Below are 72089 nucleotides of genomic sequence, written 5' to 3' on the forward strand. Positions count from 1 at the left end.
GGTTGGATAGATCTTGAAATTATCTTTCCAATGATATATTATAATAATAATTCTGAGCTATAACGGAAAAGATATGAATAAGATATCAAACTCTATCCAAAACTGACACCGTCTCACTATTTCATTCATATATTTTATTCTAAAACAAATTTTAATCTGATTCTAATTGAGTTAGAAAGTAGACTTCAAGATATTTCCAACGACATCTTATTCATCTTATTCCGATTCCTAGATCAAAAGATATGATAAAAACAAAATCCGTAAAAACTGCTGTCTACGAGTTTTATTTCGATTCGAGTTTGGATTCTTTTCTTTACTAAACTGGGCCGTATTTAAAACTCAAACCGGGCCCAGTTTAGTAAATTGGCCATAAATTCCTCAATATTCATCGGAATTGGGCTTATAATATATCGTTGGAAAGGTCTTTGCAAACCCCATCCAACTACACCACTATTGGACCCATATCATGGACCAACCAAACTGGATTGGCTGTTTTCTTAAAATAAAGTTTTCAAAAACAGAAAGAAGAGAAAAGAAAAGAAAAGAAATAAAACTTTCCGCAACACTAGACCTTTCCACACTTTCGTTTCATTCGATTATGATTCAACGTGAAAGGTACTCATCACTGGGTTTGGTTTTGGGGAGACACATTTGGGTGTCTACAGAAGCCCCCACTTTGACTGAGTTTGGAGAAACGCAAGTTTCGAAAACGAAAGTAAAAGTATCGATAGGGACGGAGAATGATTCAGAACGTTCTGCGATCCTAAATCACTCTTGTAATGCCGATACCTGCAAAACTAGCATTAGTTAAACAGATAAAAGAGTTAAGAAACGCGTATCTTGCACCGTCGAGCACACGTCTCTGAAAGTAACTGATTGCTGCTGTTGTTTCTGTTGTTGTTGTTTTGACGACCTCCTGCAAGCTAGAGAATGCCATCCCGCTTGAAAACCGCTACGCCTTGTAACTGCTTCCAAATTAGAAGATTGCTTCGCCTGAAACTATCCTCTCCGCTGTGATAATATTCCACGTCCAAGGGAACATCATCGAAAATTATTTCTCTTGAAATAATTCTCATCCACATTATGATCATCTTCCATGCCTCAGGAACTATGATCGAAGACAATTTCGCCCGAAATTACCTTCAGTTGTTTGTGACAACTTTCCGCAAGCTAGGGAATGATGCCGAAGACATCTTCTCTTGAAGTCATCCTCACTTGATGCGATAATTTCCCAAAGGAAAATACCGAAGATCCACGCCTGTCAATCCTTAAAAGTTCGCCTCAACTTTGCTTTTGCTATGCCTGTACGTCAGCGCTCTTTGTTCTTGAACCTATATGTCGGTGCTTTTTGCTAATGAGCCAATGCTTAGGCGCTTTAAGCTTAGTGAGACGATCTTTTTATCAGGTCGATCACTTTATGTAATCAAGCCGATTACCTAATCATGTCAAATTGCTTAGAGGGGCTAACTGGCGTACCAAGGAACCCAAAATATATCGCAGAAGGATAGCACAACCCCAACAGGTGGCTGGCTGCTTTGGCGTCGCTGAAAATCAATCAGCGCTAAACATATGGCATTAGCGCCATGCGCTGAAATTGGCGTCTGGCGCCAAACACAGAAAATGACGCCAATGCCTAGGGCCTGGCGCCAGCACGGGAATCACTTTAAATTCCCGTTTTCAGTTCATTTCGTGCTCTGGTTTGTTGCGAACGCTGCTCGAAAGAAGTCGAAACTTCAATTGATCGTTGCTCATTCGTTTCTCAACCGAATTCGCTCAAATTTGTTGCAAATCAAAGCTCTTCTCATCCATATTCCCGATCTATGTAAGTTTTCCTCCAACTCACACCGGGTTTTACGAATTTTTGGCATGTTCATTCACGAATTTCATGAAAATTCGAAACTTATAATGCTCAATTTGCTTTGTTTATCAAGTTTTATGCCATGAAATTGCTTGTTTATGTTTGTATATTGCCTTGGGAGTAATTTGAGACTTGTTTGACTCAATTTGATGAAGAAATGAGCAATCCGCCATTGTTGGACCTCCAAAGGTCGTGAAGAACAATGTGACCCGTTCTTGTTGTTTTTGCTAGCAATTCTTGTTCAATTTGTCACAATAATCACTATAGTGTTGCAAGAAATTGTTTGATTGCTTGAAAAAATGCTGTCATGCTCGATTTGAATTTGTGCTCTGTTTTAGTACTACGTACTCTGTTTTTGCGAACATAGTATCATGCGGCTACTCAAACCTTTAGATACTATAGAACCTTGATTTATGATGATTTTGCACAATGTAGCATGGCTAGACAACGAGGCTCAGGTTCACGGTCCCGAAACACTAGACGGGAGCATGAGCCCGTGGAAGACGACACTACACCGTCCACTTCGCTTGGTCAGTTCCCAGAGTGGGATGAGAAGACCTTGTTCTTTGCCCCTGTCCACCACATTTCGGAGAGGGTGAGACGGGGAACCGAGCCTGGAAGGACACGGCATCACGACTCTGGCTTCAATGGTCTAGGCGATTTGTATAGGATGTATATCGCCAGAGACCGAGAGACGAGACTCCTATGGGAGTCTTGCGGACTGGTTGCCCTGTTCGAGACCTCCGAGGCTATGGTTGCCTCCATCGGGGGTCACCACGTAGTACGCGCTCTGGTGGAGTTCTTTTGGGACACCACCAACACATTTCATTTTCCATGGGGTGAGATGATGGTCACTCCTACAGACTTCAGTCTCATCACAGGACTAGAGTTCTCTTCTATGCCGCTGCCATTTGACGGCGGTATCGACGTCTTTTCTCCAGAGGTCGAGGAACTGTTGGGGTCGATTGCTGTTCGGGCTCGAGCTGAGGTCGAGACGACTCAGTTCAGTGCTAGGGGAATTCGCCGCTCGACGCTGGCAGCGGCTCTTGATGACGATGCGACCACCCGAGAGCAGCGGGTGCGCATCTTTGTGTTGATGTTGTTGTCAGGGATATTCTCTCCTGACAGGGGTAGTAGGGCGTTGCTTTACTATCTCCCTGCTGTTCGCGATCTCCGGCGGATCGGGACTTACGACTGGGCCAGCTTGGCCTACACTGACTTCGTTCGCGCGCTGAGGGACTCGTGTCGCCACCGGTCCTTTAGGACGAATGTTGCTCTGTCTGCTTTCTGGAAAGTTGTAGAAGTAAACATTATTCCCTATAAAGTTTAGCCCTATATGTTAGGCAGCATTTACTCATGCTTTAGCTTTTTTGTAGATCTGGTTCTATGAGTACTTTCCTTCCATTGCGCCGGCGAGACCATCACCGAGGGGGTATCCGGTGAGCGCCTGTTGGGGCGGCCACCATGTGGACCTGTGTACTGCACGTGTCTGGAGTTGGATCATCTCGGTACGAATTTTAGTGTTTATCTTGCTCTTCTGCGTGTTTTAGACATGTTCTTATCCGATTGGTATTTTTATAGGGACCTGAGGTAGTATACCGACCATGGGGTGGTTGGACAATCCCTGGATTAGCTGCACAGTACTCTGCTGAGCGCCGTTATTTTCTGGGGACCTGTGGAGCGGTTGTGTACTTAGGATAGAGAGTTGCTAGAAAAACACTCTTCCGATGCTTTTGTCGTTCCTTCTCCTCCACCACGCCACATGTTCAACGAGAGAGAGTTGTCGAGCATGGCTGAGGAGTCTGGTTCCCTCTGGCGGTCCCATGTGATCCTTGGGCGGAGTTATGCTGAGGAGTTACTTCCTTTGTTGGCTCTAGCCCCCGTGCCGGCCGAGGATGTGAGGGTAAGATTCTTAACTTTTTGTTTTTCGCTGAGTAGCCCCTAAGTAATACTTTACTGATTTCTTTCTGTCTTAACAGGATGGTCCTACTGAGTTTGTGCCACCCCGTATGTCCATCCACTACCAGGGGATGTACGGGCCGATCGAGGAGATGATTTCTCCGGCTCCTGAGGGCGAGTGCTTCGTGGAGCGGTCGATTCCTCGTCACCAGACCAGGGTAAGTCTAGTTCTAATTCAGAATCTTGTATTTAGTTATCATGCATTTTTACTGACTTAACTTTCTTTGACAGTTCTCACGCGAAGTGGTTTCGGCTATGGCACGATGCATAGATGCCTTCCGGAGCCAACTCGTCCGGATGAGGAACGCGGCTACCTGTCGTCAAGACGACACTGTCCGAGAGGTAAATTTTCTTTACTTATTATTTCTGCACTATGCTTCAGTTTTCACCTTGTTTCTGATTTAATTCTTTTTGCAAGGTCAGCCGATTGCTTCTCACACCCGTATGAGGCCTGAGGGGCGGAGAGAGCCGGCGAGGTCTAGCTCGAGACGTCGTCGCACTTCGTCAGGAGGTAGAGGTGGCCGTTCCGAGGCTGCTCGAGCCGACGTTGCTGAGGGCTCAGGGTCATCTTCTGAGGGTGCTCCTGCTGCACCATTAGGAGAGGCTACCTCAGCTTTCAGAGGTGGAGGGATGTACGAGGTTGGCTCGTCATCGCAGCAACCTCCACGGTCTCAGCCTCAGGTTGACCTTGGCTGGAGCGGTCCTGTCTTAAGTTTCCCTCCTCCTACGGAGACTGGAGCTGGTGCTGAGGCCGGAGCTGGTGGAGAGGTGACTCCTCGGACGGCGCAGTTTTATGGCATGATGGGCCTACGTCCTCCGGCGTCGTAGTTGATTTCTGTATATGCATTTTATTTTGACTTTTTAAAGAACTTTGCCTTTGACTTGTTATTTAGACACTTTGTTCTGTAAATCTATTATTATCTATTATGTTAGTGTATGTTCGTGTGTGCAGATGTGATAACAATTTTGCGCAAAAATTCCGTCATTTTCATTATTGATGGAGGGTATTATCCGACTCTCTCCCCCAAAAGGAAAAAATAAAAAGGAAAAATAAAACGGAGAGAAAGGATGATTTTTGAATTTTAATATAAAATCCAAAAAAAGAAATAAAAATTAATTAAAAATAGTTGCTATATTTAATTAATTAAGAAAAGGATAGAAAGATATTTATAAGAAATTAAAACGGGGCCATAAAGTCATTAACCGACTCCAATTTAATATCAAAACGCAAATTGAGCACGCGCGGTTGTCCTGCTGACTTGGCGCCAGCTGGCGCCAGCCTGTGGCGCGTGGCGTCAGGCGCTATTTCTAGCGTGTGGCGCCAAGAGCTTTTGTGTGACGCCAATATCGGGGTTTTGACGCCAATCAACGCTGACTCCGTATTTTATCCAGATTGAAATTCCTCGCAATTCAAGCATGAATAGCCCCCTGCTCAGCCGATTCTTCACATAATTCCAGCGAAAAAATTATTCTTTTCTTTAGAAAAAATAATAATCATGTCTTTAGCCACTAAAACCTTCACCCAATATTCTCATGAATGGTGTCGATCTCTCAATGCTAGAGAAAGAAAAGAATTGGATTTATTTCACTTGGGGGGAATATATGGCATTAAAGGGGTAGATCTAGACATAGACTTCATACATACCGCTTTAGAATATTGGAACATTGATACACATTGTTTTAGAATAGGGTATGATGAAATTAGCCTTTTGCCAGAGGAATTTGGTGCTATTTTAGGCTTCCTTGCAATAGACTTGGTAGTAATCCCTAGAGTAGATGCATATTACTATAAGGATTTTGAGCGCTTTTTTAACTTGAAGGAAAGGGATTTATCAAAAATAGTAAATGGCAACTTAGTGAACTTAAAAGAATTCGCACGCTATTATTTTGATAAATCGGTTTCTGAATCTTTTCACATATATAGAAGAAGGGCGTTTTTATTCTGCATGCTTAATCAATATTGTCTTAGTAGTGGTAAAATTAATGAGGGTCAATCAATTATAACCACTGTGCTTGAACAAATTGAATCAGGGAGAAATCCAATGCCATTGATAGTTGGAGAGACTATGATTAGTCTAGATGAGTTGAAAAGGGACCCAAAAGCACCTCTTCGCGGTTCTCCAATTTTATTACAGGTAGAAAAATAATATTTTTAATTACAGAAATCAAAAAATATATTTTTGTATTGTAATATTAATTTATTTGCATTGGAATTTTTTTTTTGTTTTTTTTTTTACAGATGTGGCTAATGGAAAGGCTAGGATTAATTAGCCCTCCGGACGACATTGAAAGTTATACGCCCACTTGCTTTGTGAGAAGAAAGAAGCGCATCCCTAAGATTGGGCGCCATGGGTGGAAGAAAGTCTTTGAATCACGTGATTTCGCTATCAAGTGGGTCATCCCATGGTGGAAAATAAAAAGGATGGTTGGTGTTAACAAGCAACCTTTCTGCCGTCTTCCAAGCTTGTCTCGCATGACATATTATTACCCCTGCAGAGTAAAGAGACAATATGGCTTGCTTCAAAATATTCCTTCCGGGGATCTTCGTCCTCCCTATGAGTATCCCATATCTCAAGAAGTAGATAAATTTGACACTTACTGGACCACTAGACCTTTATGGGAAGTGATTACCCAAAAGGTTCCCCCTTCTTTACCTAATGATGTAAAGAAGTGGTTGTTGAAGAAGTCTTCAATTGGTAGAACCGATGTGAAGAATCGTCTAGGTGACAGGGTGACACCGGCCAAGGAACGCTTAGGTGCAAGAATTGAGTTCAAGACACCTATAATTCCTAAGAAGAAGAATAATACTAAAGACAAGGGGAAAAGGAAAGTTATAGACAAGAAGACTTGGGTGGAAAAGAAGCATGGGGTTCTAGCTGAAGGAGAAACAATCTATTCTAAGATTGAATGTAGGTCCTCTAAAGGATGCCTACTAGCTAAAGTAATGGATGAAGAGGAGGAGGCGGAAAAGAATTGGAAAAGAGCAAAGAAGGAGAAGAAAGACTAGACCATTGCTTAGCTTTAGATTTATTAGATTATTAATTTTTATTTAAATTTAATTTATTTCAGCCTTATTTAAATTCCATTAACGACGCAATTTTATTTCATTAATGAAATTTCAGCTTTCAATTAAATTGTTACTTTAAATTTATTTTATTAAAGCAATGAAAAACCGAAAAAAAAAATTAATTTTCAGAAACCTTTCGAGTACGAAAGTCGAAAATTTTCCGAAAAAACACCGAAATTCGCCCAGATTTTATGACTGAATTGGCGTCAGTAATTACAGATTGGCGCCAGCTATTGAGGTCTGGCGCCAGGCACCAATTCCATCGTCTGGCGCTAATGGCTTTTGGCTGGCGCCAGACTCTGTTCTGTGACGTCAGTTGCTTTTCCGACTTTTGTTGACTTTTTGTTTATTCTGGAACGCGGAGATGTTGAAAAATAAAGTGGCCGCACCCGTAATGGGTTTCCTACGTATCCTTTCCTAAGGAATTAGGCCGAACGTAGCTCTCTTGAGTGTCCTACTCAAGTAATTATGGGTAGTATTTTTTAAGTTTGTCAAGATTGGTCATGTTTGAGAATTCATTGCCATCCATGTCAGTTAATTTTGCTGCACCACCTGACAGGATTGTTTTGACAATGTAGGGGCCAGACTAATTAGGTCTAAACTTTTCCCTTGGATCTAAAACATTTTTTCTTAGCGCTTTTAATACCAAATCTCCTATTTTGATATTTCTTATCTTGACCTTCTTATTAAAATGTCTAGCCATACGAGTTTGATAGCACTGAGTGTGATGTAGAGCTTCTAGTCGTTTTTCGTCGAGTAGAATCAATTCTTCATATCGTGCCCTAGTCCATTCGACTTCATCGAGTTTACTCTCTAGCGCAATACGTAGAGATGGTATTTCTAGTTCGACAGGTTGTACGGCATCCATTCCATATACCAAAGAAAATGGTGTATTTCATGTTGACGTGCGATAACCCCACAATGCAAAGTGAAGCTTGGTAGGCCAATCCTTATAATTTTCTGTCATTTTCTCGATGGTAGTCTTTAAATTCTTATTAGCTGCCTCGACTGCTCCGTTTGCTTGAGGTCTATAAGGGGACGAATGATGATGTTGGATACCATATTTATGTAGCAATTCTTTGCATTCGGCTTGAAAGTGAGTTCCATTGTCACTTATCATTTCATGTGGGACTCCATATCGACAAATGATATTTCTCTCGATAAAGAGTGCTACATGTTTTGCGGTAAGTTTAGCATATGATTATGCTTCAACCCACTTCGTAAAGTAATCAATTGCTACTAGAATAAATTCATGGCCTCCTGTCCTTGGAGGAGCAATCTTGCCAATTATGTCAATTCCCCATGTAGAGAATGGCCATGGTGATGTGTAGGTGTAGAGCAAAGATGGGGGAACGTGTTGTAAGTTGGCATAAATTTGACACTTAGGGCATCTTTTTACATATTGATGGCAGTCCCTATTCATGGTAGTCCAATAATACCCTTCTCGCATTATTTTCTAGACTAACATTTTGCCATTTATATGAGTTCCACAGATTCCTTCGTGGACCATTCTCATTATTCTTTGTGCATCCACCTTCCCTACACATAGGAGGGCTCGACCTTTAGGTACCCTTTTATGTAGCTCGTTGTCTATGAGTACATATTGAGAAGCCAAAAGTCTCAAGGCTCGCTTTGCTCTTTTGTCAGCATGAGGAGGGTATTCTCCATTGGTGACATAGTTGAGAATGTCTGTGTACCATGGTTCTTCTTCTTGTTCTTCATCTTCGTCTTGGACTGGGTTGTCGTCTTCTATAGCCTGAATATATGCTGGTTTGTGCCTTTTTTCGATAGTTAGAGGCATTTGCTCGATATCCGTGGGAATCCTAACCATTGAGGCTAATCTCGCCAAGGCATCAGCAAATTGATTTTCTTCTCTAGGTAGATATGTGTATTCTACCTTCTCTAACTGATCGGTAAGAGTTTCCAGATAAGTTTGGTAAGGGGCTAGGCTTTCGCTCCTTATTTTCCACCTTTTAGATATTTGATTGATGATTAGAGAGGAATCTCCGAATATCCTTAACTTCTTTACTCCCAATGCCAGGGCTGTTTCAAGGCCTACCACACATGCTTCATATTCAGCAGCATTGTTGGTAACGTCGAAATCAAGCTTTATTGAGATTGGGACATGTTCTTCTTTAGGTGATACTAGTAGCACTCCGACACCACATCCCTTTTGGTTTTAGGCTCCGTCGAAATACAAGGTCCAAGTATCATCTTCGGTGACCATCAAATCTTCATCTGGAAATTCATTGTCCTGTATTGGTGTCGAGTCTTCTATTGGAAAATCTGCCAGAAAGTCTGACACCACGGATCCTTTAATAGCTTTTTGTGGCATAAACCGCACATCGAACTGGGATAAATTGACTATCCATCTTGAAATCCATCCGTTGAGCGTTGATTTCTCGAACAAGTACTTGAGTGAATCCAATCGAGATATCACGAAAACGGTATGCACCAACATGTAATGTCTCAACTTAGTTGTGGCCCACACCAAAGCGAGGCACAATTTCTCGAGTGGTGTATAGCGTGTTTCGTATTCGAGCATCTTCTTACTTAAGTAATAGATTGCATTCTCTTTGTTTTCTACCTCTTGTGCTAACATGGCTCCCATTGTCTCTTTGGTAACCGTCAAATATAACCTAAGAGGTATTCCAGGAAGTGCTGGCGCTAATACGGGAGGATTTGCAAGATAGGCTTTGATCCGGTCAAAGGCTTTTTGACATTCATCATCCCATACTACTGGTACGTTCTTCTTGAGCTTTTTGAAGATTGGTACACATATCGTTGTCAGTTTGGATATGAACCTGCTTATGTATTGCAACCGGCCAATGAATCCTCGAATCTGTTTCTTGGTCTTGGGCGGTGGCATTGACATGATTGCTTTAATCTTGGTCGGATCTATCTCGATTCCACTAGAGCTTATGACGTACCCCAAGAGCTTGCCTGAGGTGACTCCAAAAGCACATTTTGATGGATTCAACCTCATATTGTATTTTATTAACCTTTCGAAAAATTTCCTTAAGGCTACTTGATGGCCTGGACAGTCCTTTGATTTCACAATCATGTCGTCGACATATACTTCAACTTCTTTGTGCATCATGTCATGGAGCAAGGCAGTTGCTGCACGTTGGTAAGTAGCACATGCGTTTTTTAACCCAAATGGCATTACCGTGTAACAGAAAGTGCTCCATGGTGTGATAAAAGTTGTCTTCTCCATGTCTTCTTCCGCCATGAGAATCTGATTGTACCCTGCGTATTCGTCCATGAATGAGAAAAGCGCGTGATTTGCTGTGTTGTTTACCAGAATATCGATGTGTGTAAAAGGGAAGTCGTCCTTTGGACTTGCCTTATTTAGATCTTGATAGTCGACACACATCCTTACCCTTCCGTCTTTCTTTGGAACTGGGACGACGTTGGCGACCCATTCGGGGTATTTGGATACCTTGATGAAACCTGCAGTTATTTGTTTTTGAACTTTTTCTTTTATCTTAAGTGTTACGTCAGGTTTCATTCAACGTAACTTTTGTTTTACAGGTTTCATTCCTGGAATTAATGGTATAGTGTGTTGAGCTATTTCTCTGTTAATGCCTGGCATATCTTCATATGACCAAGCAAATACATCGAAAGATTCTTTAAGCAAGTTAATTAAATCGGTTCTTTCTTGTTTATTCAATGTTATTCCGATTTTAACTTCTCTTTTATGAGTTGAATCATTTGAGATGTCAACTGTTTCAGTCTCTTCAATTACTGGTGTTTTCTTTTCAAGTGTTTCCATTGCTTTAATAAATTCTTTATCTTTTTCATAGTTAGCTAAGCAATGTTCGTCATCTTGGGTTAGGGAAGAACACGAGAAGTAAGGAGAATGAGCGATATTATTATACTCTGAGATCATTACATCAAAGAGTGATATGTCCTCGGGGACTGGATCACTAACTATCCTAGGAGAAGAAAAAGGAAGGGAAGGCGTTATAGCTAAAGACTTAGAAGATTCTACAGAGAAAGGCTCTGACTCAAACTCAGACTCTGACTCTGACGATTCTTCAAACATCGGCCCTTGTCCTGTTGTGATTGATATCTTCTTACCACTCGATGTAATAACCTTGATAGTCTTGCGCCACCCTTGCAGTAATCCTTCAGCTGGAGTAATTAGCTTTGAGGGGTCGAAGTTTTCGCTTTGTAGGACCGTTTGAATGAGTGGTGAGTTAACTTCCTCATAAACTGGCTCAATCTTTTCTCGCCCAAACAGTAATCCCATGACATTAAAGTCAAAGCATAGAGGTGCTTTCTCCTTATGGACGGGAGTTGGGATTTCGTCAATGAAGTAGCAATCCAAGAAAATCTCAAATCCTGGTTGTCGTATGCCATTTACAACAAATGGTTCGGGAAATTCATGGCATGGATAGTCCTCTCCTTCTTTTATAAACTGACCATTAAGCGTAAGAGGGTACTCATCCATTGGAATTGCTTTCTTTTGAATGTGAGCATCCCTACGTGCTTTCAATTTGTCCTGGGTTCGCTTGAGATCTTTCCGAGTCGGTTCGAAACCAAGTCCGAAAGTATCTAGTTTAGGGAGGCCAGGTGACTCTATCGATTTTGCTATCCCCTTCTTCTTTCCTAAGGTCATCCCAGGGAAGTGTCCTTGTTTCTTTAGCATAGTGTTGATAATCACGTTGGAATGGGGGTCGTGGCAAAGAGATGTCCTTTCATCCTCTTGGATTAAGGAGACTTCTTCGTTAAAGCCCCATAGGTCTTCATCATCTTCGTCGTGCTCCACGTTGATGATTGGATTCTCTATTGACTTGATCCTCATTGGTGAAGCATCAATAGTGATGGGGATTCCTCCAACTATAGCTTTCACTTGTTGGTGGAGAGATGAAGGGACGACCTTTAGATCGTGGAGCCAAGGGCGTCCTAACAACAGATTGAATGAGGCTTTGATGTCTACCACTTGAAAAGTAGTAGCATGTTCTATTGCTCCTGCCGTCACATTTAGGGTTATTTTGCCAAGAGCTTGACGTCGAGTATTACGTAAGCTCTTATTCCTTGTGTGGACGGACTTAAATCCTCATCCTTTATGCCGAGCATCCTTGCAGTCCTAAGTGGACAGACATTAATAGCCGATCCATTGTCTACAAGAGTCATGGGAACATTCATTCTTTTGCAGACTACTGTGAGGTTTAACGCTTTGTAGTGCTTGTCACCTTTCGGGGGTAAATCTTTATCAGAGAAGGTGATTAGATTAATTGGACTAGCGAGATCACTCGTGAGGAAGTTAGCTAGTCCTTCAGGAGTGGTGTCAGAATCTATCCCGATTTTATCCAAGGCATTCATCACAGCCAACCTATGTTCTCGAGATGTTGCTAAAAGCTTCCATACATTCATCTCAACTTTTGTCTTCTTGAATTGTTTAACGATGCCATTGTCTTCGATGATAAGTATGGGAACTTGTTGTACAGTAGGCATGGGTTGTGTTGAAACAGGAGGTTGTATTCTCCTGGATCTTGTGAGGACGTCTATTGATGAATCTTCTTCAGCCCAAATGTCGTCTGTGGTGTATGATACAGAAGGTGAAGGTCCTACTATGTCTTTTAGATAGACATCTTCTTCATCACTGTCCCATACTCCATTAACATTTATGTCCTCTTCTTGTTGAACTTGGACTAATTCTTTTCTATCAATCATTTTCTGCACCAAATCCTTGAACTTGAAGCAGTTTTCTAGGGTGTGTCCTCCTGACTGATGGTATTGACAGTAATATCTATCTGTCCTTTTTAATGATTCAAATGGTCTCGGTTCGAGAGGTTTGACCTTGCCACTCTCGGAGAGCATTTTAAACATTTGTGCATACGGGATCCCAATTGGAGTATAAACTTTATTGCTCTTCTTGGGTGTTTCGGTGACTTGTAAGGGAAAGTGTTTTGCCTCATAAGTCTTTTTTACTGGTGTGAATTCTCTCTTAGGTTCTTCATCATATTCCTTGCGAAGTTCATTCAAAATTTTGAGAGTTTCATGTAACAATTGCGATGTCTCCCTCAGATATTGTGTGAGTATTCGTATTTCTACCTCTTTTGCTGGTTCTGGAAGATTATCTTCGACATCAAAAAAGGTCTCTTCTTCTTCCTCTTCGACGTTGATTACTTTGACAGGCTTAATGAGAGATGAGGGGTCAACTTCGCCTTCTTCATCGGAGATAGCCAATGTGTGAGCTAGAGGTGCATTGTCAATACTCAGTTTCTTACTGGCAGGAGGCAACGACAGCTTATTACTGTCAATTAGGTCTTGTATAGCTTCCTTAAGCTTCCAACAGCTTTCAGTAGAATGGCCCCTACCTTGATGATATTTGCAATGTGCATTGGGGTTTCAATTAGGCGACCTCTTCTCGACTGGTGGATCTCCAAATGGTCAAATGGGAGTTATAAGACCTTTTGCATTTAGCCGATCAAACGCGGTGTCATAACTCATGCCAATAGGAGTGAAGTTTCTCCTAAACGGTTTCTTTTGTCCTTGGTTGTTCATGGCGAGGACTTCTCCTAGATTAAAGGCGCTAACATTATTTGAGTGGGCGGTTTTGGAAGAAGAAGGATTGTCGTTCTTCTTTCCTTTCCAGCCACTGTTGGAGTTATTGTTGGCAGCTTTAGATTTAGCTAAGTCATCTTCAATATTAATCCCAATATCATAAACAGCCTTAAAGGTATGAAGGTTATTTTGATATTTAAGATGTTTTGAATATTTTTCTTGGAGATTTTTAATGAACAATCTCACGTACTCTTTTTCACTTGGTACCTCAATGGTCAGTTTCGACTTGAACATTGCACTTGTACCTATCGACGAAAGCGTTTGCTATGGATTCCCAGGTAGAGATCTTTTCTTTTTCAAGAGAAAAGAACCATTGTTGGCAAACGGTCTTGAGAGATAGCGAGAACGAAGAAGGGAAAACTTTCTTATCGATACCCTTGATACTCATTATTGTTTCAAATGCCCTTAGATGGAAGTAGGGGTTGTCGATTGCCCTAAACTTTGGGATGTCGTTGGCGCTGAACTTCGGCGGAAGAAGATCCTTATCCACCGAGACCCCTTGGGATGTGAGTTCTTGAAACTTGTAGTCGCTGGACAACTTGCTTAGGCTTTCTTGCATGAGGTCCATTTGTTGTTGCTTTGCGGGATCCTCGATCTTAAGTGCGAGAAGCTTCAGTGTCTCAGTTACAGTAGCCAGTTGGTTCTTGAGATCATTAACTTCTTCCTGAGTAGCCATTATAACTCTTGCTTTCCTCTTGCGAGCTATAGGTTTGTCGAAAATTTGGACTTGTACGAAGAGGTTATCTTTGATTAATCGCCCTTCCTTTCTTGACCACGCGCTGTAAATTAAGCCAGTTTGCGTTTTAATTACTTGACTCGAATCAGTTTGACTTTATGGCTATTATTTTAAAAAAAAGTATGCATATTTTTAGGGAGCAATAATGTACATGTGTTTAGGGAACTTAAGTACTATTATTTATTGGAGGATTAATATCCGACTTACCCCCCTAAAAAAATGACAAAAAAATAACGCGCGCACACAAGACTCTCTTAAACATGGTCAAGACATGTGTATTAGTGTGTGTATTGAGTGTAAGTGAAATGCTTGGACTCTTGTGTAAGACCATGGGACTTAGTGCCTAAACTCGAATATTAATTCAATTAAGCATTATTGCCAGCAAAATTAACCGAATTAAACAGGAAACTGATTAATTAGACATTAGGTGATGACTCGACAAATAATCCGAACTGTCGGCTAAGCGACAGGACTGGCGTCACAATATGGTGGTTGGCGCCAGACTTTTTAGTAAATTTCTGGCGCTACACACCATACAGTGGCGCTACAGCCCAGATTTTGGCACCAATACTGGAGCCTCGGTCTGGGACTGTTTTCGATATTATTAGTCAAATGGGGCATGCCTAAAGTCGTACTAGGTCAATTCCGATTAAAAGAAGAAAAAATTTTATTGACTCAAATTAATTAATTAATTAATTAATTAGGCAAAGTTCTTTAAGTCATTAATTATAATCTCAACACAAATCAAAAAACGGTTAGGAGGAGCATAAAATATATATGCACAACAAATAATGCACAATTAGGCAAGTAAGCACAATATGATGCAATGAGTTCGCAACCTAACCATGGCTCTATTTCTCTAAAGTTCGGGATATGGTTTAGTCAAACAGGGTCCATGGTTAATTGTCCAGATGCACCGCGTAGAAGCCTAACCGTGAAGGGTTAACGCGTGTAGATAGAACACTAAAAAACTCGCTTCCATGGTTTGGTGAATTCAACCTCTCAGATGTACCCTTTGTTGCCAGGAGCGTTCAATCGGGTAGATAGAGCATGAATTCCCAGAGGGTTATGTCCATATGTAGAACACATATGGGTTTCAGAAAAGTGAGAAAAAATTCAATCAGGAAGCAGGATCGAGCAAACAATACGAAAAACCGGTCGAAATTAGAACGCATATTTCTGGCTCGGTATTGGGGGAAATTGGCGCCAGCAAACAGAGACTGGCGCCAACTTTTAACTGTAGCGCCTGGCGCCAATACTGGCGTCTGGCGCTACGGCTAAAAGTTTGGCGCCAAGCTCTGGCCCCTGACGCTACTTCCCACATGCCTCAGCAGCTTTCTGTGCTCAATAAAATCATCCAGTTTCTCGCGGTGTTATTTCAGTCCTAGTTGTGAAAGACATTTCTCAAATTTCCTACGTGTAAAATCATATGTTTTTGACTCATTACGGATGGTCTTTCCAATGAGAACCTTTTTATGCATATGACAATAATGTTAATCAAAATTACGCACATGAAATACTTAGAACTTTTCGAGTCTCATCCACTCATTCTAAATCATTGCCGAAACAAATTCAGGAATTAAAATAGAAATCCTCCCCAATGGAGTCGCCAAAAACTGTAGGGAATAATTTCAAGCCTTCAAAAATCTCACTAGCTTGAACCCCACTGTGATCATACACTAAAGTACGGTGGCGTCCAAAAGGGAAGAAGATAGAGCAAAAGAGTCGCCAACAAGTTTTTAAGGAACTTGTAAACCGTTCATAGGATGAAGGTTACACCCCTTAACGATCCAAGAGATCGTCAACTCCATAAGGTCATGAACCAAATAAGGGTTTGGGGATGATGGTACAAATCCAACCTAAAAGAGATTGAACGTTCCCTAATAATAGGCCTCTATTTTATTCTGATCGTATTCATGTGCGCTTTCTGACTAACATACAATCAATAGGATTAACCCTAAACCTGTTTAATCTATGTTGGTTGAATTTAATGCACAAATAAACTATTATTGGCGATCACTTGAAATTATAATCACAATTAACCTAACAAGATTATTAATTATCTTATTAAGCGTGATTGCAAATACCAATTCCCTTTAACCTGCAATAAAAGGTGATCAAGCAATAACAATATAAAATAATATACATATCAAGCAACATAATAAATAATCAACATCATTAATAATAATAATATCAATCATAATCATAATCATGTTAAAGCATAGCAAGATCCTAGGCATGATACTAACAAGATTAATAACAAACCCTAGCATGTCACTAAGCAATAAAAATCAAATCTTTAGCCCTAACATGATACTAACATGAATTAACATTAGGAAGAATATAGGAAGCATCATACTTTTAATCATACTTGATATTAAAGATACCCTAGACATGATACTAGGAATCAAAATAACAATGTAAACATGATATCTACATCATGAAATCAATTAAAACCAATAAAGTACTTACTTGGATGCCTCGTACCTCTTTCTAATTACAAAATACACACGTTAGTAACTTCAAGGAAAATAATAATTAAAACAATTAAATTAAATAATTGAAATAGAGATTTGGGACCAAACCCTCAGAAATTAAAACCTTTCACGTCTAGGGCGAAGGCAACTTCGAATATGGTTAGGTGTTTCTAGATCTTGTGAATGCGGAATTTTGTGTGAAAAAGGTAAAGTATTAAAAAAGAATGCTAAAAGATTAATGTTATTGAAAATTGATGAATGAATGATGAAGATGAATGAAGAGAATTGAAGAATAAAGAGAATTGATTATTGGTAATTCATAAAGTGATTGTTGATCCATTAAACCGGAGTTTTTGATACGATATTTATAGAGAAAATCATCCAAAAAAGATAATTTATCAAAACAGAGTCTGAAGATCGAAAAACTAACTTGGCGCCAGCCCTGGTTCATTGGCGCCAGGACCAGTGGCTAGCGCCAAGCGCCAATGGCTGGCGTCTGGTGCCAATCCTGATTCCAGGCGCCAAGGCCTGGGGTTGGAAGCCAAACCGACTTTTAACGCGTTTTCGAAAATCTGATAAATTTCCGTACTAGAAGATAAAATAATATAATTTCAGTCGAAAATGCTATTTCATCTAATTAAAACTCTAAATAATCCTAATTGAATTAAGAATGATAAGACCTTCTAGAATGTTCTAGAAGACCAAAACCATTCCTAATTACATTAGGAATGATAAATCATATTAGGCCCTCCCCTAGATCATTGGGCCGTACTTAAAATTCAAACCGGGCCCAGTTTAGTAAATTGGCCATAAATTCCTCAATATTCATCGGAATTGGGCTTATAATATATCGTTGGAAAGGTCTTTGAAAACCCCATCCAACTACACCACTATTGGACCCATATAATGGACCAACCAAACTGTATTGGCTGTTTTCTTAAAATAAAGTTTTCAAAAACAGAAAGAAAAGAAAAGAAAAGAAAAGAAAAGAAATAAAACTTTCCTCAACACTAGACCTTTCCACACTTTCGTTTCATTCGATTATGATTCAACGTGAAAGGTACTCATCACTGGGTTTGGTTTTGGGGAGACACATTTAGGTGTTTACAGAGGGTTTGGTCCCAAATCTCTATTTCAATTATTTAATTTGATTGTTTTGATTATTATTTTCCTTGAAGTTACTAACGTGTGTATTTTGTTATTAGAAAGAGGTACGAGGCATCCAAGTAAGTACTTTAATTGATTTTATTGATATTATGATGTAGATATCATGTCTATATTGTTATTATGATATTCCTAGTATCATGTCTAGGGTATTTTTAATATTAAACATGATTGCTATGATGCCTTTTATTCTCTTCCTAATATTTATTCATGTTAGTGACATGCTAGGGTTTGTTATTAATCTTGTTAGTATCATGCCTAGGATCTTGCTATATTTATTATGCTTTAACATGATTATAATTATAATTTATGGTTATCATGGTGATTGTGATTATTTTAATGATGATTATTTTATTCATGATATTGATTATTTATTTATGTTGCTTGATATGTATTATTTTATTTGTTATTGCTTGATCACCTTTTATTGCATGTTAAAGGGAATTGGTACTTGCAACCACGCTTAATAAGATAATTAATAATCTTGTTAGGTTAATTGTGATTATAATTCAAGTGATCGCCAATAATAGTTTATTTGTGCATTAATATTCAACCAACATAGATTAAACAGGTTTAGGGTTAATCATATTGATTGTATGTTAGTCAGAAAGCGCACATGAATACGATCAGAATAAAGTAGAGGCCTATTATTAGGGCAGGTTCAATCTCTTTTAATTTGGATTCTTTTCTTAATTCTTCGACCCTCTTTTTTCCTATAAATAGAGGTCATATCTCCCCTTTTTCAATCACCAACTCTCATCAAGATTTTCTTGATTATTCTCTCTCTCTCTTTTTCTAAACTAGCCTTTTCTCAAATACAAAATTCGGCATTCGCAAGATCTAGAAACACCTAGCCATATTCGAATTTGCCTTCGCCCTAGACGTGAAAGGTTTTAATTTTTGAGGGTTTGGTCCCAAATCTCTCTTTCAATTATTTAATTTAATTGTTTTGATTATTATTTTCCTTGAAGTTACTAACGTGTGTATTTTATTATTAGAAAGAGGTACGAGGCATCCAAGTAAGTACTTTAATGGTTTAATTGATATTATGATATAGAAATCATGCTTAGATTGTTATTTTGATTCCTAGTATCATGTTTAGGGTAACTTTAATATTAAGTATGATTAAAAGTATGATGCCTTTTATGTTCTTCCTAATATTAATTCATGTTAGTATCATGTTAGGGTTAAAGATTTGATTTTTATTGCTTAGTGACATGCTAGGGTTTGTTATTAATCTTGTTAGTATCATGCCTAGGATCTTGCTATGCTTTAACATGATTATGATTATGATTATGATTGATATTATTATTATTAATGATGTTGATTATTTATTATGTTGCTTGATACATATTATTTTATATTGTTATTGCTTGATCACCTTTATTGCATGTTTAAAGGGAATTGGTACTTGTAATCGCGCTTAATAAGATAATTAATAATCTTGTTAGGGTTAATTGTGATTATAATTCAAGTGATCGCCAATGATAGATTTATTTGTGCATTAAATTCAACCAACATAGATTAAACAGGTTTAGGGTTAATCCTATTGATTGCATGTTGATCAGAAAGCGCACATGAATACGATCAGAATAAAGTAGAGGCCTATTATTAGGGCAGGTTCAATCTCTTTTAGGTTGGATTTGTACCTTCATCCCCGAACCCTTATTTGGTTCATGACCTTATGGAGTTGACGATCTCTTGGATCGTTAAGGGGTGTAACCTTCACCTCGTGAACGGTTTACAAGTTCCTTAAAAACTTGTTGGCGACTCTTTTGCTCTATCTTCTTCCCTTTTGGACGCCACTGTACTTTAGTGTATGATCACAGTGGGGTTCAAGCTAGTGGGATTTTAAAGGCTTGAAACTATTCCCCACAGTTAGTCAAATCAAATAATAATAATAATCATGATATTAGCAATATAAAATAATAATAAGTAATTAAATTAATTAATTACTCACATTTCGCGCGTTCCTTAAAATTGCTACATCATGAATAAATTGTTAGTAACTTCAATAAAAAAATATAAATAAAATGGAGATTAAATTAAATAAATGTAGATTTAATTTGGCCCAAACCCTCAGTTATTTGTACCTTTCACGCCTTGGTTTAAGGACGGAACCTCGGGTTAAGTATGGACTCCTTAAAGTGCTTAGGGGAAGAATGATATAATTAGGAATATAAATTTAAGGCTTAGAATATGAGAGACAGAGAATAGAATGGTTTTTGGTGGAAAAGAGAGGAAGAGAGAAGGATTTGATGCCCCGAACTGCAGAAAGGGGGTCCCATTTATAGGGAAAATGAGCAGAGGGAACACACGGAACCCTAAAAAGATAAAAACCCTAAAAAAGGCTACCGCGACACGGTAGAAGGCACCGTGTCACAGGAAATCCCACCGTCAGACGGGGAAAAATCTCGTGACACGGTGGACTACAGTGTGACGCGGGAAATAATTAGGGTACGGGGGGATAAAACGCGTGATGGATTTACGCGGAAAAGACACGGAATGGCCCCGTGTCACAGCACGGGCACCGTGTCACGGAGAATCCCACCGTCAGACGGGGCAAACTCCCGTGACACGGTGCTTTTGCACTGTGCACGGTGATTCCAGGTTTTTACCCGTTTTTAAAATCATCATAACCTTTGATCTGTAACTCGGAATAAGTCATATAATATATCATTGGAAAGCTTATCAAGTCTAATTTCCAACCCAATTTGGAATCAGGTCAAAAAAATTTGTATATTTTATGATATGGCCGTTTTAGTAGAAGGGTGTTGGTTTTGGGCCGAGTTTAGTGTTTTGCTCATATCTTTTTCGTTATAGCTCGGAATTGGGATTATGACATATGGTTGGAAATATTATTGAAAGGCCTATACAACTAAATAATAATTGGATCAAAATTATTCAGCTCGGTTTTGTAATGTGGATATGGAAAGTGGAAAGTAAGTTATGGTTTAGGGAAATGAACTAGGAAATGGATTGGTTTATGAAATGTATTGGGTAGAAACATGGATTTAAGCACTCCAAAGATTAACTACTCAATCCGACCAATAACGGTGGTGAAAGGTGTTTATCATCGGGTTTGGTTTTGGGGAGACATTTTTAGGTGTCTACAGATGGCAAGTCATTTAATTTATTTGAGGATGAAGTTTTTGTGCCTATTATTCAATTTTCTTTTTTACCTATGATTCCATGTACGATAGAGTTAAGTTTTTCATATAAGCATGTTGTTCCTTTAGTTGAGTCTAATGTTTTTTCGTGTGTTCCGTACTCTTCTTTTTGTGAAACAAAGGATGAGTGGATTAGCATGGAACCTTTTTATGATAAAACTGAATGGAATGAGAAGTTGCATGCTATATATGATGTGGATTACATACCTCGTGTGAAAATGAAAATATTTCAGATTTGTAATCTAAAGTTCCACTGGCCACTTACATCTACGGAGATGGCCTTAGCTGAAGCTGCTTATCAAAGTGCTGGAGTTTGATTAGAACTTGCTGGATGGTCAAGCCTATGACTTAAAATAAGGGCGCTGCTTGGGAGGCAACCCAAGGATGTTTCTTTTCCCTATCTTTTTATTGCTTTTTAGTCGTTTAATAAATCATGCTTTCTTATTTTTGTTTCTTTATCGCATGTCAAGTTCCTACATTGAGGACAGTGTAGAGTTTAAGTGTGGGGGAGAGGAACAAGATGAGAGCATATGTATTATTAGGTTACCACTTATAAACTTCTTGGAAAGACTAACTCTTGGGAAAGACAGTAAATTCTAATCTAATTAATTCTAATCTAATAGTTTTTATTAAAAATTGACATTTTTGAAGTTATGCACAAAAGATTTCTGTCTCTAGCAATTATGATAAATAAAGTGTTTTTGAAATTTGACTTGTAAGCAATTTGGAACACTACTTTGTTGGCTTAATATGTGGTGATGTTGGGAAGAACCTTTGCTTATTTAATCCACATAATTAATACTTGGTGTTTTCTATGGTGACTTTTCACTGCTCTTGGTTACTGGAGAATTACTTGAATTTCTTAAAGAAACGAGGGAAAATGGTTCAAAAATTAAAAAATTGAAAAGTGGATTAGTAATCCCAAACGTGAGGAAATTGAACCATTATAAAAAAAAATGAAAAAAAAGAGAGAAATTTTATCAGTTCCTGAGATTGATAAAGGAACTAAGGAACATCAAATTAAAAAGCCTCAAAAGCATTGGCAAAAAGCAAAGTATCGAGTACTCCTTTGAGATCAATGAGTGGCAAGTGCAATGACATATGAAAGGAACGATCCATGTACTTAGGTAAGTACCTCTTGTACGAGAAAGCACCAAGGAATCAACTGAAAGACAATAATGGTCCAACTTGACTAATCTGATTCTATGGGCCAATACACTTGCACTAGAGCACCTAGATTGCTTATGATTTAATTGTGTTATGATTTTGAAATTGCTAGAGTATGGGAGGAAGTTGTATGCATAGCTTGCTAATCTAACAAGTAACTTTGTGTTTGTTGTATAAAGCTTGCTAATCTAACAAAGTACCGTTTTAAATTATTGTGGGTACTTATGAGTCCATGTCAAGTAAGAGAGGTTTGGTGGTATATAGATTCATTTTCTGTGTGAGTGCTTTGCTCGAGGACGATCAAAGATCTAAGTGTGGGGGAATTTGATGAGTGTCATTTCTGACACTATTTTATATATATGTTCCTTAGATTTTGGATAAGTTCCTTTAGCATTTTAGTGTTTTTATTTAGGTTTCTGATATTTTGTGGCTTATTTCTCATTTGTGTGTTTTTATAGGTTATTGAGTGGTTTTAGAAGGTAAAAAGATCAACCAAATGAAGGTATCAATGCGGAGTGCAACTGGAAGTTCCAGCCGAGGAACTTGAGAAACTAACGGAGATGAAAACAGCTTGCTGAGCACGTTTTGTTCGTCTAGGTTCATTAAATCCACGAATTTGGGAAGTCTTGGGGAATAATTTACAAGATGCACAGCAGTTGGAAAAGATATATTTGATTAAAGAGAAGATCTTATCAATTGGTTAAGATATGGAAAAAGATATATATTCACAATCTTATCTTATTACTTTCCTTATCTTTGAAAGATTCCCAATAATCTCTTAGCCTATTTAAAGCCACGGAATTATAGAGGAGGTAGAGCTAGACACTGAAGAAGAGACGAGAGAGAAGGGAGGCTTCACTCCAAAACCCTTCTAGGGTTTGGAGTCGTTGGTCACTATTGTGATACATTGCAGCGGAGTAATTCGGAGCTGCCTGAGAGGAACTCAGATTCGAATCTGAGGGACTTGAAATTGTTTCGTTTTCTTTTCTTATCTTTGTATTATGAGTCCTTAGCTTTTTATGCTCAGTAACTATTAGTTTGAAGCCATGTATTAAGTATTTGAGACGAGTATTGTTGATTTTAATGATTAATGCTTTGGAGCATTCTTGAATTATTGTTTTGTTCATACGAATGATGATTTCTTATAAGTAGGTGTACAACTATTTGTTTGGGTCTGATTTCTTTCGCTAATTAATACTGCTAAGTCCATAATTGCTTAAGAACATTAATCGAGTAGCAAACAATTGTAGAGGAGGACGTTCCACTCTATTAATTGAAAAGTAATTCTTGATCTAGATGAAACCGTGTTCCAATAATGTCATGGTTGTCTGGGCTTAATGTTTTCCTAGTTCTCAACGCTATCATCAAGTTAAATTCCTTGCTCGTAGTATAGGGGTTATCTGTTGGTTAGGGTTAGTGAAAGTCGTACGGGATCTAACCATTAATAAGGGAAAACAGAGGAACTTGTTCCATAAGTCAGGCTATTCTAAAGGGTTAAGTAATAAGTCCGTGATTATACATTTGCATGGTGGATTTCTATACATAGTTACTGAGTATCTCAAGTTCCTTATTTGTTCTTGTTCTTATTAGTTTAAGTTTCAAGTTGTTAGTTGTCACTACTAAAATTCGGTCAAATTACGACCGTTTTTTTACGACCGTCATTAAAACGGTCGCAAAATATAATATTTGCGACCGTGTTTAAGGCGGTTGCAGATTTGCGACCGTTTTTAAGGCGGTCGCAGATTTGCGACCGTTTTAGGCTATTTAACGGTCGCAAAAGTATTTAAAAATTTGTTTAAAGTAATATACATGTTAAAAATAATTCTAAATTAAAACAATTCTATTGCGACTGTCAAAAACGGTTGCAAATTGCGACATTTACGACCCTTATAGAAACGGTCGCAATTTGCAACCATTTGCGACCGCCAAAATCGGTTGCAAATTGCAACCATTACGACCGTTATAGAAACGGTCGCAATTTGCGACCAATTGCGACCGCTAAGAGCGGTCGTAGTAAAATAATGATTTTTTTAATAAAATGGAGTATAAAAGTGCTGCGCAACCCACCCTAACCCTAATTTTTGTTGTAGCAGTCGTTTCTTCTCATCATTTTCTCTCTGCTCATTTTCTCTATCTTCTCCTTCCTACTCCCTTCTCACGCCCTCCTTCCTTCTCCCTTCTGACGCCCTCCTTTCTCTTCATCCTCTTTCTTTCTTTCTCATCTCCTCTTTCTTTCTCTTCATCTCCTTTCTTCATTAAGCCATCACATCAGATCAAGCCCCACCGTCACAAGCAAGCAACGAATGAACGAGACGCGCCGCCACCATCCTTTTCAAGAATTTCGGTTTTCATGGTCAAATTCGACCATGAAAACTCCAGATCGAATTTGACCATATATTCCCATGAGGAAGAAATATTAGGAAAGGTATGTTGATTTTCTGATTTTTTTAAAAACATTTTGTTTTATTCTTGATTTTTGTTGTTTTATTTCAGTTTTTGTTCGAATTTTTGTTTGAATTTTGGTTCAAAGTTTTTATCGAATTTTGTTGATTTGTTTTTCGAATTTTGTTCGAAATTTTTTGTGATTTTTGTTCGTTGTGGGTTTCAATTTTGCTGGGTTTAATTTTTTTTTGTTAATTTTTGTGGGTTTGATTTTATTCGATTTTTGTTAGTTTTTGTGGGTTTGATTTTGTTTTATTTTTCTAAAAATTTTAATTAGTTTTTGTGGGTTATATTTTGTTCGAATTTTGATTTAATTTCTGTTACATTTTCGGTTTGATTTGTGTAATTTTGTTCGAGATTTTATGGGTTTTTTTTTGGGTTGAATTTTTTTGATAAATTTATACAATTTTTGGGTTGAATATGGGTGGTTGTGGGTAAAGGTGGTTGAGGCTGGGTGGTGGTGTTTTAGGGTGGCCAGTGGTGGTGGGTAAAGAGGGTTTGGGTGGGAAGTGGTGGTAGGGTTGGCTGCGAAGTTCAGGAAGTGACTGCGTTTTTTTTCTTTTTTTTTGTTTTTTTTTTTTATTTTTTGTGACCGCCTAGGACCGTCGCTAAATCCAGATTTGCGACTGCTTTTATAACCGGTCGCAATTTGTAAATTTGCGACAGTTGTCTAACTAGTCGTTGAAATTAATAAAAACGGTCGCAAAAAATCTGCGACCGCTAAACGGTCGCAATAAATTTTTTTTTCGACCATGTAAATAACGACTACCGCATTACGACCGTTGACGGTCGCATTTATGTTTAGCGACCGTTTTTGCTATTTTTGCGACCGTTAGAGGCGGTCCCAAAAACGTTAAACACCCCCCAATCGTTCTTTTACTGTTTTGAATCTTTGTTAAGTGTCTTGGATCTTATTCTTAGTTATTTGCAAGCACATTTTTCGTGGGATCGACCCCTAGTTCCGCTAAATACAAGTTACTAGTCTTAGGGTAATTATTGTTAATTTTACTAAATGTTCAAAAGTATAGGCATGGTACATTGCGATTTTTCAGATATTTTTACTAAATGTTCAAAATTTTCAATGTCAATTCGGATTTTTTATACTAAATGATCAAATTTGCAATCGTTCTGATTTTTTTACTCAATGTTTAAAAGTATAGGCATGATACATTGCGATTGTTTAGATATTTTTACTAAATGTTTAAAAGCATAGGCATGGTACATTGCGATTGTTCAGATATTTTTTTACTAAATGTTCAAAATTTTCGATGTTCAGTTCTGATTTTTTTTTACAAAAATGTTCAAAATTTGCAATCATACAGATTTTTTTTTTCAAATCAATAAACAATAAAAAAAATATATATATCAATCGATCATAATGGATTGAAAACGATTGGATTAGCTTTAAGAAATTCAATTAATATTAAAACAAGGATTAAATCCACAAATTCATCTCAAAAATAAAAAATAGATTAATATTGATCACATTGAGTTCAGAGGAGAGATCTCAAAAATAATAAATTATAAAGAATTATTATCGAGAAAGAAATAAAAAAAGAATCAGATTAAAAAGGGAAATACAGATCTTGTGAAGAAGGGAGAAAAAAAAAAGAAATGAAAAGAGGAGAAGAATGTGAAGCTGCATTTAATTCAGAAAAGTATGTGTTTAGTAGTGGTCCATCTAAGAATTTGTAACCTGCCTCAAATACCATGATAAACGGGCTTGGGTCACACCCATCACAGCTGTCCACTTCATACAACCAAGGAGGTTCCACCTCAAAACCAAATACCAATGAGGGTAGTAGCCCTTAGCCTTCTAGAGTGGGACACAACTTTCTTGTTTCTTCAATATCGTATACACATCCCAATACAAACTCTCACTTATACACTCAACTAATGTGGGACAATACACCACTCACATGTAGATTTTCTAATGAGCTCAACAATATGAGAGAAATTAAGATAGAATTGATCCGTATATTTCTATTCCATATGATGGGGTATATATATATATATACAATATAATTAGGATTTTCTTGGATAAAAATATAAACCCTTGATCTATCTAGAATATTATGAAATGATACAAGGAATATAATGGATATCCACACAATATTTCACAACAATATTATCTTTATTTAGGATTAATAAATCATTTTATTACAAGAGTAGATCAAATAATGATTTATTGTCAAAGAGGTTTTGATTTGATTGAAAGTTAAAATATGAATTCAAATTAGTGTGCACTACTTTTTCTTATTTGGTGAAGTTAGATCATATTATGATTATTATCCACTCTTAATGATTATTTTCGTACTTGCTTTATTTTTCTCAAATGATATTTGACTTTTTAGTGGGTGTTTTGTTGGGTGTAAATAATTTTTTTATCTTTCTTTTTATATTGTTTGGTTGTGATGTATCTAGGCATGTTCCTATTTTTTTGGTGGCCTATGGGCGGAATGTGAAATTGGGCCCTAATTATCTTGTAAAGTAAAAAATATATAAAATAATATTTAATTTTTTATGATAATTTAGCCACCAATGAAATAAAATATGATAATTTTTTTTTTGAAACCAACTAAAATATGATTTTTTTTTTCTAAAGACCAAAATATGATAATTCACACAAAAGAACATATGAAATCTTTACATTATATACACAAGACAAAAAAATTAGAAAAGAAATTTAAAAAAAAAATGGATCAAGGATTATAAATCAGAAGATTGAAAAAAATTTGTTTATATGTAGAAGAAGAATTGGATGTAGTACTATTTGTTAGGTAAATATTGTGAACCTAATCCCATTGAAATCAAAGAAAAAGAAGAAGACGATCATTTGAATTAGAGTTGTTTTAGGTGATTAATAAAGTTGGAAATTTGAAAATAAATTAATGTGAAGAAGATAACAATAGATTTCAATTGATAAGAGAATAAGACCATGGCAATTAAGATTTTTTTTTTTGGAATTAATTAGGAAATAATATAGCAGAATAATTATGCTTGAAAGTTGAAAGTTGGGAATATGAATATGATATGATATGAAAAGTTGCATATAGTCGTGTAGTATAATATAAGGATATTTTGTTTTTTTTTTTTTTTAAAAAAAAAAAATTCTTTTAAATCTAAAGTAGTAAATAACTTGGGCCTCCTTTCCTTGGGCCTGGGGCGACGACACCTGATGCCCTGCCTCAGGGACAAGCCGCACTCCTAATACGATAATCGGTCTTGGCTGCACTCTAGTGCAGCCAAGATAGCTGCAACAACACGCGGCCCAATACTCGCGGCCCAAACCAAACAGCAGCTTCAACCCATCAAACATACAGCCCACGCCATGTTTCGAAAAAAAAAAACCATCCTATTCAAACCGCCATTAATTCCAACTTCTAACCATTTACTTCCTCACTTAAAATTATTTTCTCTCTCCATTCTCTAACTTTCTCTCTCCTTTCTCTTGATTTCTCTCTCTCCATGGCAAGCAAGCTTCTACCATCTCCGAAAAAAGGGTAACTTCAAAATTAGCATAATTTATGTTGAATTTCTTTCGTTTTCCTCTCCAATTCTGTGAATATTGTTCATATTTTATAGAGTTTACATTTAAAAGTTAATTTTTATTATTTTTGTTGAAAATTATGAAGTATTTGTTCGTTTTTTTATTATGTAGAAAACCCAAAGAAGATACAACTAGTTCAGATGATGAAGATTATGCGTAAGAATCATAAATTTGTTGTTATTCATTGTTATTTTTATGTTATATGAATTTTGATTTTGCACTAAAAACCCTAAATATCTAAAACATAACTCTTTCTCAATTATTTGGAAAGAAAAAGAAGGAAGAAGTAAAAAGTCCAATTGTTGATCCAAAAATTTTAAAGGACTTGGAAAGAGAAGTTCAAACTGAGGATGAAAAAAGTACAAATGACAAGTATGTTCGCTTTGTTAAGTTCATGTTTATTGTAATTAAGTACATTTTCATTATTCTTATATTCACTTGTTAAGTTCATGTTTATTGTACTTAAGTTCATTTTCATTATTCTTATATCCACTTGCTAAGTTCATGTTTATTGTACTTAAGTTCATTTTCATTATTCTTATATTCACTTGTTAAGTTCATGTTTATTGTACTTAAGTTCATTATAATTATTCTTGTATTCACTATATGCAATAAAAATATGATTATTGTACATTTCAATTTATGACAGAGAAAATGAACGACGTTCAAATCCTTCTGAACAAACAAAAGAAATTTCTGAGCAACAAACTTTTGGAACTTGTAACACTAAAACTGTAGAAATTTCGGACCCCCTTAATGAAAAAGGGTATGTAATATACTTAATTTTTGTTAATATTCATTATTGTTCACTTGTTGTTAGTTTTTACATAGTTTTTTTTCGATTTTATGATATGGATTTAGTAATTTTGTATTCTAATTTATATACAGAGAAAATGATGCTGGACAGCCTAGTGTTGATCAACCTTCTGTTGAAACTAGGAAACAAGTGTACGCATTTTATTTAATATTGGATAAACTTCATTTATGTTTATTTGATATTCAGTTTTTAATGGATGTTGTTCAGTTTTCATAATAGAATATTAAATTTGCACTTCCAACTTAGTTATGTATTTCCTTAAACTTGTGCAATCTTAATTTATAAATTCATTGTGTTTCTTTTGTTGTGCATATTTTAACCTTAGTTTAGAATTGAACACAGCAATGAAAATGTACCTTCTGATCAACCAAAACCATCAGAACTGAAGCGAACTGTTTCTGAACATAGACCAATACCATCAGAACTGAATGACACTTTTTCTGAAGAAGGTGATAATCAAGGTTATGAACAACAAGAAAATTCTTCTAAAAAACCTACTGAAAAAGAAGCAGAGTAAGAAAAAATATTATTAGACAATGTTCAGATTAATATAATGTTTATTCATTTTATTTGTTTTGATATTCATTCTTATATCTACAGAGATATGCCTCAAAATCGACTTGTACAACTTGCTATAGCTTCTGAACATGAATCTCTTTCAATGGTTGATGCTAAGTAAGAAAACCTTCAATTCTGGTCTATATTCACTAAATGGTTTTTTATGTTCATTTTGTATAATGAATTTATTCATTTTTTTTTTTGTAGAACTAAAATGAAAAGGAAACATATTGCTGTAAAAAAAATCAGGAGAAAGTGCAAAAAAGGAAAAGGAAAAAAGAATTGTTGATCAAGGTATTAAGAAATCTCCTGGTAAGAAACAGGAACAAAAAAATTTGAAAGAGAAGGACTTAACACAGAAAAAGATGAAGGGACAAAAAGATGAAGGACAAAGTTCAAAAAAATCAAAAGCAATTCTTAAGAAAAAGGAGTTGAAGGATAAGAAGTTAAAGGAAAATGAGTTGAAGGAATTGAAAAAAGAGTTGAAGATGTTGAAGGAGGAAAAAGTTGAGGAAAAGAAAAAACCTATAAAAAAAAAGAAAGAGAGAACCAGAAACTGATAAAGATGAAATTGAAGTGGTGAATTTAGATGATGATGATGAGAACATATTGGATGATGAAAAAGACATATTAGGTGTTAGAGTTGGACACTTCAAATTCATGACTTTTGTGAAACATTTAAGTCCAGCTCAAAAAGAACTTGTTGTTCAAATGGGGTTTGGAGCTATACTTGATGTTAACTTGCCACAAAATGACCAAAAATTTTGTGCTTGGTTGGTGAAGAACTTTGAAGAAAATAGTTGCACACTGTTTTTGCCTTTCAACAAATCTATTGAGATTTGTGAAGATGATGTAGAATTGGTATATGGAATACCAAGAGGAGAAAAAGTTGTGACAGAAGTTGAAGAAATTGCTGAATCTGATGAGGAGGAAGAGCAAGAAAGTCTATTAACAAGTTTAAAATATGTTTAATTTATTAATATTCAATATAAATTCACTGATGTTCATTATTAATTTAAGTATATTCATTATTCTGAAATTTTTACTTATTTTTTAAAATAAAATATGAAGGTGGAGAAAAGCATACAACATCACATTTGGAAGCCCAAAAACTCACTTGATTTTGGGAAAGTATGCACCTGAAGAACAAGAAAAAGAGAATGACAAGAAAAAGAGGATGAAGAAAGCTGAAAAATCACCTACTATTCAACAAAACTCGGGTGAAGCAAATGAAATTTTTCATCATTGATTTCATTGTACTTGCTGTAAACTGTTTAATGAAAAGCAGCCAGAGCATCACCTGTCATTACAAGTTCCTATATTCATTCAAAGATTGTAATGAAATCAAGGAGTACAATTGGTGCAAGTATGTACTTAGAAGCTTGATGGATACTACTTCTGATTGGAAAAGCAACAAGAAAGGGTTCTATAAGGGTCCATTGCCTTTCTTAATGGTATTTCTATAATTCATTTATTCATTATGTTTATTCATATATTTAATTTAGTTATTCAGAATATAATAACAGTGAAACATTTGTTACTTTAGTTTATTTAAAATATTCATTTTATATACTTGATTGTTCATATTTTTATATGAATTATTCTATGTTTGCTCAGTTGACTTACTTTGATCGATTGCAAAGAAAGGGTATTGTAACACCAAGAACTCCACCACTGATTTTTGTTTGGAACAAGGACATGGTGATTGAAAGAATGAAGTTGGAGAAGAAGGATTATGGATTAGGAACAGTGTTACCAAGAATCCAAATCAAAAAGGCTGTTATAGATGTACCAGAAAAAACAGATACGGTTTGTTTACTTTTATGTTCATCTCCAAATTCACAATTTTGTTTTTCGATTCAAAGTATTTAGTTCTATATTTATATTAAAAAATTATTATGTTCATTTTTTTGCTATTGATGTTTATAATTGGATACTGAATGTCCATATCCTCTATATGTTATGTTAATTTTGTAGGACCAATTCATGGAAGAGTTAATTGATCTGGCAAAAACTCTAGGTGGATATTTGTCAAAGATGGCAGCAAAACTCAACCGTGCCAAGGAACTTTTCCCGAACAATCTCCTTTTCAAAACAATGGGAGAGTTCATTGAAAAGAAGTTAAAGGAACCTTCAATCTTGAGTCAAGATGACGAAGTGTTTGGGTCAGAGTCCTTTTTGCATGCATTGGATGAAGCAGAAAAGAAAGCAGCAGCTAAGGAAAAAGGGAAAGCTACATTTGACCCGAGCAATCCTTTCGAATTGAGGATTAATGAAAGTCCTTCCCCAAGCCCCCAAGAAGCTGTGGTTGCAAGTGGATCAAAAATCAACTTGAATCTCGGATTAGGAATGTCAGCACTTGAAACAGAAGAGATTCCGATATTTGATCCATCAGAATTTGGAGATATGTTGAACAACCCTGATACAACTCTGACAGATATTTTTGACCAGCCACAGTCAAGAAACTTCCCGTTTAATGAAGGGTAAAGTAACTCTAAACTGGACATTAGTTTTTCTGTAGGACATATAATAGATGAAGTGCTAGGATGTAGTATGAAGATGAATTTTTTTGGTCAAGTACTGGATGAAGTACTCTGAAATTTTTGGATCAAGTACTAAGATCAAGTACTGTGAGTTATTTTGGACAAAATGTAATTGAAATGAACAAGTATTAGAATGAAGTACTTTTGTATTGTAAATATTCTGGGAAAACTTATGTGATTATGATGAAATATATAAAATTTATGGTTAAGTTTTCTATACTTGTTCAGTTTATTTATATTAATTTTCATTTTTAAATGCATAATGTATTGTTCTCAGATATAAAGAAGCAGCACCAAGTGAGGAACAAAAAAATCCAGGAACTGAACAACGGTAAAAGAAAATTTGACGTTCATAATCTGTCCCTTTTTATTCAAATATATACTTTAATTGTTAATAAATCAGAGAGAAGAACACTGAGCCAAAATTGCAAATTGAGGCAGAAAAGAGTGCAACAGATAAACAAGAAAGGTATAATCACTGTTCATTTCTGAAAAGTTTTTAAAGTTCATAATCTCAATATTGTTGTTCATATATATACTTTAAATCTTCATATATCCTTAAAAAAATATCATGTTTTTTCAATTAGAACAAAGGATGTAGAGGCAAAGAAAAGACCAAGGAGAGAAATTAAAAGACTGCCTCCTTCTCTTAAATCCCCTTTCATGATAAAATACAAAGATTTGTTCAAGGATGTCAACGCAATGAATGCAACCATTTCTGACTATGCATTCAGTGAAGGTCCTAATGAGTAAGTTTTATCTGTGAATTTCATTGTTCATAACTTGATACTGTATTATTCAAAAACTAATAAGTATTGTTCATTCTTTCATAAGTTTTAAATTTTTTTTTGTTTGTTTTGGTAGTGAGCTTTTGTACCATGATGGAGAAAACAGTGTCAACAGAGGTGAAATGAAGACACTTGGAACTGATTCAGAAGTCGACACCGCCGTTATTGATGCCTGGGCACATATTCTCAACATCAAGGGCAAAAAACATTGCCTTTACTTCTCCACAATGCCATATGTAAGAAGATATCTGCTTTAATTTACAATTCATATTATTTATCATTGTCTTAATGTTCAATTTTGGTAAAAAAATGTTCATTATTATAACATAACATGTTCATTTATTTGTATTTGATATGCAGCTGATAGTATGCACAGACAAAGGTGCAACTCCAAACACTACAAAAGAACAGAGATTTGAAAAGTTTGCACAAAGATTGCACTATGAAATAACAAACAGTAGCATTCAAAGAACCAAAGACTTTAAGCAATTCTTTTTTCCTGTAGCTGCATATAAGCATTTCTACTTAATGTGCATCAACATGTACAATGGCACGATTGACTTAATCGACAACAGAAAGCTACCAATGAATGTAAAAGCAAGTACAAAATATGAAGACAATCCAGAAAAAATGGTAAATTACTAAATTTCCTTTGTTCAATTTTTTCTGTTATGTGATCAATTTTGTTTGTCCATTATTCAACATTTCAGTTTGTTTAATTTCATATTTCAGCTTGAAGCTTTTGCTCACTTTCTAAAAATTGAAGATTACAAAGAAGCCGATTTCAATAAAGTAAAGAGCTTCAAAACAAATCTGATTAAGATGAAATGGAGAAGCAATTTGGATCATGACAATTGTGCTATTTACTTAATGGAACATATGGAGACATACACCACAGAAAATTTGGTGGAGTGGGATTGTGACTTGGTGGCTAATGATGTAAGTATTTTAACAATCTTACTCATAATTATGAGTATATTCATTTTTTTTTTAAAATGTTCAAAACCTTTAATAATATGTTCACTTTTGTAAAAACAGATTGATCAAATCCGGAAGCTCAGGCTGAAATATTGTGCAGAAATTATTCTAAGTACCACAAATAAAGAAGGATACAGAGTGAAGATGGCTGCAAGAAGAAGAATTGAAGATTGATGTTGTGAATTAATCGTGTTGAAGAAATTGTGGTTTTATTTAGTGTGTTTGAATGATTAGTTTGAAAGACAAATGTTTTTTTTTAAAATTTGAGACTGAAATTTTATGTTTAATTTGTAGCAAACTGTTTACATTTAACTTTCTTCAAAAAAGCAAGTCTAGATGTTCAGTATTAGTGTTAATTTTAAAAATAATAAACAACAATAATAAAATTGAAAAACAATGAAAAAATAGATTTATAAATTGAAAAGTAATAAAATTTGTATATTATTACAATTTCAATGAAAAATAAGGAATAAATCTATGACTAACTTGTCTTGTCAAACATTGATAACATTTCATCATAATGAGACACATTAGAAGAGGTAGAAGCATTAGAAGATCCTTCATTCCTTGCATTGCGACCGGCATCAAAATACTAAAAATTACAAAAAAGAAAATTAAAAAAGTAAATTTTGTTCATAAATAAAATGCACATATTCATAATTTAATATAAAAAAAAATCATATTACCTGATACCATTTACTCTTTTCATATTGAAAACTTCTGTTGGAGTTAACTTCAGGATGTTTTCTTTTTTTTAGCTTGAGATCCTAATTGACTTGATACCTACATCACATAAAAGGTGTTCAGATGTAATACAAATTTAGTTTATATTTTTAGCAACAAACATTCAAAAAGGAAACTTAATATCTTACATTTGATGAAGAAGGATTAGAAGAATTTTTTGGTGGTACACATGAAGATTGAGCAGTATAGTTAGACTTATTGGACTTTTCTGTTCTTGGTGGACCATCTACACCCTGTCAATTAAAAAAAACACCTATATTCATAATCTAATATATAAAAACTTATAAAAAACTATTAAAAGTTCAAATAGTAAATTACATTAGAGGAAGAAGGTTGAGAAGCATGTGTTGACTTATTAAAGTTTCCTCCTGCTGGTGCACATGTAGGTTGAGCATTATTTTTTTATTTATTAGTATTTCCTCTTGCTGGTGAACGGCTAATACCCTTCAAAATAGAAATAATATATAAGTTCATTATCAATTTGACTAAATTCATAAATAAAACAGTAAAGTTCAATATTACTCTTTTCAGTTGCAGATTGGACACCAATACCCTATATATATATATATATATATATATATATATATATATATATATATATTGAAAAAATTGGAAAAAAATATAAATAAAGTATTGAAAATATTAAAATTACCTTTGTTGATGGTTGAAAATTCTTCTGTTTTGGAAGGACATTAAGATTTGAACCTGGTTCTGTTGGGTGTGAATAAATCATAGGATCACCATCATCATCCAAAACCTACAATTAAAAACGATATTTTAGCATTATTCATTTATTAAAATCTAATATTCACATAAATTAATATTATATTCAGATATACCTGGAAAAACTTTTCAGTAGTAGTAGCTTTGACTTCATCTTTATATTTATCAACCTTTTTCTTCCACCCCTTGGATTTATTGTAAGCTTTTTCAACCGTACTTTTTGGCCTATCATTTCTCTCACCCTTTTTTCTTTTTATTTTGGGATTTTAAATAGGCTCACCTTCTTTAGAAACCTCTTCAACCTCCTCTTCTCCATCATCAAAAAGTATTGGTCCTCTAACACTCTCCACCTTTTCCCTTAGAATATCAAAAGTATATTCAATTTTAGCCCTTGCTTCAACATAATCTTGACAAGATGTCACCAATTGAACAAACTTTCTTGTCATTTGAGCCCTCCGAACAGAAGATGCCACTACATTCTCATCTATAGTTTCTTCATCAACCACATGACTACACATAGCGGTTTTAGTCCATCTCTTAACTATGTACGTACTCTTCACGAATTTTTTGAACACAGTGGATGTTGTAAATACGAAGAGAATGTGAACACAATAAACCCATTTCACTCCAATACTTACATGTACATTTGATTACCCTAGTAAATTTGTTCAAAATAACCTCATGCCTAATTATATCCTTGTTAGGCCTCCATACCAAGTAAGTAATTGTCTCATCATTTTCAGACTTTCTCTCTTGACAACAAGAAATGGCTTTAGCAAATTGATCTTCAAACACAATATAAACCAAAATAGTATACACCTCTCTAGCGTGAATAAGAAGACTTACATTAGCAACCGCCAAGTGTCAATTACCTCTCAAAAATCGAAAGTCTTGTTTGTTTTCCCTACTTCTCCACTCAGCCACAACATCAAGAAAAGTCTTATAAAAATCACACATACCATCTGTTTTCCTCAACCTATGAGAAACCGAACGGTTAGTAGTTTCACTCCTCTGTGAACTCAAAAGTCCTGCAGAAAAATATTCCTTCGAATAAGCTGGACACCATCTTTCTTTGATCGAGTACAAATGATTCAACCAAGCATTATCATGACAGTCGCACTTATCCATCATCCTATTACAAAAAACAGATTCAAACTTTTATATGTTCATAAATTACAATACTAAGTTCAAAAAATAAAACAATATGTTCAAATAGTAAGTAAAGCTCGTAAAATAGTGATACTTATACCCAAGTCATATAATACACACAAACCCTATATATTCATAGATGCAAAAATGTTTAAGTTTAAAATAAGTAAGTTCATACATTAAACATACATATTCATTACATAATATACAATATTCATAAAGACAAATTAATAACAGTGGACAAAATAATTATAGCCAAAAACATATTCAATTGGTAATATACAAAGTTCATTTTTGTGTTATAAGAATTCATATGAAAGGTACCTTGGCCAATAATGTTCGAATTCTGCAGCAGTTTCACAATACTTCGTTAGAAAATCAAACAAGTCTGTGAACCCCTTCATAGCTCTAAATTTTCCAATATTTGTTTTTGAGTTCTCCCCAAGGTGCCATGTGCACAATCGATGCCTAGAACTTGGGAATACTACCCGAATAGCAGCAGCAATAGATGGTGCTTGATCTGTCATTATAGTTATTGGATGACGCCCACCTCCCATTGATCTCATGAATGATTCAAACAACCATATGAAACTACCTATTTTTTCATCAAGAACAAATCCCATGCCAAACATAACGTTGTTACAATGGTGGTTCATCCCAATAAATGGGGCACATATCATGCCGTACTTATTCGTTCTATAAGTAGTATCAAAAACCATCAAATCCCCAAAAAATTCATAATCTCTTTTCATCCTTCCATCTCTCCAAAAGACACAAGTAAGAGAGTTAGCTTTATCTACCTCAAATTCATAATAAAAATCTGTTTCCTTGGCTTGTCTTTGAGCAAAATACTTGATCAATTGATTACAATCCTAACCATCAAGCCTATTTGACTTTTCAACATCCAAAGCATTGTATACATCCTTCTTATTACACCCAAGATTTGGTGAACCACCAACTTCTTTACTAATAACACGAAGAGAATCACTAACCCGAACACCACTAGCCTTCATAATACTAATCACCTTCAAAAGTTTTTTATTCACTTTTCTTTGAGACCTAAGCAAATGTCTTTTATCAATTGGAATCATAGGGTGATTATGATCCATTAAATGTTGTACAACAATCCATACACCACGCTCAATAATGAACTCAACAAACGCACCACAATTTGTTCGAAAATCCAACCTCTCATACCTCCTAACATCCTTCTTAGAATCATCCTTCAAACCAGCATTTAAACATACATATTTCCTACTTCGCCATATATTAGTGTTATAAATTGTTCGCACATTGCTCCTCTTTATACTAAAACCCATCTTAAAGGCATAATCATTGTACAAATCAAATGCTTCCTGCTCACGTCCAACTTCTTTGAACATTAATTCAGATACTTCAGCTTCCTTAAACACAACAGCATTTGAATTCTCTGAAATAATAAAAAAATAACAAAGTGTTCATAATGTGTACAAAAAATGTTCATAAAATCGAATATAATGTTCACAATTACTATACATAATGAAATAACAATTCATTGTCTGGAGATTGTACATTGTGCACTTGTAGACAATTAATGTTCATAGTATAGGAATGGAGTATTCAGATTAAACATATACATATTCAAAATATAAATGATAAACGTATACAATGTTAAATATACATACGACGAAGTCAAAAACAAATTCAATTAAAGAAGAAAAAAATCATAACGAAAAAATCAATTCAAGATTTAATAAATTTTTCAAGAAATCAATACCAATTGTAAATTGAAATAGTTCAATCAACGACAATCATTAAATAGAACTTGAATAAATTCATGAAATAAATAACAAAATTCAATAATTATAAAATCAAAAAATCAATCATAAAAATGCAGAAAAAAATTATAATTGAAATTCATCGAATTCAATGTCGTCAAACTCGATTAATCAATAATAAATTGAAATAATCACAAAATTCAGCAAAATTCATGAAATAAATCACAAAAATCAGCAAAATTCATCGAATTCAATGTCGTCAAACTCACTTAATCAATAAATTGAAAATCATCATATTCATAAAATATAAAATCAGAAATCAATTAATCAATAACCTAATTAATAATAAACAACAAAAACTAACCTGCATTGATGATTTCGTCAGGAATAACGATCACCTCCATTGTTAAGTAAAGAACAGAGGAGGAGAGAGAAAATCTTGATTAAAAGCGAAGAACAATAGAGCGAAGAACAATGGAGTAAAAAAAGAGGAGAGAAAAAATTGCAATCAAATGTGTAATTTGAATGAGAAGAGAATCGAATCAAATAAACCAAATAAGGAAAGAGAAAATTAAGGAAACTTCTAGCGGGAAACTTGAAGCAGAAATAGAATATGGAAGCTTTTAGTAATGGTTGCGTTTCATACTTACGCTTCTGCGTTTTGGCTTGTTGCAGCCAGCTTGGCTGCATTAGAGTGCAGCCAAGAAATTGCGCTAATGCGATATGGATACAAAATATATACAAATACGATCCTATTGCGACAAATATTATCATAACTGTTTCGGGGTTTTCTGATATCCTGCGGGAGAGTTACAATTCCGAGACTGGAACCGGACGCCTGTACCTGCAAAACAAACGGATGCTCCGGACGATTGGAGATCCGCCTCCGACGGTCAAGTTAGTACTTGATTAAGGAGTAATTAATGCGGAAATAAAAGTAATTGGGTCTCTCTAGGTGAGAGTGTTAAATGTGCGTAATCCCCCTTAATGAGGATTAATGGAGGTATTTATAACCTTGGGAAACGTGCCAATCCTAGGTTTAGGTTAACCTAGGGCTGATTGGGCTTCCCTTGGAAGTTGGGCCTAGGTGGCCGGTTTTTCAATTAGGAATGGAGGATGCCACGTGTCATGACATAATAGGTCTAGGGTGGACAAATAGGCGTGTGCCACGTGGCAAACCCTGACAGTTCCAACTGGAGGACACTTGGTAGGACCTGATTGGCCCACGTGGCGCATTCCGATTGGTGGGAGCAAAATCCCCTAATCATTTGCCCCTCACAGGTGGCACGTGACTGGTCACGTGTTACCTATGACAGATGTCGCACCGTGACAGGCGACGGCCTGCTACAGGTGTCACTCGGCGAAAGGCCGAGAGATTCTCCCGCCCAAATTTTGAATTTTGGAAGTGACCCTTCGCCTTCACACTTTGCCTATATAAGGGTGTGTTGACTTCAGTCCTTTTCACACTTGAGAACTTTTTAGAGAGAACATTCGGACCCCTGAACTTGCTCTGACATTTCGGACTCTTTCTGCCTACCGCCTGCTCTGACAAGCCGACTACACAGGATTTCCAGAACTCCGTCAACTTCACTCGTTCAGGTAACCGTCGGTTCTCTTACTCTTAATTTTCTCTTTATTTTATTCTTTTTTTCACCACAGAAGCACACGACACGACCTAGGTTAGTGATCAGCCGGTCACCGGGGACGGCTGAATCTAGGACTAGGAGTGCCGCCTGCCCTTTTCCGGACCCATCTTTGCCCTTTATACAAAGTCCGACTGTCTTTGTGTCTATGAAGAACATGATGGCCAGAACAAAAAAGACTGCTAGGATCTCGAACTTAGACGGCTCCTCCCACAGGGTGCCGATTAGTGAAACATCTGACCAGGCGCCAGATGTGGAAGTGAACCAAAGCGGCTTGAAAGCCGACAGTTCTGAGGGAGGGGTCAAAGTGACCCCTTCCCATTTTACAGTTGACAAGACTACATTCTCTCCTGCTCCTTTTGAAGGAGAGAAGGCGGGCCCCTCTGGGAGAGGGGAGGAGTCGTCCTCTTCGGACTCGTCCGAGGACGAATCCGAGTCTAGTTCTTCTGGTCATGCTTCTCTGGACACAGAAGAGAAAAACAACCGCCTACAAGAGGCGAGGCTTTCTCACGCAGTTGAGAAGGGGGACAATTGGACGGAGCCATCCGCCTCTTACCGAGAGCAAAATACCCCTCACTACTGCACTGTCCCACGGGGCCGGATCACGGCCATGCAAGAGAGAGTGGGGAGCTTTATTGCGAACCACACAATGGGCCCCGGCTTTTTAGTTTTCTTGCCGGATCCAGAAGATATAGTTGTCTGGCCGGCTGGTACTAGTTATGATAGCGCCTGCTTTGGCTGCTACGAGGCGGCCATCAGGGCTGGGCTGCGATTCCCACTACATCCGGCTGTTCAGCGGATCTTGGATGGGTATGAGTTGGGGGTTATGGCAGTTAGCCCCAAACTCCTGGGTCAACGTACTCGGCTATGTGGCCGGCTGCGAACTGCACGGGGTGAAGCCAAACTTCGAGGCTTTCGCCCACATGAACTACCTCAGCCGGACCCCTAAGGCAGGCGGTACCGGCTGGTATCAATTGACGAGCCACAGAGGCTACCTCATGACAAAAGGTAAAGCAAACAAGTGGAAGGATTGGCGAAGCACCTTCCTTATCATTGAAAGTTCAGACACCGAGCTAAACAAGCGCTTCAATAGGTGGAACAGGAATCCGCCTCTTCTTGCAGGCGGCCGCAGCATACCGCCTGTTCCCCCCAAAGCCAAGAAAGAGATCCTGGATAAAGGACTCTTTAAAGTAGAGTCGAGGGTCGACTCTACTACAGGGGTACGAGAGCAAGTACCCCTGCACTGCATCCCGAGCTTCAAATGGCTCTATGACGAGTACTTTTTGGCCGCCTGTGGCCTCAGCAGTCGGTGCTCAAGAGGTAGCCGGCCTGTCGAATACTCTGTTTTTCCATGCATTACTGTTATGACTTTTTATTAACTTTGCTATTTGTTCTTGCAGCGGACGCCATGAGAAAAATTACCGCCTCCAAGACTGCGGCGGCCATGTTGCGAGCCTCCATCATGCAACAATCCTCAACCGACTCCCCCAACAAGGGGGCGCCCTTGGTGAGCTCCGAACCCCTCAACCGAGTGTTTTTTTTTTTTTTTTCAGACGGGCACTCCAAGACCCTCTTCTTCCCAACAGCCGGACTCCAAAACCCGGAGGACGACTGTTACGAGCTCTCCTGGTACTGCCAGGAAACATGCGGCGGCTGAGAAACAGCCGTCACTCCTTCTAAAACTCCAATCGGGCCGCCTAGAAGTATGAAGATGTCCTTGTGAGTTTAGACTTGCTCCCTTCTTTACTAGGTCTAACCCGTTTGTTTATGCTTGATGCATCCGGCCCTCAGGAGCCAGACTTGGTCGAGGTGGCCAAGTCTATGATCAAAGCCGTCCCTCCGGCTGAGAGGGAGGCGGTCAGGGGTGTCGGCACCCTTGACCTAGACGGGATAGCAGGGGTCCTTGCTGAGGTATACTTAACATAATTTTGGTTATTTAAATTCCAGGACGCCTGTTTTTTGTTTGAAAACTGACGCCTGTTCCCTTTTACTTAGGCCCTGCTTCGAGTGAACGGCCTTCGCAAGCCGCTTGACAGGAAGAACAAAGAGGTAAAGGCTGCAAAAGCTATGGCCGCCTCTGACTGTGATAAGGCAATGTTTCAAATTGCCTAAAATGAGGTTTTGACAATTGATATTCTTTATTATCAGGTGCAGGCTACTTCTGCTATCCGGGCTCAGTTAGAGGCGGCCCAGAAGAAAAATAATGAGCTGGAGGCGACCATCAACAATCTCAAGACCGTGCTGAGACCTCTTCGCCAAAAAATTTCCTCATACGACACCTTGGAGAAATCCTTGGCACACGTTAAGGAACGCCTGGTGACCCAGGAGAAGAGTCTTACTCAGGAGCTCTCGGCAAAGGCCGAGCAAGAAAAGAAGGAGCTGGTCCGAGAGATGATGGAAGACTCTGCTCAGATCCAGCGCATGACATGGGGCCGCCTCTTCCCCAATGCCGACTTTTCCTCATGGGAAAAAATGTACCACCACTATTCTGATAGATATAATCAAGAGATCCTGGCGGCTGCTGAGGACGACGCGTTGGAGGAGGAGGAGGAGCCGGTAGTGGCGCTTGTGCCACTTGGGGTGGATGCATCGAAGAAGGATGCAGCTGACGCCGAGTCCTGCAAAAAGAGCGCTGACCAGGCGGCAGCTGCTAGTATTGAAGATCTGCCCCCTTCTTAAGCTTTATGTCTTCTTTTTACGGCCTGCGTGCCGTTTGTTTCCGTTTACCCGGCCAAGGGGCCGCGGGTATGAATATTTATGCCGGTCCTTCTGGCCGGCTGTTAATATAACTCAGTTTGCCAAAATGTTTCGAATTTGTTTCGTTTAGAATTTGTTTCAACTTTGCTAAGTATCGAAACTCTGATATCCAATTGCATACTATACCGACTGTTTTACATGGCCGATAGTTGTGGACAGGTACGAGGTACTTAGTCACGCCACCTATGCCCCTGGACGACTGGTTGTCTGTTTCCAGGCTAAGCGATCAGTCAGCCACTTTAAAGACTAGATCCCCTTCAACCAAGTAGGAAGGTGGTTTCCTACCTGCCTTGTTTGTTTGAGTGGTAGGGAAACCAGGTGGCGGGGGCCGGATAGTTTCCTTGATTCGCCAAGTTTTTCTTGGCTATTAACTCAAAGGTTGTTAACCTAGCATGAGTAGTGGTTGAGAACCCCTGTTTGCTAAAAACAGGCAGGCGACTCATACCTTTTAGGCTCCATACTAAGTTTGAGAGAGTAACTATGAGTTAACATGGGAGTTACTCAGTCTCCTTCACACTCTAGCTTGAGTAGTAGAGGTACCAGGCTGCGGAGGCCGGCTGATCCCCTTGATTCGCCAATGTTTGTTGGCTATTAACCCAAGGAGTGGTTACCTAGTAGGAATAGGGGTTTGAGTGCCCCTGTTTGCCAAAAAACAGGCGGTCTACTCAAACCTTTTAGGTTCCATACCAAGTTTGAGGGAGTGCCTATGAGTTGACTTTGGTGTTACTCAATCGCCGTCACTCCTGCTTGAGTAGTAAAGGTACCAGGCGGCGGAGGCCGGCTGAACCTTTTGATTTGCCAATGTTTGTTGGCTATTAACTCAAGAGGTACCGACTGTTCTTATCCCAAGTAGTTCAGTCGGTTGGTTGACACGGATGGTTACTGCGAACACTTGTTTGACCTGATTAGTCAGTTAAGTGAGAGGTATCCTTGTCCGGGAAACGGCTACGTGGTTGTCTTGGTTAGACAGTCGTATAGGTGCCGTGTAATGATTTTATAGAACAATGTTCCACCCAAAAGGGAGCTGTTCTCTGCGACGAATTTCATCCGGATGGATGCCGTCGGGCGCCTGCTATAATGTTGGGACAGGTCGAATTGAACTTATATTTGGATCAGTTGGCTTGGCGCCTGGTCTGATTATTTTAGCCATGAGCCTTTGATAGTTCTTGGTGAACTGTGTTATGGGAGAGTAGCCGGTTGTGTGGAACAAGCGGCGTGCCCCTCTTAGGTAAGAATAAAAATTAAACATGGAGAGTAGCCGACTGTTTGTCAGTAGGCATGCCCCTCTTAGTACAAGATTGAATGAAACATCAAACTTTTATTAAGTAGCCCTCGACTATTTACATCATTCAAAAGAAATATTTCTTAAGATTATCTACATTCCAGGTTCGAGGCAACGGTTGGCCGTCTAGTGTTTCCAGACGGTAGGTACCGTCCCTAACCTCTTCATAGATTCGGTAGGGTCCTTCCCAGTTGGGAGTTAATTTGCCAGACTCATTAGCCCTACCAACTGCTTCCATTTTTCTAAGTACAAAGTCCCCCACTTTGAGTGGACGCCTGTGTACTTTTTTGTTGTATGATCTAGTCATTCTCAGGCGGTAAATTTCATGGCGCAAGACAGCATTGCCCCTCCTTTCTAGGAGTGAGTCTAATGCCAGGCGCATGGCTTCCCAGTTTGCCTCTTCGTCATATAGCATTACTCGAAGAGTCGGCTCGTAGTGGTCAATTGGAAGAACAGCTTCCGCACCATAAGTTAGGAGGAATGGAGTTTCTCCAGTCGCCCCTTTTTAGTCGTCCTAATGGCCTAGAGAACATGTGGTAATTCATCCGCCCATAGGCCGCCTGCTCGTTCAATCTTTTTCTTGAGACCGTCTGAGATGATTTTATTAAAGTCTAATGCCGACATTTTTCCAGATGAATGAAATTACATCCTTCGTCTTGATTCCCTTTACAGCCTCCGCCTCCACCCATTTAGTGAAGTAGTCGACTGCAACAAGTATGTACCTCCTTTCGCCAATAGCAGGCGTATAGGGACCCAGAATATCCATGCCCCACTTAGCAAACGGTAGTGGGCTATGAATGGTAGTGAGGTCAGTAGCCGGACGGTGAATCAGTTTGCCAAACATTTGGCACCTGTCACATTTTTTCACCATCTCCATTGCATCTGCTTCTAAAGTAGGCCAAAAGTAGCCCTGCCGCCTTGTCCGTTGAGCAAGCGAACTACCGCCTATATGGGAAGCGCAGTAACCAGAGTGAAGATCGTCTAGTACCTCTCGTCCCTTTTCTGGAGTAACACACTTTAAGTAGGGTTGAAGGTACCCTCTTTTGTGGAGTTCTCCCCTTATCATTTCAAAACTGGCTGCCCGTTTTTTTCAGCGCAGCCGCCTGGTGATGATCATCCGGCAGAGTACCGTCTGTCAGATATGCCCTGATTGGATCCATCCAGGTTGAGCTTCTGTCTAGGATTCCAATAGGATCTTCCTCGATGCTTCTCTTCTCCATTACTTCCCAAAAAACAGTTCGAGGAGTATCACAAGAGGCGGATGATGCTAATTTTGAAAGAGCATCCGCCTGGTTGTTTTCTGATCTCGGCACTTGAGTCAGATGAAAATCTTCAAGGGATCCGACTACTTGTCGTACCGCCTGTAAATACTTGATCATGGCCGGATGGGTTGCTTCGTATTCGCCATTATACTGACTCACTATCAATTATGAATCGGAACAGGCGTCTACATTTCGTGCCCCTGCCGCCTTGCACATGCGGATTCCGGCTAGTAAAGCTTCATATTCGGCCTCATTGTTTGAGGCCTGAAAACTGAAGCGTAGAGCATACTCGTACCTGTCGCCCTCTGGCGACTGACATATGACGCCTGCTCCACAACCATTTAAAGTAGAGCTTCCGTCCACATATACCTTCCAGACTTGGTCTGGATCTCGAGAATCAGGGGGACGAGTCATCTCCACAATAAATTCAGAAAAGGCTTGCCCCTTCACTGCTTTTCTAGGCTCGAAGGTAACTTCGAGGCTCTGTATTTCTATGGCCCATTTGATCATCCCGCCTGACGACTCCATGGTGGTCAGTGGCCGCTTGATAGGTTGATCTGTATACACGACGACTGCATGTGCCAAAAAGTAGGGCTTCAATTTTTTAACAGCCATGAAGAGTGCAAGACCAAATTTCTCCACTAAGGGATACCTCAACTCGGCATTTTTCAGTACATGACTGACAAAGTAGACCGGGAGCTGACAGCCGTCTCTTTCAGCAAGAAGAACAGCGCTTAACGCATGATCAGAGACGGCCAGGTACATGTAGAGTACTTCTTTGGGCAAAGGGCTAACCAGCCTCGGCAAGGAATGCAAGTGAACTTTCAATTTCTGGAAGGCCGCCTCAGCATCCGGCCCCCATTCAAACCTTGCCTACTTCTTAATGGCCTGGAAGAAGTATAAGCATTTGTCGCCTGATCGGCTTAGAAATCTTCCCAAGGCCGCCAGACAACCTGTTAACTTTTGAACCTCTCGGACGGTACGAGGTGACTGCATGTCGATGACCGCCTGCACCTTCTCAGGGTTCGCCTCTATTCCTCTCTGATTGATAAGGAATCCGAGAAATTTCCCAGACTCAACTCCAAATACACATTTCTTGGGATTGAGCATGACATGGTGCCGCCTGAGTGTGGCGAAAGTTTCTCGGAGGTCCGACAGATGATCTATCTGAAGCTTAGACTTGACAATCATATCATCAATGTATGCCTCGACGTTTCTCCCAATCTGATCGAAGAACACAGTGTTTATCATTCGCTGGAAGGTAGCCGAGGCATTCTTAAGACCAAACGGCATGACCGTGTAACAGTATAACCCTTGATCAGTGACGAAGGCCGTCTTCTCCTGATCTTTCTTCCATAAAGGAATTTGATGGAAACCAGAGTAGGCGTCCATAAAACTCATCAACGCATGGCCGGCTGTTGAGTCGACCAGGTTATCAATTTTAGGCAGAGGGTAACTGTCTTTGGGGCACGCCTTGTTTAAGTTTGTGTAGTCTACACACATTCGCTAGGTGCCATTCGGCTTTTTAACAAGCACCACATTTGCAACCCAGTCTGGGAAGTGACATTGCCAAATGAACCCTCATCATGTAATTTTTTAACTTCGGCAGCTGCCGCCTGACTTCTTTCTTTGCCATGGTTCCGCTTCTTTTGCCTTACCGGCTTCTTTTTCGGATCCACAGCCAGTCTATGAACCGCCAGATCAGGACTAATGCCTGGCATTTCGTGGACTTCGAATGCAAAGATGTCCTTGTATTCTTTCAATAGTTTATGAAAATCGTCACCCAAGACTCTCAGAGCAATCGTCCCAACTTTGACTGTTCGGTCAGGACGCGAGTCGTCTAAGATCAGGTCCGTATGCTCACCAGCCGGCTGAGGGCGGAATTCATCCGACCGCTCCTCTGCCAATGATTGCTATTTTCTGTCTTTCCTTGCGGCCCCCGCCTGGGCTGCCTTTCTCTTCTTGCCGCCTGCTTCTTGAACAGGCGCACTGTCCTTGACATTGTCAAGGTCTGTTTTTCCACCACTTGACCCAGCGGCCATAACAGTGGGCTTGATATCCGAGAGATAGCATTCTCGGGCCATCCTCTGATCTCCCCTTAGGGACCCGACTGTTCCATCATCCCTCTCAAACTTGAGCAACATAAGAGATGGGATTATAACAGCCTTGGAATTATTCAGGGTTGGTCGTCCCAGAATCATGTTGTAGGCCGAGAGTTCTTCTACTACCAAGAACCGGACTACCATGTGTCGTCCTTCCCCTTTTTCACCCAGGCGGATGGGTAAATCCACTCGTCCCACTGGGTGGACGACTCCTCCTCCAAACCCTACTAAAGGGTGGGATGCCGGATGTATGCAATCAGTCTGATATTTTAGTTTTGACAGACATTTGCTACTGAAAAGATCTGAGGAGCTTCCGGTATCTATAAGGATTCGGCCAACTCTCTGGTTGGCCACTTTACATTCAATAACGATAAAGTCGTCATGCGGCCCCCTTACCCCTCCTAGATCTTCTTCAGTGATGACAATTTCAGGAAATGAATATGTGGAGGACCGTTCTTGGTGAACGGAATTTACATCTAGCCGCCTGATACTGTCTTTGTTGCCCCTAATAGTGGGGCCGCCTCCTGAGAAGCCGCCTGCAATGGTGTAGACGACTGCATCATCTGTATCAGAGCTGTCGGCCTGTTGACTCTTTTTGGCCGACTGCTTTTTCGAGGATTTGTTCCCCGTAGATTTCTTGACATAAGAGTCAAGATCGCCTTGCTCAGCCAGGCGGTCCAGATACCGCATAAGACTGATGCATTCGTTGGTATTATGACCAACATCTTCATGATAATCACATAATTTTTCTTGGTTCCGGTTGTTCGTAGAACCCTTCATGGGGGTCGGCTTCTCAATTGAGATCCGTCCCTTGATTTCCTTTAGGATATCTTGGCTATCCTTGTTAAACGCATACTTTGGGGAGTATGGTTTGAATTCTTTCCTTTTCTTCTGGGCCGGCTGTTTAGAGGAATCAGCCGCCCAGACCTCTTTTCTCTTCTTCTCATCTTTGTTCGACGACTGTTTCTGTCGTCCCTCTCTTTTGTCGAACCTTTTCCCGTCCGGCTGTTTTCCCGTACTACAAAGATCAGTCGCCTGTATATATGCTTTCGCTTCAATCAAGGCCTCTTGAAGAGTCGCCACCCTCTTTCGGACCAAATCAAATTTGAATGTCGACCCGTCTTTGAGACCTCTGAAAAAGTCAGTATAGGCTACCTCATCCGGTAACCCTTGAATCTGTATTCTCATCAGGTTGAACCGCCTGATGTAAGAACGAAGCCCCTCCTTCTCGCCCTGCTGAATCGTTCCTAAATCAAGGGTCGTCTTCATGGCAGGTATGTTCATGGCAAAGTTGGAGGTGAATAAGTAAGCAAGCGTCCTGAAGTTATTCACACAACCAGTCGGCAGGTTGCCGAACCATTGTTGTGCGATTCCTTTGAGAGTCGCTGGAAAACACTTGCACCAAGTAGGATCATCTAACCCTTGAAGGTACATCAGGTTGGTGAATGCCATCAAATGGTCTTCTGGGTTAGTAGTGCCGTCATAGGCGCCTACTAATACATTTTTCACTTTGGCCGGCTGAGCGGCTTCAGCAATTTCCTTGGAGAAGGCCGACGGCTGTTCCCCAAGTCTAAGCAACCGTAGCTGCCAGTCCATAGGTTGGACATTCGTTGCTGCATGCCCACCAAACAGAGGTGGCTGCAAAAAATATTGTTGTTGCGGTACGAATGGTAAGTTTGGTACCGCCTGGTCACTATGAAGGCCGGACTGACGGGAGGTGCCGCCTGACTGACTCTCATGATGCGACTGAGTATACTTCATCGAGGTATTGCGTAGACTGTCTTGAAAGTCTGAAGTAGAGGCCGACTCTGACAATCGGTCATTCTTTTTCTGCTCTAGCAATATCCGAGCATCTTTGTATGTTTTCTTCGACCCGTCCGCCTGAATATGACGAACAGGTTTCCTCTTTCCTGGAGTAGGAAAGCGGTACTTTGTGAAATCAAGGGCAGGCGGCTCCCACTTCCTAGAGTTAGGATGAGGGGTCGCCTCTTGCCCTCGAACAGGCTTTTTCCTCCCTGAAGAGGAAGGTTTCTTAGCCGACTGCTCCTTGGCCAGAGCAGGCGGCTTCTTGTTGAGCAACTCTTGAATCTCTCCCTTGAAGCCCCTCATGAAGGTCATGAGTTCGTTTCTTGTAATGGGAGCAGACCCATCAGCCGGCTGCTGCTGAACAGGCGGTGCGCCGGCTAGATCATTGAGTCCAGTTTGAAGATGTTCCCGTTCCCTCCTTTCGATATGACGGGTGCGTCGGGCCCTTAGGGTCCCGTCTGAAGCTGTGTGAGCTTCAACTTCAAATTCTTCCTCAGTATCATGGTCCGACTGAACTTGAGGGTCGTCTAGGGGACGCCTCTCTTCAGGAGTCGGTACAGACGTGGATGTCATCTCAGAAGTACTCTCCCCACAGACGGCGCCAAAATGTTTCGGGGTTTTCTGATGTCCTGCGGGAGAGTTACAATTCCGAGACTGGAACCGAACGCCTGTACCTGCAAAACAAACGGATGCTCCGGACGATTGGAGATCCGCCTCCGACGGTCAAGTTAGTACTTGATTAAGGAGTAATTAATGCGGAAATAAAAGTAATTGGGTCGCTCTAGGTGAGAGTGTTAAATGTGCGTAATCCCCCTTAATGAGGATTAATGGAGGTATTTATAACCTTGGAAAACGTGCCAATCCTAGGTTTAGGTTAACCTAGGGCTGATTGGGCTTTCCTTGGAAGTTGGGCCTAGGTGGCCGGTTTTTCCATTAGGCATGGAGGATGCCACGTGTCATGACATAATAGGTCCAGGGTGGACAAATAGGTGTGTGCCACGTGGCAAACCCTGACAGTTCCAACTGGAGGACACTTGGCAGGACCTGATTGGCCCACGTGGCGCATTCCGATTGGTGGGAGCAAAATCCCCTAATCAATAACTATAATATCTATCACTTAGTTTATTTTTAATCAATTCAAGTGTCACATAACAGTATTCACACCAAAAAAAACTATCCTTTTTCATTGGGGATTGTCGGATTGATAAAAGATTTCTTGGAATATTGTGAATATAATTATACAACCATATATCGCCCAAAATTAATTGGTACTCGAATAATTAAGTTTGTGAAACAGGTGGAGAATTAAAGTTTCTGCAGTAAATCTACTGTAGTCTTTATAGAAGGTCCTTTTAGTGGCAAAATTCCATGAACTGTCAGTGCAAGTCAGGAATTTTGGTTTCTTTCATTGTACTAAATTAAATTCTGTATTGTATTGTCATTTTATACCTTAATTACTCCTACAGCTCATAATTTAAAGAAAGGGTCTTTTTTTTTTTTTTTTTTTTTGAGAAAAAAAGGAAAGGGTCATTTAGTGTTATTTACTGTATGTATTTTTAGTTTTTAATTAAGAAGTCATTATTTAATTTTATTTCTTTTATTCCGTATTTTTGTCCATAAGAAGAATTGCTGATAAATTCGGAATCTCTCTTAGAGAACTTGATGGTTAGACACTTAGAAAATGAAACAAAATGGGTAAAGGGGGTTTCCACCCTCAAAGTGTTCCTAATAGCGATTGAATCCTTCAATTCTTGCCAATTTGCCAGTACTCACTAAGTCACTAGGTCTACACTAGTTGGTATTAAGAGGTCATTCTAATTGTCTATACTTCGTGACACAAGTTTTCGCATAATACAAGTCTAAAAGACAATTTTTATAATGCAAACATCAATAATTTTTCTTGTTTGTTTTTTTGGCATATACATTCAGTCTGTTTTTTTAAAGATAACTACCCAAAAATTAATTTAAATGTGTTTTGTCAATGTATAACTATAAATAATAATATTGTATCTTCAACTATGTACAACAAAAAATTATAATTTTTAATGTGAAAACTAGACCTGAGATGAATCAAACCAGACTACCCCACTCAACTATAGTCACAATAACTTAAATGAATAGTGATGAAAGTCAAAATGTGTCAACTAATTTGAAATTGTGGAAATTTTTTTATGCTAAATTTATAAAATTTTTACATCATAAGTTGATAACATTCGAGTTTCATACTAAATATATTACATTTTACATGATAACATTTGAGTTCCTATATTAGTATTATTATTATTGTTATTATTATTATTGTTGTTGTTGTTGTTGAAAAAAATAATAAAAACCTACAATGTCAATCAATTTACAAGAAATTAGTGGGAGCTGAGATACAATCTGAGCCCCACCCCTCTAGTTATAGCGAACCTGATCATAAGAATAATATTATCACAATTTTTTATATGCGGGGCCTGCTGTACTGTGTGGCATGGGTTACTTGAGTGTCTCGGTCAGGGGTTACTTGAGTTTTCGGGGTTACTTGAGTATCTCGGTCGGGGGTTACTCGAGTTTCTCGATCAGGGGCACTCGAGTTGCCGAGGTTACTCGAATTTCTTGGTCAGGGGTTACTCGAATTGTTGGGGTTACTCGATATTCTCGGTCAGGGGTTACTCGCGTCACCATTTTTATATGCAGCCTGACCGAGAAACTCGATTAACCACTAACCGAGTAACCCGTGACTGAGTAATCCCTCGAGTAACCCTAACCAAGTAACCCATGGCCGAGTAATCCCTTGAGTAACCCCTAACCGACTAACTTGAATAACCCTTGACCGAGTAACTCGATTAACCCCTGACTATGTAACCCTTTACCGAGTGAACAACCCCTCGAGTAACTCTTGTCCGAACCCCTCAAGTAACCCCTGACCGAATAACTCAAGTAACCCTTGATCGAGTAACTGAAGTAACCCCCTGACTAAAAAACTCAGGTATGTACCCCTAAGTAACCCTTGATCGAGTAACCCCTGACTAAGTAACCCTATACCGAATGAACAACCCCTCGAATAACCCCTATCCGAACCCCTTAAGTAACCCCTGATCGAATAACTCAAGTAACCTTTGATCGAGTAACTCAAGTACCCCCTGGCAGAAAAACTCAGGTATGTGTCCCTAACAAAAAAAAAAAACTAACTCAAGTAACCCCTGACCGAGTAACTTAAGTGACCCATGGCTAAAAAACTCAGGTAACCGCTAACAAAAATACTCGGGTAACTCTTGCGGCATTGTGTGGCCTGCTGCACCAAAAATTTATTTTAATACAAAAATTCTACAATGTCATACTTTTAAAATGACACCACAACTTCCTGATGTGGAAAAATCTGATTGACTTGTATTTTGTATTTTTATTTTGAATTATTTTTAATGTCCATAATGTATTAAAATTGTATTCTTTTGAATACATGTAATTTTTTTAGAAATACATAATTATAAATTATGAAAATCTAGTTTGATAATAAAAAATTAATTTTTGAATTTATAATTATAATTAGAAATCATAAAATTAAATTCCTTCATCATCTATGTCAAAATTGTTCACCATCGTTCATCATTGTTCATTATATCGTTCATCGTTCATCATTTATCATCGTTCATCGTTCATCATCGTTCATCGTTAATCATTCATCATCGTTCATCGTTAATCATTCATCATCGTTCATCAATCATTTTATAAATTATGAGAATCTTATTCATAACATTAATCAATTTTCTAAAATATACTTATAATTAAAAATCAGGATCATGGATATACTGCTGGAGAAGAAGAATGACTGTCGGAAGTATTGCCTGAAAATCGCTGAAAAACTGACCGTTTCCTTCCCGAGAAAGTCGCCTAACACCTTCCTGAAATTGACCAAAATCGATCCTAAAATCGGTGCCAAATAGTCCAAGAACTGCCATTCTAGAATGCCTATGTTGTCGCCTGAAAATCGCACCAGAAACACACCCCAAAACTAATTAAGAAACCCACCCAAAAAGACCCCTAAAAAAGCACCAAAAACGCACCCAAATACGCCTAAAACCGCTTGCAAAGTCGTTAGAACCTTGAGCCGCTGCCTTAAACCTTCGTTGGATCTACGTGCGCTGGAAGAGTCGCCGGAACCTGCAACCTAATTGCTGCACCCTAATTGCCTAGGAGAGAGATGAAAAAAAAATGCCCATTAACGATGATGAACACAACTGAAGAACACTGAATATTTGATTTGCACGATTGTTTTTTTTTTTTTTTTTTTTTTTTTTTTGAACGTTTGATTTCAGAATTTTAATAACTAGTATAATTTAATTTTTAGAAATGATTTTCTTAAAAAAAATTATAATGATGTATTGTTTATAAAAATACATGTATTTACAAGCATATATATATACATGTATTGTACATTTAGCCTTTTAAAAAATAAATAAATAAATTGGCCAATTATAATTTGACACCTCATCATATTATGGTGTCAATTATTGAAAAATGACACTTTAGAAATATCCGTATTATTATTATTATTATTATTATTATTATTATTATTATTATTTGAGCTCACCTAGTAAGTCAAGTTAGCTATATAGCTTATTATACTAAACTTTTTCAACAAGGTTGTAATGCATTTTGAAATCGCCGGTACAAGTTCTTCGGTCAATGCTGTGGTGGCCGGAGCCCGGAGGTTCAGGTGACGGCTATAGGAGTTTTAGGGTTAAGAGAAGAGAAAGACTGATGAAGTGATGGGTGATAGGGGGGGAATGAGAATGGGAAAGTGTGGGGGGGGGGGGGGGAATGAGAGTAGAGGGTTTTTGGGTTAAGTAAAAAATTAAAAGGGGTAAAGGGAATGATAGAAATTGATAAACAAACGACAACAAACGGAATCAGTCCCATTCCCTTCTTGAAACCCCCCAACCAAACGCCCCCTAATTATGTTAGAATAAGTGAACAACTCCGATCCCTTACCACCTTAAAGCAAACACATTTTATCCATTAACTTACTATTTTATTTTATATACTTTTCTTACAAATTGATATATTCAGCCGTATAAATTAATAAGCTGGTTTTTCCTAATGAAACAAATTCTTACATGTTCAGTCAATATTTAAAAACACCATATAAGTCTAAATAAGATGTATCACATGTATGTATTGGTGAAGAATAGAAACATTTTGTGAACACAATTAATAAAATATTGACAAAATTCATTAAACATGACCACAAATTTTTCTACCCGTGTATCACGTGGCCGAGTACGTTAATAATGACCATATTGTAGTACGAGTAATAATTAAGGTGGCATTCATTTATAATTGAAACCCAAAATTATTGTGTGGTACCCGGACTACTGTGGCTATGGCTAACAACCAGTTATATTGTTTCTGTTTGATTTATAATTATTACTAACAATCAATACATGGCATTGAAATGGAAGTTTAGTTTAGTGACTTTAGTCTTCGTTTATGAGTACAGTGTTTCTATTCTTGTGGAAAATGCTAAGATGGCCTTTTAAATGCATATACAAGTAAATGATATAATTCATAGGTAATCCGCTATTGTAAGGGGCAAAGGTGAGGGGTTACTACGATGATGGTGAAGGTCAGGGCCGGGTGAGATTTCAAGGTTGGAGGAGGGTGGGTGTGGGGGACTGGGGTACAGCTAGGGATGTCAGTCGGGTAAACAGTTCGGTTTTGATTTCGGTGTATTGGTTTTCAGTTTAAAATGGGTTGAATAATTAGTTGATCGGTTCATATCGATTTTAATAGTGTAATTGTTTTGTTTCGCATGTCCAAAAAGACATTAATTATTGAACAAGCCAAAGGAGACTTTAACATTACTCCTTCCATCCCTATATTACATTCCTGTTTGGAAATTTACACAGGAATTAAGGAGGGAAGAATAAGAAAAATAACAATAATTAGATAATGCAATGGAAAGTGCAAAGATAGATTAGTTATTACTCATGACATGTCATCAATCCTTTGCAAAAAAAAAAAAAAGGACCAATCACATGCTCTTAATTGAAAATTTTTAACCAATCATATTCATTGTAATTTGGCACAAGGATTATGAGTGAGATTAGGAAAAGATGAGTGAAAAAACATTAAATATAAAACAGAAAAAGAGAGTTGATTTACCAAAAAAAACTTAATAAAAATAGAAAGGAGGAATGTAATTTTAGAATACCAAAAATAGAAAGAAGGAATGTAATTTAGAGACGGAGGGAGTACATTTTTGCCAAATTAATTTCGAGCTCAATTTAGAAGTTAAACTGACCCCCAAAACCTTACCTGGACAATTTTCGTGGCTAAAAAAATTAATGACACACAAATTAATGCTCTTTTTGACACGCAAATTGTAACATTTTTTAACATGCTAAATATTTTTTTTTGAAACCTTTTAACATGCTAATTAAACGAGGCATTTTTTTAATGTTATCAAAAGTCATATTATCCTTAAATAAAATTTAAGTTTAGTAAAATAAGGCACCATTCTTTAGAGCTGTTCTACTCTGCTTTCCTCTGCTGAAATCTTCTCTGCTTAAAAATAATACTTAATATTGAATTATTATAATAAAAATTAAAATTTAATAATATTAATAAATAATTAATATTTAATAACAACAAATATTTGATAATAATAATATTATTAAAAATTAATATTTAATAATAATAATAATAAATAATATTTAATAATAATATTAAAAATTAATATTTAATAATAATATAAATAATAATTATAATATTATTAAGAATAATAGTAATTATAATAATAATATCAATAATAATACTTATAATTAATAATGATGATAATAATAATAATAATTAATATTTATTATTATTATTATTATTATTAATTATTTAGTAGTAGTAGTAGTAGTAGTAGTAGTAATAATAATAATAATAATAATAATAATAATAATAATAATAATAATAATAATAATAATAATAATAATAATAAAATTTTCTCAACTGTGCTCGGCTCTTCTCTGCCATGCCCAGAAGCTCAAAAGAACAGGGCCTAACTTAATTATGTTCAATAAAAATAATTCAATAATATTTAAGTTAATAAGTATTAAATTAAGTTGAGTATAAATAATTTTAATTTAGTAAAAATTAGGTCAACTGTTCTACAAAATTTTATATGTGGCTGGACAAACCATGTGGGTGGGGTTACTTGATCAGTTAGGGGTTACTTGGTCAAAGATTACTCGATCGGTCAGAAGATATTCGATCGCTCAAGGGTTACTCGATCAAGGGCTAGATAGTATGACTGGCCACAAAGATAACATGTTGTTGTTCGTTTTTTCTATAATATCCAAATAATACAATATACAAAATAATACAATGTAAGGTAGAAACTGTGAATCATTAGGATGCCAAAATTCCCGAAATGTAATGATTTTCATCAATGAATCAAGAGATTTGCCCTAATGCATTAAGGTGTTTGGAAAGCTGAAGTTCAATATTTTTTGACTTTTACGTAGCTAGCATTCACATCATTATTGTATGTTTTGGAATATTGCTAAAGAAAAATTAAATAAAATGTATACGTGTTGGCAAATATTAAATGCTGTTCAATTTGTACTTCAATCATATTCATCAAATGCTGTTCAATTTGTACTGCTTCATCGTCCACATATGAACGGATAGATAGTATTTCATCGCTGACATATGAGCATCAATAATTCAATACTAATGCAAAGATAATATTATACAATATATATCAAATTTTACTAATATGTATCATAAATTAAGTTAATAATCCATGGAAGATGATTGTATAAACTAATTTATTACTCTCTCTGTTTTTAAATACTTGCTTCATTTTTATTTTTTGCACTATTTATTTGTGCTACTTTGACTAATGTTTGTGATTTATACATAAAAAAAAATGTAGTCTTGTGTATACTTGTTGGAATCATCTCAACGAATAGATTATTAATTTTCAATTGTTAGAATTTATACTTATTGATAATTAAAGATATTAGGGATAAAAGATTAGCATCGGCATGCGTGTCCAAGAGAAATGGAGCAAGTATTTAAAAACGGAGGGAGTAGATGAAAATTGGAATTATATATTAATTAATTGATTATATATTCAATAAAATTTTGATCGTTTAATCTTTTTTCATCGCATTTTCTGTAAAGCCAGGGTTAATTATTCAGAGTTACTCGATCAAGTTTTACTCGGTTGGCCAGAATTTACTTGATCGCTCAGGAATTACCCCTAAATAAATAGTTTAGATAATGTTTCACACTTTTCAGGTAATGTTTCACACTTTTTTTTTTAAATTATTCATTATTTCTTGTATTTTTGTACAAGTTTTAATTGAATGCAATTAACATAATTAGGGTTTAAATTAGTGATTCAAATTAGGGTTTACAGGCTCAAATAAATTTGGGGGTTTTGATTTCTAGGGTTTTGGGGTTTAATTGGGTTATGGAATTCGGTTTTTTTGGCTTTGAGATTGATTGAATTCAATTAAATTATTAATGATTTAGATTAGGATTTATGGGTTCAAATTAATTTGGGTGTTTTGAGTTCAAGATGAAATGAGAATGGTGAAAGAAGAGAGTGGGAACAGAGGGAAATTAATTAGGGAGGAGAGAAGATATAGTTGGGGGAGTTAATTAAGTGGAAAAAGTAAAAAGTGGGCCCTGTTATTGACGTCCGATCCTTATTTGGACGGAAAACATTAATGGATAATGCTACCCAAACGTTTCATAACTTGTGGGTAGTTGTAAACAAACGGGTAGTTATTCACAAATGACCCTATATTTAGAGTAGTTTTAGCCAAAATTTTCTACTTTCTGAAATAATTTCTCTTAAAACACTTTCTAAACATTGCCTTCTTTTTCTTTTTTATTTTATTTTTATTTTTTATTAATGATCATCACAACATTTTAATAAAAACCACCCTACGTATAAACCTGGAAAATGGGTCATTCGAGTCGGGTATGGGTCGGGTCATTTCGGTTATCGGGTCAAGTTCGGATCGGGTTGGGTCATTTCTGGTTTCGGGTTAATTTTTGTTCGCCTAATAATCGGGTCGGGTCGGGTATCGGGTCAACACTTCGGGTTGAGTTCGGGTCGGGTCAAATTCGGGTCGGGTCAGTTCGAGTCGGGTCAGTTCGAGTCGGGTCAACTTCGATCGGGTGATGCATTGAGTTACACATTACAAATAAATAAATAAAAAAATTAAATAAAGTTAATTTCATTGCGGTTTTTTTCAGTTTCGGTTTGCTAAGGTCAAGTCTTTAGCTTAAATAGATTCTGTTCATTTCAGGTATAAGATAATTTTGGTTCGAGTCACTTTGGGTTTCGAGTCTATTTGGGTCAATTAATTAAAGTTAAAGGCCGGGTCAACTTCGGGTCGGGAGAAATTCGGGTCTCGGGTCAACTTTGGCTCGGGTCATTTCGGGTCAACTTCGGTCAGGTCATCTCGAGTCGGGCCGGGTCATTTCGGGTTTTGGGTCAAGGTCGGGTCAGATCCACTTCGGGTCGGGTATGGGTTGGGTCGGGTTGATTCGTGTTTTGGGTCAATTTCGGGTCATGGGTCGGGTCATTCGGGTCGGATCATCGGGTCTGGGTCAGGATTGGCAGGTCTACCTACTTATATTATATGTTTCTCCTGAAATTCCCCGTAAAAGTGATTGTGTCATTGACACATACAAAACCACTAGGGCTGTATAACTTTAAATGAAACACTTTGATCTGACATGTATTGGATTAATTTTCTGGTTGAGTTGAATTTTAAATTATTACAAAGAAAAATTAAAAGTATGTATAAAGGACTTTAAAATTATACTTGTATAATTGGATAAAAACAAAGTTAGAGAGTATTATTGAGAATTTATTATGAAATTATGAATTACAGAGAAATATAAATATATAGAGTATTATTGTAATTTATTTATTTATTTTATTTTATTTTTATTTTTTTATAGCACATTTTACAAAAGTAATACTTCGTAATTTTTAGATATAACTCTCTAACTATTGTAAAAAGTGTTAAATTTCTATAATTTAAATTGCTAAATTCCAAGAATTGTGAAATTCCTAGCAAGCCCTCATCACCATCTATAAATAGCTAACATACTAGACCTCCATTTTTATCGCAAAAAAGCAATCCAGCCTCCTCTTCTTCTACGTCAACATATAGTTAAAACAAAATGCTGAACACATCCACCTCTAGTTTCAACAAAACCTTACCATTGTTTTCATTGCCCAAACCCTTTATTACCTCAGAAAGTAAACAAAATGGTCTTCACAAATCTGCTGAGGCAAATAAGGCATCTTCAGTTGATGCATTATCTTTCAGAAAACAGCTTTGTAGTGATGCTGCTGCTGTAACTAGGCCTCGCCGCCAAAGCCGAAGGCGGAATGGGGTTGAAGTTAGGGCAGTAGCATCAAGATTAGGAGTCTTTTATCCATTCAGACAACAAACAAATAGGAGTAGTACTCTTACAGTCACCATCTCATTAGATCACAGATTTGGGGATTTGTTTTTTCACACAAAACCCTTCTACTTGAAGCTTACTAGTGTTAGTGGCAAAGGTAAGTAAAAATCACCATATATAGTATTCTAATGGCCTGCACTTATGGAGTTATCTATAGGAGTATATTAGGATATAATTCCAATTCGTATTATGTTACTCCCTCCATCCCTAAATTAAAAGCCTCTTTCTATTTATTATGTGAGTAATAAATGCTTGAAAGAGGCTTTGTATTAAGGGATAGAGGGAGTATAACATAGCAAGTTTAAGAAGACGTTGTAAGTCAACTTAGGCAAGACCTCACAAAACTCTTTTTTGTCCAAAATTAGTACATGCCATATACTTCATTTTCGTTTTTTTTAGTTGACACCATTTGGCTTTACACTTTTCACATAACACGCTTTGACTCACTTTTATAGTCTATTGATACGATAAAACATATTAATGTGGGATCCATTTTGAATCGTTTCAATGTATATTTTATTAATATCCACTTTTTATAATTTACAACGTTGATAATTAGAAATATTAATTGTTAAAAACATGTGTTGACAAGTGTGATAATCGAAAGGTGAAAAAAAAAAGGAAGTATATACTATGCATTTGAGGAAATACGGAGTACAATAAGCTGGACATTTCTTTCTTTTTATACTCATTTATTTAACACGGGACACTATAACACCGGTAGATAGCTGAGTTCATATTATTTTGCACACATTGTTAATTATTGGAATTATTTTAAGTCTAATCAATTGTTCATATGAATACGATAAACAAAGCCTTAAGGCTACTTCTATATGAAGTTAAGAAGGAAATATTACGAATAATTAAACATTCAATCATAGTGATCTACAATCATGTGTTTTTTTCTTGAATTTCCAAAGTTACAAGGGTTGCAAAATAAATCTAGTTATTAACAAAATTAGATGTGTTGATTTCGGGTACCTGTGTTGGATTCGATTAATTCCATTTGGATCGGGTTGGGTGCATTTCTAGTTGAGTTGTACTAAATTATACGAGTAAAAGTCTAAATTAGACTTTATTCGAGTTAGATCGGATCGGGTAAATAAATCAGGTCAATTTTTGACATATCTTAATATGAGTATAACATTAATGTTTTTATGTTTTTGTTTTTACTTTTTTCATGGCTGATTCATAGAACTCGAAGAACACGCTTATCGTATATGGTCTTTACATACGGAATTTAGTGCGAGTTTTAAAATTAGGGATGATTTTGGTGACGTGGGTGTTATCAGTATTACAAATGAACAAAAAGAGGAAGTTTTCATCCAAAAAATTGTCCTTGCCTCAAGTTCCTCTGGCTGTTCTGAAATTATTTGCAATTCATGGTTGCATTCCAAGTATGATAATCCTGAACCAAGGGTCTTCTTCACTCATAAGGTACTTAATAAATTTCATGCATGCAAGTTAAATTGAATACTACGCATTATTTGTCCTCTCATCTTATATTAATGTTTTTAAAAGTTTATTGTTTCACTAAAAGTGTTAGGATAGTTCTATTTAATGTAAAACTAGTTTTTTGCCCGTACAACGCTTAGATATTCAAAAGATTTTTTTTTCTTTTTTTTATTATAAATTATACGAAATATCTATTTATATTATCAAATTTATATAGATTGAATACATTAATGTAGAGTACTTATCTCTAATTTTAGTTTGCTGATATGTTATGAATTTGAAATTGAGTAAAAATCCTTTTTTAAGTAAAAAACTAACAATACATAGATTAAAGGGAATATATATAATACATTTTATAGATTAACGATTAAATTAATTAATTATTTATTTATTTATTTAAGTTGTTATTATTGTTCTATTTTTTAGGTTGTTTATTAGGTTGTATATCCTCTTTTTATTTATTTATTAGCTATCTTATTATTTTGGAAAAAAAAAGAAAAAAAGGATTTTTGGCGGGAAAATTTTAATGTGAGTGTGACACGTGTACTTTGGGAATAATACTGGTGATTACTTTAGTGTATAGGAAGTATTGATGATTGATTGATATTTTATTCATGCTTCTATTTGTCTTTGCACAATTTTAAATATGTGTTAGAGATATGGTCAATATGATATTGTAAATTGAATATTTCAAGTTGACCTGATCATGGGCCGAAGTTCGAGCGTTGTTTTGAGAGAGCGGCGTTTTTTTGTTTTAAGAGAGAAGAAGAAGAGAATCCTAATTATATCAACTGAACGTCTAAACTATGTGGGAGTGTGGGGTGGGCCATGCGCTGACTGGGCTCAGTTTGAGGTAGATTTTTTTTTACCAGATAATTTGGTACCCGCTAATTAAAAAATGTGGTCCAAGTCCCGACCCTGATAACATGCAAGTTTTCCGGGTCGGGTACCCGTCCCGAAAAAATTGTTTTTACCCCTAATTTTCCATCGGGTATTTACTGGGTTATTGGAAAATCATGTCGGGTTTTTTTAACACCCCTAGGCCGAACTAGTTTATGGTCAAGTATGTTGAAAAAGATATGTAAATTACTAATGTTCGTATATCCTAATTTTTACATTGATTTACAATATTTTGTAGCCGTGCTTGCCATCTCAAACACCAAAAGGATTGGACAAGTTGAGGAAGAATGAGCTTCATAAATTGAGAGGAGATGGAAAGGGTGAGCGCCAAAGCTATGATAGAATATACGACTATGATACATACAATGATCTTGGAGATCCCAAAACAAATCATGCGTTAAAACGACCAACATTGGGTGGTAATGAACACCCTTACCCAAGACGTTGTAGAACAGGACGTGAACAAATTACCATTGAAGGTAATTCCATTACATCTATAGATAGATCAGTTATTATTTGTTCCAAAAGTAATTAGGAAAATGTTATATGTAGTACATTTTTTTATTAATAAATAGGAAAATTTATATAAATAACCCTATAGACTATATGCATAAGAAACTAAAGAGAAATTAGTAATGAAATATAATTATTAATTAAATTAATTTTGTGTGATTTTATATAAAAAAAAGTACTTTTATATTTTTAATGCTTACTAATAATAGCTTTAAGGGTTACACATAACACTATTCATTTAAATACTAACAATTACTTGATATGTCACTTATTTGCTTGAACTTTATTTTTTGGCTGCGTTAGCATGGTATATTCCGCAATATTTTCTATTGACAAGAAAACTGGCACATGTGCCAATGTACATTTTGATAAAATAAAAAACTACGTACTACCTCCGGTCCAATTTACTTGCGACTTTGGAATATTTTATATCTCACAAATAGTACCCCAAAATTGTCAGTAATTTGGACCAGCAGTAGTATATGTTGTAGTTCATTAGTTTGTAGTCATTTGCTTGCAACACAACCTGAAGACATATCTTAAGGAAGTAATTAAAGAAGGGTTAGGTAATATGCGTACATAATTTATGTGGTCAAAATTCACACACATTAATGTACAGGAGAAACTTTTGAGACCAGGTCAGCCAATGTACCATATGTTCCTAGAGATGAAACTTTCTCAAGTTTGAAAAGTGGACAATTCGCGTTCAAGAAAATTTACTCGGTGTTGCATGCACTCATACCACTAGTAGAGGAGGCAATAGAGGAGAAAGTATTCGGAACCAAAAGTTCTCATTTTCCGTACTTTACGGCCATTGAATTGCTCTACGACGAAGGAATTAACCTACCCATCGACGATACAGAGCATGGAGGCTTTCTAGAATGGCTGCATAGCATAATTAGTGCTACTGGTGACATTAAATATAAACTTCTATGTTTTGAGCTCCCTGAGATCTTTAAACGTATGTTCTTCCCTAAGACTTTGTTCTCTTCCTCTTATTTTGGTTGAAATGAAATTATTTTTACCGAATACAAGTATCATTTTCTCTATTATGAAAGGACAGAAGGATAGAGTAAATGTAAACTTTGTTTATGATGTTACAGCTAGTTAACTAGGTTTTTCTGGTTAAATTGCTTAGGGGATAGATTTTCTTGGTTAAGTGATAAGGAGTTCGCACGTCAAACTCTTGCTGGCATGAATCCTTTGAGCATCAAGCGTGTCACGGTATGATTTATATTCATAATTATTAGATAGAAGTGATACTGATTAATATGATGTTAGTCATTAATATATACTAGTTTGCAAATTTTGTAGAATTGGCCACTAAAGAGTAACCTTGATCCGGCTACTTACGGCAAATCAGAATCAGCTTTAACAAAAGAATTGGTGGAAAGAGAGATGAATCACTGCATGACTGTTGAAGAGGTTAATCGATCTTTTGATCATTCAGCATTATTATTAATTTTTGTCGTAAATTAATTTTTGTCATCAGCATTATCACTGATTAATTCCATATGAGTTTACAGGTGATTAGTTAGTTAATGAGTTATTTAATGACTTTGCATTGCAGGCTATAGAAGAGAATAGATTGTTTATAATTGATTACCATGATGCATTATTGCCTTATGTGAACAAAGTCAGGAAGCTTGAAAGCACGACATTGTATGGATCACGAACTTTGTTCTTCCTAGATGATGAGTGTAAAACACTAAAACCTCTGGCTATTGAGTTAACGCGGCCTAAATCTGATGTAAAGCCTCAATGGAAGGAAGTTTATACACCGGGAAAATGTGCCACTTCTGAGTGGCTTTGGAATCTTGCCAAGGTTCATGTCCTTGCACATGACACTGGTTACCATCAACTAATCAGTCACTGGTACTATTGGTGTCCTTTCACTTTTATTTTTACCTTCATGTCCTCCTTATTCAACATTAATATATAGGACAGTCAGTCATGTTAAATGACCAACTCAACCAAAAGCTTAAGCACTGATACCATGTTAAAGGACCAACTCAACCAAAAACTATATGTTAATGATTAATATTAAAGCTTAGAAATATGTTTTATACTCTATCAAGTCCCGACTCAAATGGATTTATTGTACTAATAAACTTTATTTACTACTTTGTACCTGATAATCGCAGGCTTAGAACACATTGTTGCATGGAACCATACATAATTGCTGCAAACCGATACTTGAGTGCAATGCACCCAATATATAAGTTATTGCATCCTCATTTTCGATACACCTTGGAGATCAATGCTCTTGCTCGACAATCATTGATCAACGCGGGTGGTGTCATTGAAACAACCTTCTCACCTGGGGAGTACTCCTTAGAGTTGAGCTCTTACATATACGACAAGGAGTGGCGCTTTGATCATGAAGCCTTACCAGCTGACCTGATAAGCAGGTAAATTAAATTGATTCTTATTACTCCGTATTATTTTTCATTGGCATTATTTTAATTAGTCTCTTTGTGTTGAAACTAAACAGAGGAATGGCAGTTGAAGATCCATCAGCACCACATGGAATAAAGCTCGTAATAGATGACTATCCATACGCAAAAGACGGCCTAGACCTGTGGGCTATAATCAAAGAATGGGTTACTAGATATGTGAACCACTACTACCCAAACCCGAACCTCGTAGAAAAAGATGACGAGCTTCAAAATTGGTGGGAAGAGGTAAGAACAAAAGGGCATGGCGACAAGAAAGATGAACCATGGTGGCCGAATCTTAAAACACCTGAAGATCTTATCCAAATTCTTACCACAATAATATGGATAGCTTCAGGGCACCATTCAGCTGTTAACTTTGGTCAATACCACTATGGGGGGTACTTCCCTAATAGGCCTACAATCGCTAGGACTACAATGCCTAATGAGGATCCGGTTGATGATCACTTGAAGTCTTTCATTGAAAAACCCGAGGATGCACTCCTTCGATGCTTCCCATCTCCAACACAGGCTACAAAAGTTATGTTGACTCTAGACACACTTTCAGCTCATTCTCCGGATGAGGAATACTTGGGTGCTAAACCCGAACCATCATGGAATGACGAACCCAAGATAAAGGATGCTTTCGAAACGTTTGATTCTAAATTGAAGGCATTAGAAGATGAAATTGATAAAAGGAATGGTAACAAAGATTTCAAGAATAGAAATGGAGTTGGTGTTGTACCATATGAGTTTTTCAAGCGCCAATCTGAATGTGGGATCACTGGTAAGGGGGTTCCAAACAGCATCTCTATTTGAGAAACACGAATCTATATACCACCACTGTGATCAATAAAATAACTTGATAGAATGTTACTACTTCTTCTTCTTTAAAAAAAAAAGAGTTATAACATACTTCGTATTATTGATGTAATCCTATATTATGGATGGAAGCCGGATGATATGAATTAAATCTTGGCTATAAAATCAATAATTTTACAGTGTTATTATTCATCTTATTTATGTGAATACAGATTGCACTATACCTTATTTAATCCGTTCGTTTTTAAATATTTGCTCTATTTCTACTTTTTGTACTCCTTCTGTGTTTTTTTAAGTGTTATACTTCCTATTTCCGGTCGTATTTTTATAAGTGTTACACTTTCTTTTTTTAGTAAAAGCTACATTAAAATATTATATCTCTCTACTTTCATGGTCCCCATCAAAACCCACCACTACTTTTATTATATCTCTCCTCTCACATTCATTGCTTTTCAATAAACTATTAACCCCACTATCTTTCTTTTATAATATTTTAATACTCCAACTACTCCACTTACCTCCTATTTTATTTAAGTCAATTAAATTGCTTAAAACTATGTGCCGGTCAAACTGTAACTGTAATACCCCGTATTTTCATACATATTTTCTGATTAATTAATTAAGAAGTATTTTATAAAAAGGGAATTTTAGTAAATTTATTATTTGGAGCCAAAATAATATTTGAATTTTGGCGCCAAAATCATTTTTGAAAACTAATCATTATTTTGGATAAGATTTATTATCCAATTATCCTATTTAAAAATCGGATTATTTATATATTTCAGATATTTTATTTAAGGCAAAAAAACTATATTTTATTAATTACTTAATATGTCCAAAAATTCCCATTAATTAGCTAGGAATTTCGGATTTCCTATGTGTAGGAAATCTGATTTTTCTTAATTATTTTGTTGGTGAATAATTGGTATTTAGTTAATTAATTATTCAATATTATTTACACAATTATTTTATACCTTAAAAACCGAGCAAAATCTTCCTAAATATATTTATAGGAGTCCGAAAATTTAAGCTATGGTAAGCTCAATATTTTCGGCCCTATTGAATTATTTTGGGGGAATTTAATTGATAAAATTATATTTTTAATTATCTCCCAAAATCTCTTATTTTCCTTAATTCTAATTCTCCATCTTTTTAATATCAAATCATCATATTTTCTTGCCAATCATTCTTCTTAATTATTCCCCAAGTAAATCTAATTTCCTCATTATTTTTCATGACATACATACCTTCCATATTCACGTATACACAATCACCTTAATATCCAAACTTTCCTTAATTCTTTTACTCACTTCTCCCATAAAGTAATCACATAAACCCTACTTGCCATAATTCTTCCCACATTCTCTTGTCATAATTCTTGCATGAGATAGCCTATAAATTCCCCTCCATACCCCTTACATTCTTCACACCAATTCTCTATTTTTCTTCTCCTCTTTTTACACAAATCATCCCGTTTATTTTTGAAGCCAATTTTCAGGCACTTTTGGTCAGTTTTTGGGGTATTGACGTTTCACAGAAGATTGTTTCTCTAAAAAAATCATTGTGGTTAGGCTTAAGAATCACCCAATTCCGAGTTATATTGAAGGAGTTATGACCTTTGCAAGTTCTGCCTGTTCTTTCCAACGAAAATTTAATTCTCTTTAAACCTATTCCTTTATCTTTTTCATGGTTAGTTTTCTAAAATACAAATACCTATTTCAAAGCTATAATTTTACATTAGAGTATTATTTTAAAAGAGTTATATAGTCCATGGACATTAGATTTGAGTTTATGTTGTGATAACCTTATGGTTATGTTATTTGCAAGGTGTATTCGTGATTGAATTTTGAAAGTACGAAGTGTTGATTGATATTCGAAATCAAGGTTCTTGAGATTCTTTTAGTGTGGTTTTTCTAGCAAGGATCAAGGTACATTTAGGTGTCTAGATACCTTTGAAAGTGATTGGTTTGAATAACATGTTTTACATGATTTGATTGTTGATTGGATTAAATTGATTTGAATTATGATTTTGAAATAAATTATGTTTGAAGGTATTTATTTTAATAAAAGTATTTTCTCTCAGCAACCGCAGGTCACCCTACCCTTTACAACCGGTTACCATCCACGTGGCATTTTTTAATTGGTCAATTTTTAAAAAAAATTTTAACTTAAAAACATTATTGTTAATTCTGAAATTTTTTTTAAAAAAAAAACTCTCTTTCTCCTCTCTTTTCCTCCATTGTCAGCCACCAACACCACCACCTACAAACCACAACACAACCACAATCAACACCCACAACATCAACCCACAACCTACAACAGTGCCACAAACAACACCTTAAGCAACTAACATCTGCAACATCAACCACCCACCTCGGCGCGCCGAGAAGCCCATTCACACCTACCCACGACAACCAACAAGAAAACAACTCCAACCCCTGCTTATTACAACCCCATAATTGAAGATATATGCCCCAAATTAAGCTCCATATTCAATTAAGTGAAAGAGATGAGAAAAGGAAATCAAATAAGATTTGATGGGGTCACGGAGAGGTAATAAATGGAGTTTGATAAGGGAGGGGAAAGAGTGGCAGGAAGGTTTAGGGAGGTGAGCCTATTTGGTTGGTTGTTTCGGTATATGGGTAGGGTGGGGTTGGTGGTTTCGGCTAAGTGGGATTGGGCGATTATGAGCCTAGGTAGGATTAGGGGAAGGGCTGCAGGTCTGGGTTTGGGTGGGATGAGGTAAGTGATGACAGAGGTGGTGGAGGCTAAAAGTTCATCAGGTAAACAGGTGGTAGTGATGGTGGGTGAAATTCTGAAATAGAGTTGAAGAGGAAGAAGGAAGAAGAAAGGAGGGGAAAAAATAAGGAAGAAAAAAAGTTACCTGAAGTTCAGGTAACTGGTCAAATAGGCTCGATATGAGAAAATAAGTAATAAACTTAGGATTATTCAGGGTCATTTGAAAGGTTGTATTATTTAAGGAGAATAAGGCAAAGGTTGGATTATTCATGTGAAATTTTCATTATTGGAAATTGTTTTAAAATCATGTTTGCAAATAAATTGAGTTTACACTATCTTGCACTTATCGTACTTAGCATAATTTACTAATCCATATTTCTTATTTGTTTTGGTTTGCTCTGTTTACCGTAATGGTAAGCAGTGTTAACTATTTTCAGGTGGAGTCATGAACGAATGAGCATATGGGAGTCCCGGGATTTGCTTCACCTAGTTTAGGAATGTTAGTCTTGTCTTTATTTTGAGTACTCATAACAATGTTACTATTTTTATAAGTATTAATAAAAGAAAGTTGAGTTTCCGCTGCAAGTTTTGTTGTTGAGTTAAGTATTTTGAGTAGTCTTGCGTAATCACGCGGCGGTAATACGCCCAATTCTATTTCTACGGTATAATTATACGTATTATATTGGTATTTCCGTAGAGAGAGATTTGGGGGTGTTACAGTAACACTTAAAAAAACACGGAGGGAGTACTATTTATTTGTCCTACTTTGACTACTATGAATGATTTCTATGTGGGTACTTATTGGAATCGTGTCAATGAATAGAATATTAATTTTCAATTGTTAGAATTTATGCTTATTGATAATCAAAGATATTATTGATTAAAGTTTAGCATCAGCATAGGTGATCAAGAAAATGAAGCAAGTATATAAAAATTGAGGGAGTATTGTAACTTATATATATAGAGGAACAACAAACTTTTGTTCCCTGTGTATACAGTTAACTTGTATCTGGGTCAAAGATTTATCGTCTAACTAGATACCTGAAAGTTGACGTAGCTTAGTTCTCCTTGGGGTTTTTTTTTCCAAGGATAACCACTCCGTTAATAAGGTCAATACTGGTTTAAAATGGTTAATAAATCACATAGAGTTTAATAATATTGTACCATATGTTAAGGTATTTATAGAAATCCTCAAGCAAGTGCCACTTGTAGGCCCACGTCACGTTAGTGTTTTAATTGAACGACAAATGTCCACATGGCCTACAACAAGTCTCCACGTGGATGGTGGTGTAGGCCAATATGGGTATTTTAATTTGGCCGGTAATTGATCAACATGTCCAAGTGCGAAGACTCGACCCATTCATAAGGCCCATATTGGCAAGCCGATATCATCTGATACAACTTCTTTCACTAGCTTACTATATACAACCTGGTGATGCAATTTATTAAAAGATCGATCTGTTGTTTTCAACTATTCATTTTTTGTTAAATTACCATTCAACAACGAACTGATTTGCTTTGTTAACGCTTACTTAAACATTTATGTGTTTTTATTCGTATGATTTTCCTTTCTTTTTTCTATGGAGTATAATACTGCTTTTAAACTCTCTCAACTTATATTTAGTCAAGCAATATTGTTGCTATTTATGCTCAATTTTTTTAAAGTCCATTCCTTAGGACAATTTCTGTTGGCTAACCCCAAATAATTTTGGGAGTATGACTTTGTTGTTGTTGTACATGTTGTTGGTTCCTACCCTTATCTTATTATCTTCATTTTTAATTTGTTGATCGACTGACTTTTTATCCCACATTATTCCATGTCTTCTTTAATTTATCTCATTTGTCTTATCACTAGGTGAAAAAAGAAGATTGGTACCGCCCCAAGGCCACCGGTTTTAAAAAATCGGTGGGGAAAATATGGAGAAAAATAGGCGGGATTTTGAGGAGTGGTTTTTGCCACCGGTTTAAACCAAACCGGTGGGAAAACCATTATTCCCACCGGTTTGAACCAGTGGCATTTTATTATAAAAAAAAAAACCATATATAAACCCTAACCCTACCCAGCTACCATCATTCACGCACTCACCAGCCTCCCTCCTCCTCACTCCTTCTCTCTCCTGCTCTCTGCTCTCCCCTCTCTCGATCTTCCTGCTCTCCCCTCTTTCGATCTTCCTGCTCTCTTGTCTCACCACCACCACCATCACCACCGCCGTCCTCTTATCTCTCCTCTTCCTCGTCTCTCCTTCTCTCTCGTCTCTCCTTCTCTCTTCTCTCCCTCGTCTCATCTCGTCTCACCACCACCACCACCACTAACCACCGCCGCCACCAACTCCGACATCAACAACAACACCCTCTCTTAGTGCATGCAATGTTTCTGGGTTTAATTATTCGAGGTTAGGGTTTATGGGTTTCAATATTTTTGTTTAATGTCTTGATTTTTTTGGGTTTGATTGTTGTAATATTGTTCAGAATTGATGGGTTTAATTGATTTTGGAATTTTCTGGGGTGATTTTGAAATTTTAATTCTATTTTTTTTTATTTTAATCTATTTAGGAATTTTCTGGGGGTGATTTTGATCGATTTTAATTCGATTTTTTTTGGTTTTAATCAATTTGAATTCGATTTAAATTCTGGGTTTCTGTTCCGAGTTCTTGAACATAAATTTGGTTTTTTTTTTCTGGGTTTTTGTTTTTATTTCTGGGGGTGATTTATTTTGATTTTTTTGCCTTAAATCGATTTTTATTTTAATCTATTTTGGAATTTTCTGGGGGTGATTTTAAATTCTGGGTTTCTGTTGCGAGTTCTTGAACATAAATTTGGTTTTTTTTTCTGGGATTTTGTTTTTCTTATTCTAGGTTTTTTTAACTGATTTTATTCGATTTAAGGCTACATGCAGATCGATATTTTTTTTTTTAATTGGTGCAGGTATATTGAATTAGATCTTAAATCGAAGAATCAAGTCGAAGAATATTGATTTAGATTGTAATTTTTTTTTTGATTAATATTGTAATTTTTTTTTTATTTTTATGTTGTAATTGATCGATTTTTTTATTTTTTTTTTGGAGGAAATAATTGATCGATTTTATCGATCTATACTGTAAATTTTTTGGATTATATATTGTAAATTTTCGGTTATAGTTATTGATATTGTTTGATTTTTATTTTGATGTTATAATTCTATGATATTTCTTTTTGAAAAAGGCAAAAAAAAAAATTAATAAATGTACATTGCCACCAGTTAACCGGTGGCATTTATATGTAATACAAAAAAAAAAAATAAAGCGGGAATAGTTTTTGCCACCGGTTAACCGGTGGCAATGAACCGGTGGCTTTTTAAACTGAGTATTGCCACCCCCCAAATGACCACCGGTTCAAAACCGGTGGCATAGGGGGGTTTTGAACCGGTGGAGAATTGCTTTTTTACTAGTGTATGCGCCATTCATTTTCCAGGCTTATAGGCATTAAAGCCCTCTAAGACTAGAAAAGATTAAGATTTGATTGAATGGTAGCTTGATATAGCTTGAATCATGAATCAGAGGATAAGTACTCTTGTTTCTAGGTAGATTTTCATCTTATACATAAAGATTTTTAATTAGTATTTACAATAATTTATTTATTTTAAACCGGATAATTTATATTTTATCACCCTTACAAAAAACCCCCCTTTTTATTTTACC

General features: G+C 36.8%; 3 protein-coding genes and 1 long non-coding RNA gene across 4 annotated transcripts; 3 read left to right on the plus strand and 1 right to left on the minus strand.

Annotated features, from left to right (window-relative positions):
* The first annotated feature begins 24357 nt into the window (after positions 1-24357).
* On the plus strand, positions 24358-29177 carry LOC110718519. The gene is made up of 4 exons (XR_002510923.1): positions 24358-24599; positions 28278-28538; positions 28816-28932; positions 29055-29177. It is a non-coding gene; the product is annotated as an uncharacterized LOC110718519 (long non-coding RNA).
* On the plus strand, positions 29176-30101 carry LOC110725742 (DNA ligase 1-like). The gene is made up of 5 exons (XM_021905240.1): positions 29176-29181; positions 29309-29496; positions 29584-29658; positions 29749-29776; positions 29865-30101. Exons 1-5 carry the CDS (start codon positions 29176-29178, stop codon positions 30099-30101), a joined length of 534 nt encoding a protein of 177 aa, XP_021760932.1.
* Positions 30102-34331: 4230 nt separating this feature from the next.
* LOC110725838 (protein FAR1-RELATED SEQUENCE 5-like) lies at positions 34332-36993 on the minus strand. Its single transcript, XM_021905336.1, has 9 exons — positions 36791-36993; positions 36190-36449; positions 35972-36102; positions 35598-35871; positions 35434-35519; positions 35247-35351; positions 34723-34827; positions 34537-34617; positions 34332-34442 (listed from the first exon to the last, which is right to left on the minus strand). Exons 1-9 carry the CDS (start codon positions 36991-36993, stop codon positions 34332-34334), a joined length of 1356 nt encoding a protein of 451 aa, XP_021761028.1.
* Positions 36994-59190: 22197 nt separating this feature from the next.
* LOC110718526 (linoleate 13S-lipoxygenase 2-1, chloroplastic-like) lies at positions 59191-65858 on the plus strand. The gene is made up of 9 exons (XM_021897373.1): positions 59191-59645; positions 60744-60985; positions 62142-62382; positions 63036-63377; positions 63555-63640; positions 63731-63841; positions 63987-64291; positions 64561-64827; positions 64911-65858. The coding sequence occupies exons 1-9, from the start codon at positions 59261-59263 to the stop codon at positions 65668-65670; spliced, it is 2739 nt and encodes a 912-aa protein (XP_021753065.1). The 5' UTR covers positions 59191-59260; the 3' UTR covers positions 65671-65858.
* The last annotated feature ends 6231 nt before the right edge of the window (positions 65859-72089 follow it).

The sequence above is a fragment of the Chenopodium quinoa genome, unplaced genomic scaffold (genome assembly GCF_001683475.1).
Source record: "Chenopodium quinoa cultivar QQ74 unplaced genomic scaffold, ASM168347v1, whole genome shotgun sequence".
Classification (NCBI taxonomy): domain Eukaryota; kingdom Viridiplantae; phylum Streptophyta; class Magnoliopsida; order Caryophyllales; family Amaranthaceae; genus Chenopodium; species Chenopodium quinoa.

Bases quoted from the DNA above. Each gene is read 5' to 3' on its own strand.
- LOC110725742 (XM_021905240.1), top strand. The intron at 29,497-29,583 runs GTAAGAAAAAAT...TTATATCTACAG, and splicing joins CCTACTGAAAAAGAAGCAGA to AGATATGCCTCAAAATCGAC. The intron at 29,659-29,748 runs GTAAGAAAACCT...TTTTTTTTGTAG, and splicing joins CTTTCAATGGTTGATGCTAA to AACTAAAATGAAAAGGAAAC.
- LOC110725838 (XM_021905336.1), bottom strand. From the start codon at position 36,993: ATGACAGATCAAGCACCATCTATTGCTGCTGCTATTCGGGTAGTATTC. The intron at 35,520-35,597 runs GTGAGCCTATTT...CGGTTGAAAAAG, and splicing joins TGAAGAGGTTTCTAAAGAAG to CTTACAATAAATCCAAGGGG. The intron at 34,618-34,722 runs GTAAGATATTAA...CAAGTCAATTAG, and splicing joins CTAATCCTTCTTCATCAAAT to GATCTCAAGCTAAAAAAAAG.
- LOC110718526 (XM_021897373.1), top strand. From the start codon at position 59,261: ATGCTGAACACATCCACCTCTAGTTTCAACAAAACCTTACCATTGTTT. The intron at 63,378-63,554 runs GTATGTTCTTCC...TAAATTGCTTAG, and splicing joins GCTCCCTGAGATCTTTAAAC to GGGATAGATTTTCTTGGTTA. The intron at 63,641-63,730 runs GTATGATTTATA...CAAATTTTGTAG, and splicing joins TGAGCATCAAGCGTGTCACG to AATTGGCCACTAAAGAGTAA.